Source organism: Parus major, chromosome 1 (assembly GCF_001522545.3).
Source record: "Parus major isolate Abel chromosome 1, Parus_major1.1, whole genome shotgun sequence".
Classification (NCBI taxonomy): Eukaryota; Metazoa; Chordata; class Aves; order Passeriformes; family Paridae; genus Parus; species Parus major.
Window position 1 is genome coordinate 87232528 of NC_031768.1, and position 66535 is coordinate 87299062.

Below are 66535 nucleotides of genomic sequence, written 5' to 3' on the forward strand. Positions count from 1 at the left end.
AGCGGCGCCACATCGCCCTCCCCCAGCCGCCTCCCGCGGCCGCACGGTGCGGGGGAGCGGCGGGGCTCAGCCGTGGAAACGTGAAACATCCCCCCGCGGCTGTCGAGAAACGCGGCTGCCTCCCCTCGCTGGCCAAGTTCATGGCGTCGATGGCCATTTTGGAAAAGCTGCTGTCGGAGGAAAGGCTTTGGGAAGGAAAGGGGGAGCGCGCCGGCTCTGTCAGCCGGCCGGCCCGCCAAGGGGTTAATCCAACCCCAGCCGCTGGCTGCTGCGGGAACACGGCCGGCGGGAGCGCGGGGCTGGGGGCCGAGGAGATGCTACAAGTGCTGCCCTTCGTGCCCCGTTTAGCTGCAGAAGGCACGGCAATCGTGGGGCAAACCTGGAGCTGTGTCTCACAGACATGAGCACGGCCGTGTGTTTAAATAACGGAGCGGAGCCTTCGTGTGCAGATGGGCAAGTTTCACTCTGATGGCCTTCAAGCAAAATCCCAAAATATTTCCTCGGCAGGACCTCTCAGTGAGCAGGCTGGATGGCGTGCTCTCCACGGGCTTTTATTCAGCAATTCTCATTGTCCGTTACATGGCTCCGAGCACTATTTACTGTACGGCATCCAAACTCGGCACTGAATACAGATGTATTCCTCTCCTCGGGGGGGTTCAGCAGTGCTACTCACCCCGATGCTTTAAAAATCCTTTGTAACAGTGTCCCTGCAACACCCTTCTAAGCCGATGGCTCCCAGTGCAAGTGCTCCACACCCACTTCCCAGGGGTAACGTGCCATTTTGGGGCCTCACTAATTATCCTGGATGCAGAATTGCTTTTGGTGCCTCTCATTCCCAAGCCAGCCCCACTGGCATACAGCACCCTGTTGCACAACATCAGCATGCTTCATGTCTGTAGCCTTCATTCATTCTCCCCAGCCCACCCTTCTCCCCAGCCTGCCTCTTTGTCCTGCCCCTCTCCAGGAGCCTCTCCCTGCCAGCAGTAATCCTGAGGTGCTGTGGTTCCCTAGGACTCTCTGGTTCCCACACCTGGCATGGGGGATTGAAAAAGCCGTGGCTAACATTTGCAAAAATGCCCACTGGGTTTTGTGTGGTGGGTCCAAAACATTTCAACATATTGTTTTGGAGAACACCTGTGGATCCCAAGCACAGGGGTAAGCATTACCTGCTTCGCCAAGTGCCTCACCAAGCTGAGCCCCAGACAAGAAGACAGAATATTATTATTTCTGTTGAGGTGGTGGCGTTTGCAGTTGTCACGGCTGCTTCAAGCTGTCGCCTTTAGGAGTTGACAGCCTTGCGTCCCGAGCTCACAGTGCGTGTGACCCTTAGAGGCCAAAGTGATGATTCATGAAGGAGGAAGATCTTGTCAAGATCCTTGTTCTCTGGATGCTAAACAAAATACCCAGATCCCCAAGGTTTGTGGTTTGAGGAAAAGCCTCTGTGGCAGATACAGTGGTTGGTATTGCTGAGACCTTCTGGATGAGTAATATATGGCACCAAGTTTATATAACCACAATGTCAAGCCCCAAATGGTTTTCATGTCATCATCTTCCATAGCCAGCTCAGTTGCTTCAGTTCAAAAACTTGACTTAAATATTGAATTTATTATCAAGATTTTGGTGTCATTTGTTATTTCAATAAGTGAAGAGGCAGAGACTCCAATACCTTAGGAAAATCTTACTAGATTTTGGTTTATTCCAAGAAGACAGCCAGAGATGGCCTGCACTCTTAGTTTATGAAAAGACATCAGAAGTGATTCAAAAGAGAAGCAGGACCATGGTAAACATTCCTTTTCCCCCCTCATAAATGCTCATAGCCAAATTGCTGCTGGGTTAGGCCACACTCTGCTCTGTTTCAGGGTGGTAAGCACAGATGGAAAATAGAGAAGAGAATCACGAGTGGTTGTGTGTGCTTGTGCAGCAAGACCAAGGTGGGCTGGCTGGCAGAACATGGGAAATAAATGTATCTCACTTTTGAAATCAACAGACTGGAGACCTTGGGCAAACCAAGAGCATTACAGCTGTGTCTTTTCAGGATGGATATATGACCTGGGGAGTCTGTGATCCAGCCAGGAGGCTCAGCAAGCAGATACCAAACTTCCTGGGGTGTAGCTGGTCCTCCCTCAGATTAGCGAGGTAGGACATACCACCTCAAGATTTCTCCAGCCACATCATCCCACTGCTTTCCATTTCTACCAGGGGACGAACAGCTGCCTGCAAAAGGAGAGGCCTTGGCTGGGATGTAGCCTTCTTAGGGAAATACAGCACAAGAGATAGTCCTGTGGGGGAGGGAATGAGGTAAGCGTGGTGCTGGAGCTCATGGCATACAAGGGGAGGCTGAAAGAGCTTTTTCTTTCAGCCTGGAGACAAGTTAGAAGGTAACCAATTACACTCTTTGGTTTGTTTTGCTTTTTTCCTTTTGTGTGGAGGGCTACAGAGAAGTGAGAGCCAAGTTCTGACAAATACACAGTGAAATGTCTATGAAATTTGCAAGAAGGGAAATTGTGACTAGATAAAGGAAAAACCTCCTTCCTAAAGGTAGTTCAGCACTCACCCAGGTTTCAGTAGGAGCTGGGGAATCTCCTCACGTTGAGATGGTCAGAAATTTCCTGGCCAAAGCCCCAGGCAGCCTCATCTCAGTCTGGAGCTAACCCTGCAGTTAGACACCCAGCAGGGGTCTGAAGTCTAGACCTCTAAACATCTCATCACAATCTTCCTGTGAAACTCTAAGGATACATGGAACCCCACTTCTCTATTGACACACAGCCTATAGCAGTCTCCTGGATGGAAGGAATAAGGAAGCAAGTTATAGCTGCTTCCACACCAAGATACGCAATGCTCCAGCATGCTGATCTTTGCCTAGAGAAGGAACTTCACAATGTCCTCCTGCCAACCTGTCCAAGCTGTCTGTATTTAGTTTTCCAGCAGCAGAGCCAAATACTCTTCTGTTGATAAAGCAGAATCACAGTACCTCATAGGAATTACCCAGTGCCCAAATTTTTGGACTTCTTGTAAGATGTTCATCAAGACAGTGTCCCTGACAGCCTCCTATATGAAAGATACTGGTTTCCCAAGGTTGGATGACATCCCACTGTTCTTGAGACAGACAAGAACATACTGAAGAAATTCAGTAGCTCTTCATCATTGAGGCTTTCTGCACTCTACAACAAGCCTAATTCAGTGACATCTCCCCTTGCAGCTCATTTATGGGTGCACACACATATTTAGGAAAGAAAAACAAAACAGAAAAAGAAATCCTCTGCAGGCTTTGGGGAGTGGAGTGGGGGGAAGAGGCAGCAGCTTATGTTAAATTATCCCTTTAACAGCTGTACATTGCTCTGCAAATGTAATTTAAACAGAGTATGATTTGAGGGGCAAAAGAAAGCAAATCCAACAAATGTTTCCATTCACAGATAGCATCACATTGCTAGCCCATCCCCGTGCTGTTACTCACACTCTGACTGCATTCACATTACAGCACAGCAATCTGATGGAGACATCAGCTTATACAACGGGAGTCCTCAGGTGCGGGAGCAGCCGAGTGCTTGGACATTTCTACCAGAAGGAAACTGTAACCAAATCTCTGCCACTGAGCCAAAGGGGAAAGCAACATATGCATCTTAGAGTGCACTGGAGGAGGATTTTGCAGTATTTGCAGTGACCCAAGCAAACATGCCAGCATCACGTATTCCTTCTGTACATTGAGCCAGCAGTGACAAACTCTGATGTGTTCCCATCCCCTCAGGGCTTTCACGCACCTTCCCTGACACAGGGACTTGGTGATGCCTCCCTGGCAGAAACTCTTGCCTAACAAATTCTTCCCACACTGTAGGGACATGTGCACCACTTTCTCTGCTGTCGCAGCCTGGTTGCATTTAAATGGGCAACGCCGACTACCTTGGGCACTTAATTGCCCTCCTTGCACAGAAAAGACAAACGGGAGGGGTGGAGATGCTCTTGGAAATATGAAAGATAACAAAGTTGTATTTTTAAAAAAAAACAAACAAACTGGCCTGATTGCTAAGCAGTAGCCATACTGTTCACGAAATCCCAGGATCTAAAACAAAGGAGCAGTGAGGTGTACAGCGGGAAAAGACAGCCCACTGCCTGTACCCAAAATGCTCATTCCTCCAGGAAAACAGCGCTGTCACGCACACTACGGCTTTTTGGGGAGGCACGGCTGCGGGGGAGGGCCGGGGGGCCCCAGGACCCCGCGGGGTACCGGGGGCTGCCGGGGGGGACGCGGGGGAGGGGGAGATGGAGCAGAGCCTTCCCTCCGCGGCACCCGGACTACAGCTCCCAGAGAGCATGGGCGAGAGCCGGGCTGCAGCCGGGGCACAGGCTATTCCCTGCCACTGAGATGTGCGCTGTGTGCGCTGGTGATGCCCTGGAAACCAATCCTGTCTCTACCCTCGCATTCTCCCTCCCACCCTCTTCTCAGTTCTGGGCGTGTGTGCCAAAGTCTTTGTCTTCCCTTCTTGGACTTAATCCTTAATCTACGCTATTTAGTAAAGGATCAGCGGTGAAATGCCAGTGTTTTAAAGTTTTGTCTTTGGATTTTAAAGTCCCCATTAGGACACAGTCAAGGGGGATTGAGACTTGCTGAGCAACCTCAGAAACAAATGACAAGAGTTAGGCAAAGGTCTGAAAACTTTCTGTAGCGAAGAAGTGGAAGTGGAGCAGGAACTGAGTGTGCCCAAGAACGTAGTAGGGCTTCTGACGTGAATATAATGGTGGGCAAGGTGGTTTTATCATTTATTCTCCAGTTGGATTTCTCACAGGAGCACCCCCAACCCCCACCTTTCTTTGAGTCAGTCCAGAACAAAGCTGTTTGTTGAGCAAGCGCTGGGGTTTGCTGGCACCCAGCCTGCTGGGGCACTGGCTGCAGCACGGACAGCTTTCCCTGAGTACTGCTGAGTCGTCCCTGTGAAACCAGATGGAGCTGAGACTACCCATCCCACCTACGCCTCCAGTCACTGCTCTACAAGCCCCTTTTGGGGGGGACAATCAGCATTTTCTCTCTCAAAAGACTCACCATTTCTGTCTACCATCACCTGAGTGCAGCAGTCAGACAGCTGGGGGCCCACCCTGAGGTCTTTACACCAGTGGAAGGCACAATTAGAATCCCCGCACAGCAGATCTTCATGCAACACAGTTTGGTGGTGAAGATGACAGGAGCCAAGCCATCACACATGCTTTCTCTTTGGTGTTTCCCGGCTGGTGTCCAACAGAGCAGTCTGACTGTGGGACAAAGCTGTGAAAGCTTTTTTTTATTTATTTTTTTTTTACCTTTCTGTGTGGGCATCTCCTGCTCTGGTGGCAAAATGTCCCCACTTCCCAAACACTGGCAACTAGAGATAAACATCAGGCCAAGTCAGGCAACTCAGGTGTGAAATACATTTTAATAGAGTTTCGGGATCTGTAGTTTGTCTGTTGCTCAGCTGAGCATGGGCTGTCCAGAAGGTGAAGCAGACATCATGGGCGGAGGGGAGGGTGAAGGAGTGCAAGAGGGAAGGGAACAGAGAGAAAAAGGTCACAAGAAGCAAATGAGAGCATGGGTTTGTTTACGGATGTGCTTTAATATCTTGCCCCGCAGTACCACGTGCTGAGCCAGAGACTGACAGCACACACACGCACACCCAGTGTGGGACAGCAGTGCACTTCCACGCTAAGCTGCCGGCAAGCACAGCCCAACACAGCACAGCCCAACACGACACTGCCGGGGCAGAGGCGAGGGGCGCGCGCATCCCACCGGGGCTCGGTGCAGACACACGCCTGGGGCACAGGGACGCCAGGACACGTACACACACCTACACACATGCACAACGAGAGCGAGCCACTGGCAACACCTGGCCCGACACAGCCACAGGTGCAGCAGTGTCCGAGCACACCGGCCGACGCACAGATGGTCACCGCACATGCTTCGGCGGACGAGGGAACACACCGGGCAGACGCTCCCATGCTCTGGCACGTGAGCAGAGCCACCAGGCGTGGCCCTGCACAAACAACAGAGACACACAATGCCTAGATCCAGGAATGCTTATGACCCCACAGCAAGGGACAGGGTGTAGGCCGTTCTCTCATCCTTCACCTGGGTACATCTAGCCAGGGACACCTGAACTCGAGGGGTTTCGAGGTGAGAGGAAACCAGGTGACAGAGTGGGGAGAAAGAGCAAAAAAGGGAGCAGTGGAGGGAAAGGGGGGTTCAGAGTCTGTGAGTGGGAAAGAGCAGCAGGGTGGCTGTGCCCTGGGGACAATGTTCAAAGAACACTTGGGTTGCGGAAGTTGTGTCCGGCGAAGCGTGCTTCATCGCCGAGCTCTTCCTCAATCCTGCAGAGAGACAGCGCACATCAGGCCCTTGTAGTGAGGGGGCACTGGAGGCACCGGGGCGCCGGAGAGGCAGCTCATCAGCAGGAAGCTGACATGTGCCTGAGGAGCTCAGCTCCCACCAGCTGCTGTGACTGCAGGGCTGCACCCTCAAGCCAAGGAGGAGGAAAGGAGACTGCCCCAGAGGCCTCTCTGGGATCCTACTGTCATCTCTGTGCCTTGCTTTTGTTACATTTTACCCATGAGCCCCATCTGCCCTTGGGCTTTCAGCCTCTCCCACCCAGTTGGTCACTCCCCCACTCTCTCTTCTGCATTCCCATCCTTGGAGACCCTTACCTCATGAGCTGGTTGTATTTAGCCAGGCGTTCAGACCTGCAGGGAGCACCCGTCTTTATCTGTAAAGCATTCCCCAAAGCAAACACTGTAAGACACTGTTATGACTTGTACCAGTTTCCCATGGCAGGGTATTCTTTTGTGACACCCCTTTGCTTTCCTCCAGGCCTGTGCATGGCCTGGGTTTCACCTACCTGCCCAGTGCACAGTCCTACAACCAGATCAGCAATGAAGGTGTCTTCAGTCTCCCCAGATCGGTGGCTCACCATCACACCCCACCCATTCTCCTGGGCCAACTTACAGCTGCAAGGAGTGAGAAATGCAGTCAGTAGCTCCTACTCCTACAATTACCACCTGCGCAGGGTAAGATTCAGGCGCACTCTGCTACCACTCTCAGCATCCTACCCTTTGGTAGAGACACAAATCTGTTCACCCAGTGCATAGCTTGATACCTGGCTGTGGTTCATCACCAGCCCATTCACAAGACAGCAAGGGCAGTGGGCTGAACTTACGCTTGGATGGCCTCTGTGACAGATCCAATCTGGTTGACTTTGAGCAGGAGGCAGTTGCAGGCTTTCTCCTCAACAGCTCGTTCGATGCGCTTGGGGTTTGTCACTGTCAGGTCATCTCCCACTATCTGAATCCCCACATTGGCAGTGAACTTGGACCAGGCCTCCCAGTCATCTTGGTCAAAGGGATCCTCAATGGAGACCACTGAAAGGACAACCAAAGAGGCACGAGTCAAAGGTGCTTCCCTTCCCACCCCTAAAACACAGAGGGCTTGTGCCTGGTCGGTGCGCAGCACCAGTGCTGATTTCCTACTGCCCTGCACAGCAGCTCACCTGGGTAATCACGTACAAAGCTTTGGTAGAGGTCTCCTAGCTCATCTCCAGAAATGTAGCGGCTTGGGTCATCTGGGGACTTGAAGTCCAGGTCATATTTGCCATCACGGTAGAACTCGGAGGCTGCCACATCCATACCGATGACGATCTTGTCCGTGTAGCCGGCCTTGTCGATAGCCTCCTTGAGCAGCTCCAGAGCTGAGAGGGGAATTGTGGTCAGGAAAGTCAGCCCATGCAGAGAGCTCTGCCTTTTGGTGGGAGCCTCCCTTGGGAAGCTCCCTAGAGCCACTAAGAGACTAGTGGTGTGATGGAGAAGTAGAAGGGAGCCCAGAATGCAACAGAAACATGTCAAGGAGCTGTAGGGGCTGTGTCCAAAGGGACAAGGAGGAATTAAAATGCAATTCCACAGCTCAAAGACAAGTTTGTGGAAGGCCTTATAAAAGTGTGCACACACATACAAGGTTTGTATGGAGAGGCTGTGAAAGATCAAGGCCACCCTAAGGAGAAGAAGCTTAGAAACATTCCCTAACACAGGAGGTCAATGACACTGAGGCGTCATCTTTGAATCAGTCTGGGGAATGCTGTGAGCTGGGCATAGGAACTCACAGCATTGCAGGCAGCGGTACCCCATCACTATAGGGCTCTCACCTTCACTATTTTCCAGGATGTTGGGGGCAAAGCCTCCCTCATCACCCACATTGGTAGCATCTTTGCCATACTTCTCCTTGATGACGCTCTTGAGGTTGTGATAGACTTCAGCCCCGATGCGCATGGCATCGCGGAAGCTTTCAGCTCCCACAGGCAGGATCATGAACTCCTGCATGGCCAGTTTGTTGCCTGCGTGGGAACCTCCATTGATCACGTTGAAAGCCTGGAAGAGCCCATAAGAGAGTCAGAGCTGAGGGAAATGGTCTTGGCACCCCTGAGAGGTGGCTCTCAGATGTGTCACCATGCCCGTTCATGCCACATCCCAGAGGGCAACATAAGCACATCAGCTACAACCATCAGACCAAAGGCACGTAAACCTGGAGTCTTCCTTCCAGTAGTGGCTAAAAGCATGTGGCTGGGGAGGGTTTTACCATCTGTTTCCCTCTCAGAGATCTCCTGAGCTATGTGTTTATCTATGCTCTGTTTGTCTGTACCTGTTTGTCAACAATGCTGTCAGTCTCTCTTCCAGGACCTTTTTTCTTGACCCTGAGAAAATTTTAGCATCCACAACTCCCTTTGTGAAAGAATTTCTCAAGGCAGCTTCCCCTGGTGTGAAGACCCATGTGCCCCTATTTTGAACTGTGCCCCAGAGGGTTCACGTGATGCCCTCTGGTTCTTCTGCTAAGAAGGAGATCTTCAGTCAGCTCCTCACCACAACCTCTACTGTATCCTCGTCAGGTTCCTTTTTTCCAATTGAAACTTGACAAATCTCAGGCCTTGGTTTGCTTCCCTGACAAGTGCAGTGCACTCAGCTGATGTTTCAATCCCATATCTCTTCCTTATCTACCTCCCAACACCTTGGAAGTTTCTTTTGGAAACACCACTTTTTGGGAGTTTCTGAAGGTGGATGTCAAGGAGAGAGTGTCTTACTGGCACAGGAAGGATGAGGTCAGAGTTGCCGGCCAGGTCAGCGATGTGCCGGTACAGGGGCACATCCTTCTCTGCAGCTCCCGCCTTGCACACGGCCAGCGAAACTCCCAGGATAGCGTTGGCCCCAAACTTGGCTGTGGGCAAAGGAGGAGATTGATTTTTCAGGTGGCAGTATCCTGCCCAGTGGGTGCCCTTGCCAGCCCAACCTCGGGCTCACCACAGCTTTGGCAGTGCCCCCCACTCCAGCCCTGCAGCCTCCCATGCTTGTAATTTCCCTGCCAAAAAGAGGGATGAATTACATTTGTTCTCTGTGCCGTCCATCTCAAGCATCATATTGTCTATCTTCTCTTGATCCACAACAGAGAGGCCCTGCAAGAAAGAAAGAGCTCCTGAGAAGGGGACGAGTGGAAGAGCTGCTGGCTCTGGTGTGTGGGAAAGGAGGCATTGATGGAGAAGCTGGGGGTACAAGGACCTTTTCAGCTTGTGGGGGAGCATGTACACACAAAGCTCTGGAAACTGGTGCCTTGGTATTTAGTCAGGTTAGGTAACCCTGGTGGTGCTGCTGCAGTGCAGTGTAGATGGTACCCATGGTGGAGAGGGGCTCAGCTGCAGCCCAGGCAAGGCCCCGCATTGCTGGGGACACAGGACTCCTCTGGGGATTTCCCCAGCTTTTTGGCAGCTTCCAGGGAGCTTTGTGGTGCTGTGGTCACACAGAAGCTAGGCAGAACAGAACATGCTCAACCTCAAGCAAGCGAATGTAGGCTGGATGGAGCCATCCCCAGGAGTGAGGTGGAGAGCAAGATTGGACCCAACGCAGGCAGCCCTCCGCCACGCTTTTCAGGGCTGGAGAGAACTGGGCTCTTGGCCAGAGCCAACCATGGGCCACATGGCCTGGAATATGTGGCCTCAGCTCAGCTCTCCTCAAAGCAGGCTCCGGGTCTCCAGGTGTAAACAGGCTGCAGATGTGACACCACTGCTCTGCAAGGCTGTGCCAGACCCTGCCCGATACAGCCATTGCTCATCACACCAGGATGAGGCCACAGATACATGGATGTGATTCAGTGCTTGAGGGAGAGCACAGCTGGAAGAGGGGGTGAGCTCTACAGGGAGCACCAAGGGGACTAGTTAGGCTGCACAGATACTGCGGTGGATCAGGAAGAGTTAAATCCTTTCCTCCCAGAGAAAAGATTGCTGTGGACACACACAGGCATGGAGGGCAGGAGGGGCGTGCCCAGGTTCACAGAGAGCATCGCTGTGTCTGTTAACCCAGTGAGATGAAGAGAGGCAGAGACAGAGATCGGGGGACAGAGACGAACCAGAGTAAGCGTTGGACAGGGGAGAACAAAGAGAAATCCTTACAGAGCCCACGAGAGCTGGGGCGACAGTGCTGTTGATATGATCCACGGCCTGCAGGACCCCTAAAGAAGGGAAGAGGCAGAGAAAGAAAGAGAGAGAGAGAGAGAGAGAGAGAGAGAGAGAGTGAGGCAGAGAGAAGAGTGGAAAGAGGGAGGGAGAGGACTGATAGAGAGACTGAGAGAGGGAGACAGCGAGGGAAGATCGAGGCCTGATCTTTCACTTTACGCTAGGTCTGTGCCTCTGTGGTCTCCCTGAGGGCACTGGGACACTTCCTGTCACACCAGTGGGTGGGCAGCACCCTCCAGCAGGGCCCCACACACAGGCAGCCCCGAGGACCAGCTGTGGAGCAGGCATCTCCCCACCTTTCCCAAGGAAACGTGACTTGTCATTGTCTCGCAGCTCCAGAGCCTCGTAGATACCAGTGGACGCTCCGCTGGGGACAGCTGCTCGAAACATGCCTGGGAAACAGCAAAACAGGGGTGTGAGACAAGCAGAGGGTGAAGAGGAAAAATCCTCATGCACCTGCTTCTGCCCTGCTTTCACAGGAAAGGATGCAGCAACTACTTGTGCAAATGGATGGCCGCACTGGCTGGCTGCTCATGGCTGGTCTTCTCAGAGGTGGAGCACCTCAGCAGCAGAAATATATGCACCCCGGGCTTCCAGGCTGAGGAACCTGGATGGCAGGCACTGATCCTAGAACTGTGTGTGATGGGTGGAAGCCTGGTTCCTCAGTCCTCCTCCTAGCTCCAGAGGCAGCCTGACTCACAACCATCCTCAGCTTCCTCCCCCTCAGACTGAGGTTTCTGCCTCACTGAAGAAGGAAGACAATGGTTGCATGTCTGCTCTGGCCTCTCACTGCTCCTCACCCCTCAGCCCAAGCAGTTTTGGGCCCAGTGCAAATGTAGCTCTTCCAGCTGAGAAGTCACATGCATGGACACAGCTGCACAGAGATCTCAGGAACAAAGCTTTACCCCTGCCATGAGCACGGCCATGGATGTGCCACCAAACTTATACTGTGCCCCAGGACTAAAAGCATAGCTGCAGCAGGGGTATGACGAGAAGGTGCAGACATTAATGACAGAAAGACCTTCCATCCCTGCTATGAGCATGGCTCAAGTCACACACAGGACAGCCAGCTGTCTTGTTGTGATTTGCCCGGCACGTGTGCAGAGTTGCTGAGCACACGCACAAGCAGAGCCGTGAGCAGAATTTTGTCCCTGCCTCTTCCCCAGTCTTGTTGTCAGCTGGGGGTTCACCAGTGGGGACCCTCCATGGTCTCGGCATGCCAGGCTGCTGTACAGCACCAGCTTTGTCGGGGTGGGCAGGGCTTGCCCTCCGTCTCTTGTCATCACCCGCATACCTTTGTGTGTGTAGAGGTCCACCTCGACGGTGGGGTTCCCACGGGAGTCCAGGATCTCACGGGCATGGATCCTTTCGACTGCCATGGTGAATCTATGGAGAGGAGAGAACAGGATATGTTCAGCTTTGAGAGGCTCCAAGATGCAGTGCTCACCCCTTCTGTGTCTAGACTGACAGAGAGAAGGGAATTCAAGGAAAAGCGACCTTAGAAATTTGGGCTAAAACTATTTGCCCCAGGAAATTTAGAAATTCACCCAGACTACAGGAATCTATGAACATTTTTCCAGGAACTGGCTATTTATTTGAATTTACTCTGCCCCTCTGCTGCAGCTGACAAACTGGGTGCACTCTGCCTCTCTCCCTGCGTCACAGCACAGTGCCTGATACAAGCCTGAATGGCAGGGATGGGGAGGGTGCCACGGGCAGCAGAGAGGGAGGGATCAGCTGGCACAGCAGGGTGGTGCCCCTGGCTCTGGTGTCAAGGACGGGGCAGCAGCTCCAGGCATCTCCTGTCCCCTTGCCGGGAGGCGAGGACAGCGCCTGCCAGGCCAGACAGCAAGCGGCTGCCGTGTCCCTGTGCAGCGAACAGGGAGCCAGCCGAGCGTGATGGGCAGGGCAGGGGGCAGCCAGCCAGGGGGGACCCCCCCAGCCCCTCTCCAGCCCACGGTGTGGGAGCCATCCCAGCCTGGCTGTCCCAGACCCCAGCCATGTCCCTCCTGCCGAGCGCCTGCTCAGCTTCCCTGTGTCCCCCGTGGGCTGCGGGGTCAGGCTGTGCCAAGGCGGCGGGAGCGCGGAGCCTGGCAGCCTGAGGAGCCATCTTGCTGAAGGCCTCGGTGCCTCAGACGTGGCAAAGAGGGCTCTGAAGGGAGGGGGGCCTGGCCCAGCTGCCAACCCTTCGATCCACTCCTGAGGCAGGGAAGCAGATGAGGCTGGGCTGGATCTCTGTTGGGTGAGGGGGGGCTGAGGAAGCCTAGCATTTTGGAGCATGGGGTTAAAGCTGAAGTAGAAAACATGCTGGTGGATTATGATGGCTGTTTGAAAGAGCTCCTCTTGCTGCAGTTTGCTCTCTGCAGGTTCCAAATCAGCTCATTCCCTTCATGGCACCTTCTCGTCCCCCTGGCTGTGGGGCTGTGCAGTGCCAGGGTCCTGCAATAAGGGTTGTGTCCCCCCATGCTCCCAGCACTGCCAGGTTTTCCTCCCCTGGCTCCCACAGATGATTCCCTCATTCCTGAGCAGGGCTGGCAGAGGACAGAGCAGCCACAGGGAGCCAGGACCTCCCCATGGTGTGTGTGAGCAGGGGCACAGCCAGCACAAGGCCTCAGCACCTGGGCAGGGGAAAATGAGCTTGAACAGCACATCACAGCACCGAGGAGAGCTGAGAAGCAGGATGGGGAAGCCGGAGTCAGCGCTCGACAGCACTGCTCCGGGTGGGTGGAAATCACAAGGGTGTGAGGAAATCGTGCTGCTGCTCTGAAGTTTCAGCCAGAGCTTCTTGTGTGGGGAGTTTCAGTCAGCAACTCCAGGGTTCTCTGGAGCTGCACAGAGCCCTCCACCATGTCCATCTGGGCTGGGATCCCCTATCAGCCGCTTTGGCAGAGCTCCTCACGCCATCTGGCACACACCACAGGAACTTCCTCCAGAGTCGTGCCGGCGCAGCCAGCCGCGAGCTTCCTTTGCAGCAGTGTCCTGGCCGTGCCTCAACAGCCTCCACGGGGTACAGACGGACAGGACCCCGCTTAAAGTCATCTTTGACAGCACACCCGTGCCAGATGCTCCGCCTCTCTGCTTATCTGGTCATGTTGCCCCTGGTCATATCCCTGTGGTCACATCCACCTGCCCCTCTTGGAGCCAGATCCAAGGAAGCCAAATGACAAGCCCAAATCCAGCCTTGCCTGCCCCACCCCATCACTTACATGATCTTCTCTCCCTTGTAGTCCTTTAAAACCTTTTCTCCACTTGTGTTGCTGCCCCATGTCCCCTGCGTTTCTTCTCTTTTATACAGAACCACCCTGAAATCCCTGGTATCATCTGCACTGTCCTGAAAGGAGGTCAGAGGCGGATAAGCTGGGATAAGGGATTGGGATGGAGCCATAGCTGGGAAGCCACAGACCACATCCAGAAAGGGACAGGAGGCTGTGCAGCCCCCGTGAACAGGGGCAGGGCAGCGTACGCTGGGAGGCTGGTGCTGCTGCAATGCTTTCCCGTGGAGCTGGCGCTGGCAGCAATTCCCTGTCCCTGCCAGGCCAGCACGGCGGAGACCTTTCCCCCAGGGCACCGCCACCAGTCCCGTGTGCTACTGCGATTCCCCCGGGCTGGGCACTGCTCCCAGGAAGCCCGCACTGCTGCAGTGTCGTGACTGATGCAGCTACTGCCTGCCTGCCTGCCTGCCTGTCACCTCCTCTCCGTGCTCTCCCCCTCCCCTGTGGTGTGGGGCTGTGCAAATAGGAAAACATCCCCTCTTCTCCCTCCCTCTCCCTGAGCGCCCGTGTTTATGTCAACACCTCGGGAGACTGGGGGGGCTGGTCCGCTCTGAGGCTGGATCCTTTCCCCAGACTGAGCCTTGCCTTCTCCCCACTACCACCCCCTCCCCCGGGGAAAGCTCCATCCCGCGGCACCTCCCGACAGTGCCCTTGGGAGCAACACCTATCCTCGTCGGTTGCCCCCCCTCCTGCAATTCCCTGGGTTCACGTCTGAAATGATGATTGCCGGGAGGGGAAAGGAGGGGGCTCGGGAAGGAGGGAGTACCTGAAATTAAAATATGAAAGAAAACTCACAAGGATGCGGGTGAGGGGAGAGAGGTGGGAGGAGCAGGGGGAGGAAGTGAGGGGAGTCGAGTTGTTAATGCCGCTCACCGTGGTCCTTCTCTGCAGGGACCCCAAAGTGCGTGTGGGGTTTGGAGGGCACAAGGTGGGCAGCAGAAACATGCACGTAGTGGGGGGTGCGCTGGCCGTGGGGAGACACTTACCTTCCTAGGGCAGGGGTGGACGAGAGATTGAGAGAGTGCTGGTAGAAAGGAGAGAGGACGGAGCTGAGAAGGGATGCAGGACCTCAAGGGGAGATGATGTGTCCTCTAAGCCAACGGTGGCGGCAGCAGCAGGATGGAGACGCCCCTGATAGGGCCGGGACAGCAGCATGTGACCCAGAGCTGCGATGAGTCAGGATTTAGCAAAGCTTTGCAAACAGCACGTAGGGGATGGAGAGACAGAGAGGCAGGCAGTAAGGGATAGACGTAGACAGATGAGGGTGAGAGAGCCAGAGAATAGGAGTGGGTGTGCAGGATAAACAATCCCAGTCACTCCAGGCTCATTAATTATTTTTATTCAAATCACAAAACCTTGCAGAGTTTTTGGGAATCAAATCGAACCACAGAACCTGTAACTCTCCCCTTTCCCCTCTCAGGCCTACTGAGAATAGAACACAGTGCAGTGACTGCAAAAACACTGCAGTGCCTCAGGGCAGCTTCTAGGACCAGGGTGAATAGCACTCCTCTTTTCTCCAGAGGTAAAATGAGGTGAAGCTGGTACCTAAAGCTCTCACTTTCCCAGCCTCACATATGGGGAAAGGCATCACTACATCTTGACAGCCTCTGGGAACAGGTGTTAAAAACAGGTCACTCAGTCACTGTATCCTCAAGAGGTGCTTCCATTTCCTGAAAAAGGGAGGAGGGAGAAATTAATGACCCCATGCCCAATGTCTCTTCCCCTTTCACTGCCCTCTTTTGCTAGTGGGGTCAGGAATGGCAGCAGGGTTGCATGACGGCCACCATAACCAGCTTGCAAAGCCTGGCCTCTTTTTCAGGCTTTCATGCTCTTGTGACTGACATCCCCTACCCTTCTCCTCATGTAATATAGTGGAGGAGAGGCTTTATCAGCGTGCTTGGTCCTTTTTCTTTCTCTTCACCTCCTTCTAATCCCTGCACTGTGTTGTTCTCACCATTTCTGTTTGCTTCCTTGTCTGACGGATTTTCTCCGCCTCTTCCCGCTCCTCTTCCTCAACTGATTCCTTGTCGAGGCGTTGCAGCTGTGGCAGCCGGGACAGGACCTCCAGCCGGTAATTGGGCTCCTCGGTGCACGGATTGTCCATCAGCACCAGTGCCTGCAGCATGGGGAGAACCTGCAGTTTTTCCACCTCCTGAAAGCTTTTGATCCCATTGCTCCTGAAGAAAAGGAAGCACAGAGAGCAGGGGAAGGAGACCCATGCACGTAGTGAAATCCCTTTGGAACAGTAAGTGGACAAGACAGAAAAAGCGAATCTTAATGGCATCAGGGACCATAGACCTTAGACCACAGATCTGTCACCTAAGATCCAGATCTGCAGCTCACCAGACTGAGAGACAAAAAGGACATCTCCTCTGGATTCCTCTGTGCTCAGTCCATTGAACCGTGTGACATCACCACGGCCCTGCATGGCAAACACTGAGAACTAAAGGGAATCTGCAGGCAGAGCACAGAGAACAGAGCTCAGAGCTTTGAGGGACCCAACTGACTTATGGCAAGGAATGAAAAGCCTGAGATGGGGTATGAGAATGACTGGACGGGCTGATATTTTGTAAGAAGCCCAGGAAAGGCCCTGGCTGTTACAATGCCTAGACAGCTGCTGAACACCAGTTAAGGATGGTAGATATCAACCCATCCCTACCAGATCTTCAACTTCCAAAAAAAAAAAAACAACCCAGAAAATCCTGAAGATCTAAATGGGAGTGCAGTCTGACGAAGGGATCTCTGGTCCCAACACAGAGCAGGGAGGACCCACCGTAGGTTGAGGTACTGCAGGCACTTCATGCTGTCAGAGAATCCATCCAGGGCCTCAAGCTTGTTGTCACGCAGGTGCAGAGTCTCCAGCTGCTTGAACTCCTCAAGGCCTTCAAGGCTGCAAATGGTGTTCTTGGCCTGAGCACCAGGGAGGCAGAAAGAGAGAAGGAAAATGGGGACACACAGGGGAGGGAATAGCAGTTATTTCTGGCTTTTAAGTCTCTATCCTTCAGACTCCCTACCACTCATAACACATCCTTGTCTGAAGCTCAGTCAGGTAATTCAGGGTCTTGGCCAAGTGGGTTCTCAGGATTCAGATTCAAGGACCAAAAGTTTGCTGAAAAAGTGTTTCCTGGAGCATCACTTGGTGTTTGAGACAAAACCACCCCAGGTGAATACTCCACTGCCAGCACAGCACTCCTTTCCATGGCAGTGCCAAATCTGAGCCTCAGAGAGCAACAGCATGGAGGGGAAAGCACACCTGAGCCTAAAATTAATGTGTTTAAGGGATGAGTAGCAGCCTCTCTTAGTCACACAGTACATTTAAGTCCAGGCACCTTCCAGTAGCTGCTTCTCTTGTGGGGAAAACCTACGACCAAGAACTTCTACTCCTCTGGGCTGTGTCTTACTTCAGGAAGTTTAAAATTCCCCATCACTGAATTTCATTCCCTTCCCTGGGATGTGGGTTAACAAAGCAGGGGAATATGGAAGCTCTGAATTTCAGGACTCGTTTCGCAGCAGGATTTCGGCTGGAAAAGACCACTAGAGGTCTCCTGTCCGAGCGGATACTCCCCGCAGTGCCAGCACCTACGCTCTGCTCTGTCAGGCTGCTCACCGCCCTGCACGGCCAAGTTTGGAGCATCCCAGGTAATTACCGTCTCCCCACCACGGTCTCCAGCCTGGAGCTGAGCAGGGTTTTCCTTGGCAATGTGTCTGCAGTCGCTAAGGGTGCTGAGACCTGAATGAAAAATGGTGTGAGAGGTGCTGTTGTGCTCTCTCTTCCTTGTAGGTACCCAAGCAATGACGTGGGCAATACCTGAGACTGAAAAAGGGGCACAGGCTGAACTGGTGGGATAGAAGAACATTTTAGGGCTGAGTCATTCAGGATAAAGACCTTTTGTAGAAAAGGAGGATTTTAATAGAAACTGGACAAAGGAAAATCTGGAGCAGCTGGGCCAAGTAAAAGGAGTAACACCATGGCAAAAAGACGAAAGCTGGATATTTAGTGAAGGCCATGTGAGCATATTTAACAGTCAGGAAGGATTAGGACATTGTACCTCAGAGAAAATTGTGAGCTGGCATGGGTGGGGAGCTCATTGATCACTGGCTTATAAAAGGAATAATAACCTCCCATCACTCTCACTTTCTTCATTACTTCAGTGTGAATTGTTTTACCAGCTCTGGCCTTGCAAGCACTAGCAGGACAAAGCAGAATGGATATTTCTCAGAGTTGTTTCATTTTTTTCCCCTAAATCAAACAACATTCTGTCTGACACGCAGTACCTTCCCTTAGATATCAGTTCTTCACCCAGATGTGTTTTTTATTGCAAGTTACCATACGTTGCCCATGATCTCCTCTCCCCTTCCTGCACACTCCACCTTTCTCAGGTTAGCCTTTTCCACCACTGCTGTACCATGACCAGGAGCTAACACAGCCCTACTGTGACCCTCAAAAATTATGCAAATGCCACATGGTACACAGCCAGTTTGTAGTCTTCCTAGTACATACCACTTTTTACATGCTAAATTTCATCTGCAGCTATGTCATACCTTAACCAAAAGTGGTTCAATTCCTTAAATTGAGCCCTGTCCTTGAGGCATCAGCTGCACTTACCCAAGGCTGAAGTAACACCAAAGTCTTTCCACAGAGACCAAAGCACTACTGGGGGAGATTTCCCTGCAAAATGATTTAATGAGCAGGTAGACATGGGAGACAAATTCAAGCCCCAAAGATTCTTGAGAGTCAGTTGTTCTAGTTTCAATACTCATCCCTTGCAATTTTCCTGTTTCACATGGGCAGCTCAGAAACCCCTCAGTCATGCCAGGAGCCTTTCCTTAGTAGACATGCTCTGTTTGCTTCCCTGCAATAACTCACTAAGGTGACTGGGTATGCTTTGAAGTGCTGTATTGTATCTAGTGACTTATCCACTTCATCCACTCTTGAAGCACTTCCAGTCATAAAATCCCAGTTTTCCATCAGAAAATTGCAGGCAATCTCAGCAAGCCATCTCCTCAGTGTTTTCTGCCAGGGAATCTTGATGAATAGAAGCCACATAGTTTTTCAAAGTCTTTATCATATTTAATTGCTTTTCAAGAGGTAGTGACTCAGGACATCTGTTTAATCTTTGCAAGCTGTAGCACAGTGTGATGCATGGGGCTAAGCCATACATCCTCTCTTCACTCACATCTCTAGGAGTAAATGCTTCCTTGAAGTAATTGTTTATGACATTAAGAAACAGCTTCTCCTATCTTAGTTTCACTGCAATATTGAATCAATTTCTTTTTTGGCAGCTGTAGGTGTGAATCATATAATTGTGCTGGCTTTAAACCAGTATTTGATTAGGCCCATCAGAGAGCAGAAAGGCATCGCCTCCCTTTGTCACCCGAAGAGTAAAGCTGTTGCTTTGCCCAGTGATCTCCAGTGGTCCCAGGGCACATGGAATACAAGCTTGCCCAACACTGCCTGAAGGGAAAACTGCCCTCCTGCAGGAGGCTGTGAGGGAAGAACCCTTCCTGTGAGGGAAGATGCACTGAACACTGACTCCTCTATGATTTGTGGTTTGTGGCCACTCTCTTTGTGCTATCTGGGCTGCAGGTGCCAGGCTCTGCAGCAGCTCTGTCCCACTCCCCAGGTTGGCTGATCCCTTACCAGATAGAGCTTCTTGAGCTTGGAAACACCCAGCCCTGCTGTGGTCTCTAGCTTGTTTCCTCGCAGCTCCAGGACTTGCAGGCTGAACAACTGGTCGTGACTCAGGCCCAGCGCTTTCTGGATTTTATTTTCTGGGTGCCAGAGGAAGAAGAAACAAGAAAGTTAATCCCACCATTCCAAGAAAGTGTCCCCACAAGAATGAAGAGAGGTGGTCTGTATCACCTTTCAGGCTGAGGTTGGCTAGGAGGGGGTGAGTAATGCCCTCGAAATCCATGATGTGGTTGCAATCAAAGCTGATGACTTGGAGGTAGGGCAGCTCCTGCATGCTGGCACTGGTGAGCAGATTCCCATCCACCTTCAGCCAAAGCAGCTGGGTTAGGCTGCTCAGCGGGGCCAAATCTTTCAGCTTGTTCTTTGACAAATCCACATACCGCAGGTGAATGAAGCGTTCGAGGAGGCTGATGTCTGTCAGGCCCCTGAGGGAGGGTCAATGTGAATAAAACAGCTCTCATATTTCCCCACTACCATCTTTTGGATTGCTTCTTGCCACTGCTGGAGGGAGGGCAACCTTCTCTCCTACTTCCCTGCTGTCCTAGAAAGCCTTGCTGAGAGAAGATAAAGGCAGGTGATAGGGACAGGCCTGTAAGCAAAGATGAATGGTAAGATTGGACCTGCTTTCCTGGCAGAGGGACTACTTATTCCCATTGAATTGTATCTGTCAGGATCGGGAACAGCCAGAGCAGAGAAAAGGGTAAGTTCTGGGGTCTGTCAGACAATAGTGTCAACCCAAAGGACTGTGTCAAAGGACTTTCCTAGTGGAAAAAACAGTGGCTGAGATACCCTATCAAAGAAACAATCTTAATGGGCCCCCTAGCTACATGGGTGTGCTCAGGGAGGCTGAGGCTCCAAACTGTCCCAAGGCCATTGTGGCACAGTACTTACAGCTGCCTGCCTTAAAGGTTAGCAATTAGGAGGACAGATGTCAATGGATATTTCTCAAAGTGCCTGTAGGGAGGTCACTGTCCAGGTCCCCCTAGGAGAGCACAGTCCAGAGTGATGGGCAGGCTGCTGTCAGCCTTGGGGGACACTGATGTGTGTCTTGGGGGACCCAGTGATGTGTGTGGCTGTGGTGGAGGCAGTGCCCAGGCCAGGACTGAGGATGGGCAGGCTATGCTGAGGCACAGACTGGAATGCAGATGGCTGGAGAGAGAGCAGGGCCTGGACACGCTCCTACCCCACATGGCCGCTCACCAGCTTGCAGCACAGCGGCTCCCTGGCCATGGAGAAAGGGGCTTCTGCCGGGTCAGGCATTGCACACTCACTTGTCTTTGGCTTCAAACTTCACATAGGCGAGAGCCAGCCCGTTGCCGGTCTTACTGAGGAGAGAGAGGCCCTCCTTGAGGATTTCCTCCGTCAGGGGACAGGGAGCCGGCTCCTGGGAGAGAAGGAGAGAGCACAACGCCAGCGCTGGCCCAACCACAGCCGGGCCGTGCTGAGAGCCTCCCCCTCACCTCTTCTTCTTTCTCCTCATCCTCCTCCTTCTCCTCCCCCTCTTCCTTCTCCGCCTCCCCCTCCGGCTCCTCGTCCTCCATGCTCCCGGGGCAGGCCGCGCTCGAGGCCCGGCCGCTGCCATGGGAACGGGGGCGGGCCCGGCTGCGCGGAGCCGCCGGCGGGGCGGGCCCGCCGCTGTCCCCAGCGCCGTGTCCCCGGAGCTCGGAAAGCTCCGAGCCTGTCCCACCCCACGCTCCCAGCTGGGTGACATCTGCAGCTGTTAGCGCATCTAGAGAACCAAAGGATGTTTTCGGCTGGAAGAGACCTCTGTGCGCACCCCAGCTCAGAACGGGGCCGTTCAAAGTCAGGCAGGGCTGCACAGGGTGCTGGGCACTCGGGCGGTGAATGCCTGATTAACTCTTAATCAACCCTCTGGTGAATGTTTAATTAACGTCTTGAGCAGAAGTAGCCTTGGGCTCTGCATGAAGCGGCCCCGAATATGAGCACCTGGATGCCAGTAAGGGGTTTTTGGGGTGCACCTATCCTCCAGAGCTGGGAAGGGTTGAGGCTGCCCTTGCCCAGCCGATGCCAACAACACCGGGTATTTACCAGCCGGGAACGCTACTCAGAGCTGACTGTCACCAGTGCTTTGCGGTTAATACAAAGTCCAAGGCTCTGCCCCCTTTCCCTTCAGTGCACTTTGCTCCTTTGCAGTGCCTGGGCAGAGTTAGTGCTAGAAAAGTGGTCCGAGCAGAGCTGCTCTCACAGCCATCAGCCATCGCCCCTCCCGCAAGGCACCCCTGCGCTCAGGGCTGCACAGAGAGCTCCCATCTGTGTCCCCTGCTTTGTCCTGCTACACTCCCCGGTGCCGACCTCTTCTCCTGTGCTACACATCTCTATTCACTCCCTGCTCATTATCACACAACAGAATGGTTTGGATTGGAAGGAACCTCAAAAATCAGCTCGTCTCAACCCCCCTCAGCCATAGGCAAGGATTACACACACCAGACCGGGCTGCCGAGGGCTCCATCCAACTCAGCCTTGAACACCTCCAAGGATGGGGCAGCCACAACTCCTCTGGGCAACCTATTCCAGTGCCTCACCACCCTCAGAGTAAAGAATTAATCTGCACATGAACTCTCCTGCCTTTGCTTCCTGCCCTAAACATCCCCTAATAACAGAAGGGAGCCCAAATCTTTAAACTAGAGAAATTTTATTTAGATTATGTACACATATCCCAAACCTAATTATACTGATAATTAAGGAGGGTATGTGCTAAAAGCTGGCCTGCACACCCACAGAGGAGCACAGGGTGATGCCAGCAGGAGAGGGAGCCCAAGCAGCACCCGGCAGGCCACTTCCAGGCCCATCCCAGGATCCACCAGCCCACTAAACGCCCATTTCCAGGGACACAGGGGCACAATGGTAGGTGGGATCCCACATTAAGGACTCAGAGAAAGGAACACCCTGTCCAGCCCCATCCCAGGGGAGCCTCAGCTCCAGAGCACCTTTGGGATTGGGGGTGTAACTGTGCTCAGGGGTGTGGGACGCAAGATGGGATGCAGGGGAAGAACATTTGGGAATTACACAGGACTCATTAGGGAGTGTTTAGGACTGGAACCAGGGCTGATCTACGTCTGATTAAACAATGAAATCAAATAAACTGATACAGCCTACAGGAATAAAAAGGGCCAGACACCTGTCAATAATTTGTGATGGTTTGTCCATGTCCTGCACCTGATCAGTGCAGCCTGTCAGATCTTCTCACTGAACTTTTGCACTTTGCCCTGGGTGAGGAACTCGTGGCCAAAGCAGCACAGGGACTTGGCTACTTGGGGGCTGGAGAGGTTGGGATTGAGGGGCAGCTACTGGGCACTGCCCAAGCCCAGCTGCTGGAAGGAGACACACTGTACATGTGTGTAAATACTTCTATAAATACAGATATACACAGATGCTCACTAGTGCACCTCCATCCTGCTCAGCTGGAGCAGGGCGTGGGATGAGGCTGTGTGGGAGTGCTCTGTGTGGATGCATGTGTAATCTGTGTGGCCAGCCATGGCTGTGCTTAAGTGGAATATATTCAGAGTCACAAAATATTCTGAGTTTAAAGGGACACCCACAAGGATCATTGAGTCCAGTGGTGCCTACTGGGAATACAAACTCAGCCTGACTATTGTTTGGGGCTGAGGATGCGGAGCCATCGCAGCCTCTCTCAGGCTGTTACATCTGGCACAATGCATTTTTCTTCAACAGCAACCTGTTTAAAATCCAACCATTACAGTTTGCTGTGAGGATCTGGCAGTATTTCCACTCCAGAGAGCGGCAGTCCTGCCAGAAAGCAGACAAAAAGAAGAGGAAACAAGATCTGGAACTCCTGCTGATATAGAAATGATTTTCCATGAGTTTATTCCTCATTAAATGAATGTTTTCATGCTCCTGCATTCTCTCAAAGCAGCAAGATCAATGCTCAACTCCCATCTGTTTTCTTCTATGTAGGTCACTCTCCTGGGCTCTTGTGCTGTGGGCAGGGCTGGGCAAGAGCAGAAGCTGACAGCAGAGCTGCAGCCAGTGACCCATCCCTGAGTGATTGTACCCAGTCCCTGCAGCCTTAGGACCAACCACTGTGTGCCCCTGCTGCATCACTGCTGCTCTGGTCAGTATGACCCAATGGCCTCAAACTACAGCCATGGCCCAAGCAGCCTCTCAAGCACGTGCTCTGGTTGTAAAAAACAGTTTTCAGACATTTTATTTTTTTTTTCCTCCTTTGAGTTATCCTCCTCCTCTCCCCATTGTTCCACACATATACAGAGCTGGGAGCTGCCTCCTCCTTACTGCTGTCAGGTTCTTCCTTCTCAGACCACCTGATATCCTAGGAAGATCTCTCCCATCCAGCTGGGCAGCAGGAAGCTCCCCCAGCAGTAGCAGGGCAGGAGTCCCCACAGCATCAGGCTTTTTCCTCCTTGCTCCTCAGCTCCTGCCCCTCATCCCTCAGGTGATGCTGGCACTCTGCCCATAGGCTCCCAAGGATGTACTGCCTCACAAATAAGCTCCTCCTTGTGAAGCACTTCTTTTTCATCACCCTCAGTACTACCAAATAAACATCAGCAGCTGGGAAGTAACATCAAGTCTTGCTTCCTCACCCACCAGCACATGGTTGAAAGCAGGCAGCAAGCACTGCCCCAGCACAGGGCCTAAATAAAATCCTTCTCTGCAGAGACAGAGCTGCTCCACTCAACACTTAATGAGCAAAGTCAGTTACTACAAGTCCTTACAGGCAAAGAGCAGTGATGAGCACATTACTGAACCTGGCAGGGAAGACTGGCTCACTGGTGGAACAGCCAGGTGCTCCAGCAGCCACTGGAATAGAGATACAGATATAACAGAATCACCACAGGCCAAAGAGCTGTTAAAAGAAAGAAGCAAGATGCAGGTTGAACCTGTGCAGTGCCTACTGGGGTAATGGTGGGCTCTCAGGGAAAAGTCCACAAAACCCTCTCTGCAACCAGCCACCTCCAAAAGCAGGAAATTCTCTACACTGCTTGTCCCCAAGATGCTTCCCAATAAGATCCAGGACACACCTTTGCTTTTTCTGTTTTTCATTTATTGTTCAGTACGGGACACAGGTGAGGTAAGACATCCCACAAGGGTCTAAGCTGACAGGTTCCTTGCTGATGGAGCTGAAGGATGCAAGAGACTGTGGTTCCTTTTTCCTTCTTGCAGCACCAGTGGCCCCCTCTCCCTGCAGGACTGCAGGGAAAGGGAGAGATACTGGCCAGGTGGGCTGTGGGCTCTTAACAGGTCAATGGGAAACTGAGGATTCAGCTCAGAGAGGAGACTGTCAAGACTCTGCCGAGACAGTCTCCTACTAACAGGGCTCCAACGTGGTGGGGGTGGTTAGCAGAACATCTAGAACAATGACTGTGGAGGGGAAAAGCCTCGAGGGAGGCCTCCGTACTGAGACGTGTGCAACGAAAGGTCCCTTCTTGCTTCCATTTCTTAACCACAAGGGACAGCTCCTCATGGGGTGCTTCAGTGTTTGGCATTGATAATATCCACAAACTCTGGCTTGAGAGAAGCTCCACCAACAAGGAAGCCATCCACATCATGCTGAGAGGCCAGCTCCTTACAGTTGCTGCCAGTGACAGAACCTAAGGAGGGAGCAGTGTTTTAAGGTCAGATGTGCCAGCTGTAGGGAAATGGGGCCAGGGCAAAGGCAGGACTGGCAAGGTACCAGCCACCTCTTGCACACAGCAAGGCTATTTCCCATTTATCCAGGAAAACTACCCAAACAAGCTAGAAGGTGATTTTTTTATGCTCTGGAAGTCCAGAGCTTCCTTGCCAAGGAGAAAATTACGTACAACTGCAACAACAGGTAGAAAAACTGAGCACTTCCTGCCCTGGAAAGTTGCTTCAGACTCACCTCCATAGATAATCCTAGTTGACTGAGCAACAGCATCAGACACGTGGCTTTTCAGCCACCCCCGCAGCTTCTCATGAACTTCCTGAGCCTGCAACACAACACAAGAGTTACACTCTGCACACAGATCCCTTCTGAAGACAAGGGAACAGTTAGATGCTAAGTCATTAAGAATCTCCAGGAGATTCTCAGTAAGACTCTTCAGTAAGGTTTCCTGGGAGGGAAGGGTCAGTTTACTCAGCCACCTCCCCCGCTCATACCTGTTGGGGAGTTGCAGTTTTACCAGTTCCAATAGCCCAAACTGGCTCATAGGCAAGAACTACTTTACTCCAGTCCTTCACGTTATCTAGGGAGGAGGGAAAAGGTACAGGTGAGCACAATACCCCCAGACTGGGAAGACCAGAGCTGGAAAACTGCTAAAAAACCCAACCACTTCTTTTTCCTCTTACCAGCAATAGCCTTGGTCTGTTCAAAAACCACCTTCTCTGTTATGCCAGCTTCTCTCTCATCCAGCTTCTCTCCAATGCAGGCAATGACTCCAAGGCCCTCAGACAGAGCATGAGCCACCTTCTGCCCAATCAACTGGGAATGGAAAAGAAACAAGGCAGCCAATAAAACAGGTAGGAGGTCTTGTTTAATTGCTCACTTTTCCAGACTTTGCAGACCTATTTGAGCTGGACCATGTCTCTATTCTACGAAGCTACTCACCTCATCAGACTCTCCAAATACATGCCTTCGCTCTGAGTGGCCTAGGATGACCCATGCAGCTCCAATATCCTTGATCATTGCTGGGCTGGAGAGAAAGGAGATGATTCACTGGAGGAAATTCATATCCCAGAGGCACCATGACTTTACTCTCTGTGGCTCACCTGATTTCTCCTGTGAAAGCACCCTTTGGTACCTTGTAACAGTTCTGTGCTGCCACTCCAATCTTTGCATCGAGCTTCTGACGGGCAAAGTCAAGGTAGATGGCAGGGGCTCCACAAACCACCTCTGCAAGGCAAAGCACACGCTTACCCTTGTGACAGGGGAAGGGCAGAAACTGTACCCGGCCACTGATCCCAAATCCCAGCCATAAGAGATCATCCCTCTCTCCTGAGAAGGCACAGCCTGCCCCTCCTCATTGACATTTGGGGGGCCCTCTGCCACTGGACAATCGCTGCTATCGGATGACTCAACAGCAGGGAGGAAGCCCTTTCCAGAGGGCTGCACAGGCAATACCAGGCCGACGGCCAGCTCACAGGGGTCCCTTGGAAGCGCCCAGATAAAAGACGGGGCGAGAATCCCACCCTACAGCCCGGGCCTGGCCGAACCGGGTAGAGCCGCACCGGGTTGAGCCTGGGGTTGTAACCGGGCACGGCGGCGGGGCAGGGGCAGCGCAACGCTCCGAGACCCCCGCTCCCGGGGATGGGGGCCAGGCCCGGGGGAGGCGCGGGGCCCCGGGGGTCTCCGGGGATCGGCCGGGGGCGCCCCGGGGGTCGGCCGCACGTACCCGCCGGGCCCGCGGGAACCCGGATCCGGTTTCGCGGGTATATTTAGCGCCGCCGCCGCGGGGTTATATTTAGGCCCCCGCCGCCCTCTGACATTTGCCGCTTCCCCGCCCGGGCCCGGGCCCGGTCCCCGGCTCCGCAGGGCCGTGTGGGACGTGCGCTACGTGCGGGCCGCGCCCTCACCGGTGTCGGCGGAGAGCTTGGCGCCATTCAGCGTGTGGATGAGCTCGCCCAGGCTCTTCTTGTCGCCGTTCATCTTCCAGTTGCCCCCGACGAAGAACTTCCTGGGCGCCATGGCGGGAACGAGCGGGAGCGGGGCCGGCACCGGAGGAGACGCGAAGGTCAGCGGCGGCAGCGCGCGATGCGACCGGCGCTCCTTTTATAGCCGGGCGGCGGCGGAGACCACGCCCCCTGCGTGCCCCGCCCACTGCCCCGCCCCTCGCCCCACCCGCGCTTTCCCCCAGCCAGGCGGGGGCCACACAGGAGCCAGGGGGATATTCCGACTTTTATTTTGTCCCTCGTGTATTTTGGCATGTCAAGGGCACACAAGGGGAAGCGCTGCTCGTGGCCCGCCTTGCTGCCCGCCCCACGCCCCCGCCCGACGGGGCGGGCAGGAGGAACCCCCCATTCACAAGCCACACGTACACACAAGCCCCCTCCTCTCCTTCCGGACAGCAAGGAGGTGGCATCATCCCACCAAGCAGCGAAGCACTAGGGCTGTGTGTCACGGGGGTGAGGACAGTGAGGACATTTCCTAAAGAAACAGATATTCCCAACCCCCTGAACCCCCTTCACTCATGTCCACGGGGACTCCAGCCCCCAGTCAATTAGTCAGTGAACTCTTGTTTCCTCCTGTGTCTCCACAGAGGCTGTGAAGGGACTGGGGAAAGGAGCAGGGAAGAGAAGGACCCTGCTCCCACCCTCACTGCCCCCACCCCTTTCCCCCCCACGCCTTCAGCCCACTCTCCCCCCACCACACACAGCAAGAGGATGTTCTAGCTGGGAATCCGCTGATAGAAGTAGATGTAGCCCAGGTCCTTGGGGGGCTTCTCAGAAGCACAGACTTTCTGGTCGTTGTAGATCACCCACCTGCAACAGGCACAAGAGGAGCTCGGGAATGCCAGTCCGTGGTTAAGACACAACTTGATTCCACTCACCTGCTCTCAGCCCCAACCCCCCCACGACCTCTGAAGAAACGGGAGGATGGGAATTTAAAGCAGTACCTCAGTTCCCTTTCACTGTGGAAATCCTTACCTGCCATCTTTCTTGATGTGACAAACATAATGTCCACACATAGTTGAAGTGCCCATGTGGCTGATGAAGGCAAACAGCTGATATTCTTGAAAGAAGGAGGGAAGAGAGAATCGTCAGGGAAAGAAGAAATGTGTCTTTCTCCCTAACACCCTGTACAAGGCCTTCTCTAGAGAAGGATCCCTGGAGGAAGCTCTGCTGGGTAATAATAACTGGATTCCCATCAAGTGTGACTGAGTGATCTTAAGGTCAAACACAAGGGGAAATGGAAGATGCTAACTTCCATTCAGTCTTCTCTCTTCCAACTTTTTATTTGGGCCATGGGTGGTGGATGGGTAAAGCAGGGATTCCACCTCCCTATGGCACCCAGCAGCCAAGCACCACTGGCACAAATTCTGTGCACAGACTGGAACTGCTTTTTTCAGTGGAAACCAAAAAGGCAAAATAAGCTTCCCAAAACCCCTGGATAAAAGCAGCACAGTCCATTCTGTCTTTCACTCGATGGCACTTCCCCAGCCTCTCTCTTACTGGCTTCCAGGTAATCCTCATGCATCCTGAAGAGTCTAGACTACTTTGCCATTCCTTCCCTCTTCCTCCCTGCTTCTACCTCTACAACCAGACCAGCTGTTTGATAGCTGCTGCTAAAACCTGCAGTACCCAGAAGAGTAAGAATCAGGAATGATCATAGATCAGGAATGATGAAGTCATGTTGACTTTGCACCCCAAAATCCACATTCCTATGGCTTGGCACTCACTTCCAGGCCCATCGCGCACTTTGGGACCCACAGGGACGGATTCAGAGATGGACTCGGCTGCCGAGCGCCCCTCTGAGATATCCATAGCAGCTTCTGCATCGAGGTCATCAATGTGACTAAAGATCCAATCCACTGCACGCTCCAGACTGTTGTTCTGGAAGGAAGAAGAAGAAGAAGAAGACGGTGAATTTGAGAATTCCTGTTCCTGAGAAAATCTTTGCACTCTGACATTACCCGTGCCTCTCACCGTGGCTCTAAGCGCTTTCATTGCCTGGTCCCGGGAGAAGCCCATGGAGACAATGGTGGCCACACTGTCTTCTGAAGGAGGGTCTGGGCAGGCAATAGTTGACCCTGGCCCACTGGATCCAGGGAGAACTAGTGGGTTAGCAAAGTCTGCAGCAGGAAACACAACACAGCTCAGAGTAATTAGATCTCTCCAAAAGGGTACAGCCCAAGTCCAAACTACTTCAGTTTTGCACTGTGGTAGTAGGACACAAGCACAACAGCCCAGTAGCAGGAGATTCACCGTGGCCATGGCATCATACCTGGATCATCCATATGTGACATGACCCAGTTCATGGCCGCCTCAACCCCACTATTCCCCGTGTAATAGACGGCTTTGCGGCAGGCATCCATGGGAAAGCCCATTTCCACTAGCTGGATAATCACCGACTCATCCAGCATGGGGGCTGTGGGAAGACAGAAGTTAGAGCCACCCACTCCCACCCATCCCTGCTGGCTCCATTTCGTCTCGTGTCACACAGCCTCCAAAGCCACCACTTCCTGGCTTTATTTTACACCAAGTTCTATCTCTCGGCTTTTCTTGCCTTTCTTCCTCAGAAGAGCAGTTTCACACACAGGCAAAGAACAAAACGATTCAACCCATGAACTCAGGAGCACTGGCTCTTCCCTAGGCACTGAACCTGACCTCCCACTGTGGTTTGTGAAAATTAAATACCCCTACCAATTAAATGCTGTATAAATCCCTGCTCTGCCTCCTCTAAATACACCAGACATGCCACCCCCCCCAATCTTGCACAGAACAGGAATCAACAAACCCCCTTGCATAACACCCTTGCATAACAGGCATGCAAGGGAGGCAGCTGGCAATCGCTGACAAAAGGACAGGGAAAGTCTGAGCAAGTGGGAAACTGCTAGCATGGGACACAAGGCAAGGAGAGCAAGGGAATGAGTCAGGCATCAGGAAGAGAGGAGGAGAATCACTAACATGTCGGAGAGGAGAAGTGAGGGGAGCAGAAGGAGTCGTCGTCCTCGTTGCCATAGAACCCCAGGCTACCTTTGGGCTCATCTGGTGTCACCAGTGGGGGAGCGATGTCTGGCATTTCTTCTTCTCCTTCCTGCAGCCCTGTTCCCTGCAGTGCAGAGATATCCAGCTCCTCTGGCATTTCAATGGAAACATCTGCAAGATATGGTCTTGCTCAGCCTCCACGTAGGGGCAGAAACAAAGGACTCGGCTGGGAGATCTAGAAGGGTAAGTTCCTGGGGATGCTTGCAGCAACTTTTGGGATAGTTACTTTCCTTCTGGCAGTAATGACAATATCCATATGTGACTCCCAGCACCTATATGCTCTGTACTTCTCATCCTCCTTACCGAGCTTTTTGGGCACCCAGTCCAGACCGAAAGTGAACTTCTTGATCTGGATGACCAGATAATCTGGGAAAGAAGCGAACCGTGTCGTTCTGAAAGAGACACAGAATATTTTTATAAATGCTTTGTCAGCAGAGATTGAGGGTTTCTAGCTGACCCAAGAAATCAGCGAGTAGGGCAGAGCCATGTCCTGAGCAGGTTAGGGATACACCTGTCTGTGCAGCTCTCCTGTGCTGAGCTTAAAGCTCCTCAAACACAGAACCATTTCTAGGGCAGAAGCCCTGACAAGATGACATGAAATGCAAGTCTTTGAGATGAAAAAAAATAGTACATATTCTCTACCTTCCAATCCTGTATTTTACAAGCCTGGTCAGATTTTGTTTAATTAAAAGCCTAACCCTTTAGGAATGTAGTGGAAATAACTTCTTTTATTAGACCAACAGATACACCTGCAGGAACTGACAAGCTTTCAAGCACAAGAGCACTTTTTTGGAAATGAAACTGAAGCAGTGAATTTTAAGTTAACTGAATTTGATTAAACATTATTTAGTTAAACAATTTGAGAAAGAAAGTGTCTGGAACCTACGAAACAGAGGGGAATGTCTGTGAAGGGAGAAGAACCCGTAAATTAGACATATTCTCATAACCAGGTGATAATTGCAACATGCTATAGAACTACATTAAGCAACAGTAAATAATTTGAATACAACTCAGTAAAAATGAAACTAAAATTTTACTTTTCAGTGTGATGTTTGTTTATAGTACCTATTGCTTAATAATGGAGAATTTGTTAGAAAAGCACTTTCAACTCTTTGAGGACTTTCATTGCTAAAGAACACTTGTGTTTTGTGTAGCATCACAGCAGAAAGCTGCCTACATTTGTAATCTTGTCACTGTAACTTTGCACTGTTGCATGTGCTACAGGCAGTGAGAAAAATTAAAGCTGTTTTTAAACATTGCTACGAGCAAGTTAGCATTCTTTCAAAGAACTTATGTATCTGTTACACTCAGTGTTCTGCTCAAATCCTAACAGATAAAAACTTGAAGAAATTTGAAAGATGGTGCAAGATCAGTGTCATCATACAGTCAGTACTGATTCCAAAGTTAAATTTTAAATTTACAGTAAAAGCTACTAGTTTTCTGAAGTATCACTGTGTTTTTGTAGCCCCTCAGCAACTGGAATCTGATGGCTAGGACTTCACTAGCACTGCTGTTCCGCTCACTGAGGGCAACCGCTCCAGCACTGATGGACTGATCCCCTCTCTGCTTCAATGTTCTGTGGACCCAGGGTGTCGAGGGCTACAAAGCTTCAGTAATGGTTCTTCCCCAAGCCACTACAAGAAGTCCCCAGAGATGCAGCTATGGCCAGCTCATCATAGCTTAGCTGACACACACTTACTTGAGAGCCACAGACTTGGCCTGCAAGGCTGTGCTCCAGAAATCATCCACCTGCTCTGGAGCTCCGTAGGCCTCTAGGCAGGAGCTGAAAGGCACCTTGGCTCGCACGAGCTCAGGAAGTGGCTGCTTCTCCTCCTCTGCCTGCCTCTTCTTCTCCTCATATTCCAGCAGTTCATCTAGAGAATAAAGCAGAGAAGTCAAGGACCATCTCCAGGTACCTACAGAGCGACTGGTGTAAGCTACACGCAGAGGCAGAGCAGGCCTATAGATACACGCCATCGAACGGAGCACAGCTTCCAGAGCACAGTCCTGCTACTGCAGTCACTCCTATTTTGCTGCTGAATCACAGCCCAGCTTGTGGTGTCCGAGGGAAAGGCTCTACAGGGACATCACCGTGTCACACCACCTCTGAAGAAATCAGCCCGATCCCACAAAAGCAGGAGAAGGATCTGGCCTCAGAAGTGGCAAAGAAGTCCCTTTCTCATTTAAGGAGTTCTGTAAGAATAGTACAATATATGAACATAGGGTCTGGTCTTGGCACATTACTGACCTTTGTTGAGTGCAGCATCCATGGGCACAGGCAGCTGCATAATATAGTCCACACGCTGGGTATATTTCACCTTTTCTGTGGCCAGGCACTTCAGCTTCTCCTCCACCAGAAAACGGAAGACCTCGTTAGGGTTCTCCGAACTGCGGCAGTTCCTCTGAAGAGGGAGAGATTGGAAGGACAGAAGTTACATCAGAATGGCAGAAAAAATGATCTGCAGCAACAACGATGTCACACAACACATGGCTGAAGAGTATTCACTTCTGTACCCAGTCCCCTGGAAAAGACAGCAAAGAGGAAACTAAAGCCAGCTTGTGTACTGCAGGAAGCCATGGCATTCCTGCTCCTAAAGAAAGTTTACATCTCCAGCTATGCCACTCCCAAGAAAGATTTCTCTATGGAATTAGCCCTGAAAACATGGCCAAGCACCTCTCTTTCTCCACCCTGGCAGGTGCTAGATGGCCCATGTCCCTGTGTTCTCTCCCTCTCTCTGCTCCAATTGCCAGCTTCTCACCTCTACTCACCCCTTGCCATGGGGAAGAAAATCAAGCTGGACTATTCCATGAGTTGCCAGATAGACTCAACCATTACCTCCACCATGTTGATGAAGTGCAGAAAGAATTCCTGTGCATCCTGCTGTCGGTTAGTGGAAAATTCTGGGTGCCCCTTTCCGATGAGGGACTTAAACATGCGTGGAGCAATGCCATTTTGCATACCCTGCAAACAACAGTGTGGAAGAGGAAGGTGGTCATAATTTGCCAAGCACGTGTCCTGGCACGTAGCACTCTTAGCCACGCGTTTCTTCAGGTGACAGGCCTTGGAACAAGCCCCAGAAAGGACTCTCCCTCCTTTGCCACATAGCACACACATAACCTCATCCAACAAATGCATCTAGAGGATGCTGATCCAAGCCTCACCTTCTGATCAGGCTGCTGCTCCCCATCTGCAGAAGCTGGCCTTGAATACTCCCCAGAAAGCAATCCATGGCCCAGTTTGGCTCTGGAATGACAAAGTCACTATTAGTATCAATACTTCTTCAATCTCACATGTTCCAGGAGCCATCAACCCATCCAGCTTTAGCACTGCCGTGGGCTGTCAGTCTCACAGGTAACAGCTTTCTCTGCTGCACCAGGCAAGATTATCTTATTGTGGTCTGCTCTCTGGCCCCTGGAGGCATCACTGACTTCAAAGTTACCAGGGCTTTAGGGTGCCAATCTCAACCACTGCTTGCACACTGAGTAGAACATGAAGGAACAGCTGGTGCTGAGCCACACAGCAGCTGCGCAGCAGCCAAGCTGAGCTGCAGCCTGACGGGGGGAATGGAGCAGTGTCTGACTGTGCAGGAGACAACAGGGCACAGAGAAATTGTCTGAGCCAGAAATAGCACTGCTGTGAGCAGACTGATCACGTTTTCCCAGAGGAAAGATTGACTGCATGAGGCACTTAATGGACAACAGTATGTGTTCAGCGATTTCCTCCCATGCCCAGACCCTCCTGCTATTCCATTTCATTCCCGTCCTTCCCCATCATTATTGCCATTTGTCTGGAACCAAACCTTACCAATTCTTCCCTTTACTCAGGCTATAATCTTTCTGGGTGTCTCACCTTAATCCCCTCTCAGTGTACACCTCACTCCAGGCTGCCCAAATTTAGAATCCTCCTGTACCACTGAACTCCCTGTCCACAAATGCCACCTTCCTTTCCTCCACCCCAAACTTCCACATGCTTGTTTGAGAGCAGCTGTAGCACAGACTTGATGTACATAAAATGCAAGCCCCTCCCAAACCTTGTGTTCCTCCTTCAGCATATTCTCCTGCACAGTACCTCTTGAGGGAAGCCTGTTTAACCATACATAAGTTATCTACTGAGAATAAAGCTGCCTAAACCTATGTATCCCCCTTGCTCTTTGCCATCTCCCTCCACTGCAAACAGCCCCTTTTAACTATTATGCAGACAGAAGCTGCCTCCCAGAAATCCCCCCAGTTTAACAGGCATAAGACACATAATACATTTCAGAGCCTCTTATGTACACAGGATGCCCTCTGTCCTCTCCACCCAGGGCATTCAGCTGAACTTCCTTGGCTTAGTTCCTTATTGATCACTGAGGATCAGTGTCTCTGGTTACAGGCAAGGAGAGAGAGGTGAGGCTTGAGGCAGAACCCTGGAGCAAAGCAGCACAGAGGGGATGCATCCAGGCAGCCTTAAGCCTTCCTTCTCTCACCAAAATTCTACGTACACTTGTGTGCTGAAATCCTGTGTGGGGTCCGAAGGTGCACTTTGGAATATCTTCTCCAGTTTGTCCACATACCTGCAGAGCAAAATGGAGCAATCTAAGGGACATACAGCTTCATCTGGTAAAAATGCAGTTCTGAGCATGGTTACTGCAACAGAAGCTCCTGGCTCTAGGAGACCTTTGTACTGATCCCAGACAAATGGAAAGGAGTGATTAAGCTCACTTACTTTCTCTGGAAGTCTGGGATACTGAACAGCACCTGCATCACAGAATTGAGGTAGCAACTGTTGCCCAGGTTACGGATACCAGTGTACCCAGGCCCATAGAGGGGCTTGAGTTGAACACCAGACTCCTGGATGAGCTCCCACTCCCCAATGCGCTGGTTCATGTCTATTTCCAGTTCTGTCATCGTCTTGTCTGTCTGTGGAGGGAAAGAACAGGAAAATCCTCAAAGAAGATTCAAGGAAACATCAGAGGTGTGAAAAGTGCAATGCTGTAGAGAAACAGAGTCAAATCCATCCTGTTTTATTCCGTAAGTACAGGAGGAAGAAGTAAGAGTTGTTTCCATATATATGAATACCTGGGACAGAAAGAGGACGGAAAAGAAATATGGAAGAAATCCGAACTATTCCCAATAAAGAGGCATGGCAACCACACACTAACAAAAAAAAACAACTCAGCACCTGGGAGTCTCCCTGCCCGCAGTACTGACACATAACCCCAAGGAAATAAACCTGAGGGACATGAAAGAAAGGCAAAAAAGGCAATCAAAGAAGAAAGGCAGATGAAACAACTATCTGTGTGACAAAAACCCCCAGGGCTTCTTGACCAGCAGTGGTTCTGCATAGCCACAGAAAGCTGGGATCAAGCTAGGACACCTCAGAGCTGCTTCTCTCCCTCTAGGCCTATGGAGGACACCACTTCCTCCTCACCTTTTGCATCTTGAGCATGTCAATCCCAAAGTGTGCCAGGTGTTCTGCCAGGTTGGGATCCAACACCATGTCATCCTCATCGTAGGAGTAGACATCTACAAGGGAAAACAGAAAAAAGAAAATCTTATAATGGCCTGTGATCTCAAATTCACAGCTGGATGAAGAAAGCAGTCAGAATTAGGAGTTTTGACAAACTGAGCTGCCCTTTCTCAGCAGAAAAATGTAACAGACAGAAAATTGAGATTCCTCCTAAACATGTGACACAAGACAACTTTGTCACTGATCAGAGTACAGAGGTACACTTATGCCAGGAGTAAGGAAAGTGGGTTACTGTGCCAAATACTCTCAGCTCAGGATTTGAGCACACAACTCCTTGATGAACACCCCAGCACAGAAAATCAGATGGCAACCTGGATAATTATTCTGAAAGCTCCCAATTACAAGGGAGGGGTGGAGGAAGGCAAGGCTTTTTAATGAGCTCGTTCTTTGCCTCACACAAGAAGCAGGTCAGAGAGGGAAAGTTCACAATGGGATGACACTGCGGGTCACAAGGTGGCCAGAACCACCCTGATAACCTGCAAGTGATCTGTGTCAGCCTGAGTAGTGCCTGGCATCCCTAACCCTGGGAGGATCCCCCCTCTCACCAGCCCCATCAGGAGTAATTGTTCCCAGTTTCACAGCCAGCGGGTAGCCGGTTTCCCGGTAGTGCTCGACTGCGTGGTTGTTGCCACCGCTGCCATCGAAGTAGCGCCGACCACAGAGGATGGCTCCATCTGTCATGTTCAGCCACAGGTTCTCCTTCATGTCACACTTGCTGCACTTCCAGCCACTGTTGATGAGTAACAGAGAAAAAGAGATCAGAAGGAAAACCTACGGGTTCTACCTCCCAAGCCCTCAACATTGCTGCCCACTGCAATATCCACAGTATGAGCGATCTCATTCCTCTTTTACTACAGAGCACTGAGAATCCTGACATACCTTAGTGTGCCACCTCCCCTGAATCTACTGTGACAAGGCACACTCAGACACTCACAAAAGAAGTCTCATCTGCTGCTGTAGCCCAGCACAGAAGGATGGGACATGGGACACAGGGGACAGAGAAAGGATGGGACAGAGTGACACAGCAAGTCCCAGTACTGTGCTCACCACGGTGGGATGCGGACATCGTTCTGAAGCTGGTGCAGGGAAAACGCGTGTTTGGAAACGCGTCGAACCTCCCCATCCCAAGCCTGCACTTCCTGCTTCCGTGAGGCTGAATCTGCTGTCAGGATGGCCTCAATCGCACTGGCAATCTGGAATTAGGACAGCAGGAGAAAACATGAGGGGCTGGCCAACCATGATAATGGCATAAGAAGCTTCCAGTGCCACAACACTCCACATTTAGGCAAGTCAGTTGAGACTTTCGGGAGCCTCAGCCACACACAAGCCAGGACTCTGTAATACACAGCATAAATGCAGAATGATCCTGATGACTGCCAGCTGAGACTTCACAGCAGCTCTGCAGGATCCCTTTTACAGGGCAGTTTCCTTCTCTGTAATGGTACATTTCCTTATCAAAGGTAAGCACAGCCCTTCACCCAAACATACCCTGTCTTTGACCATGTCTGGTAGTCCCTCCAGCCCATCACGTGGAATATCCAAATGGTCTGGCAAAATTACGATTTTTACATCTTCATCATACTCAAACTTTTCTTCTGTGATGTCAAATCCACCTTCTACGCCTACAAGAAGAAAAAACATTGTGGTAACAGGTGAAAGCAAAGAGCTTGAAAAGCTTCTTCCCCCACAGCTAACACGAAATAAGGCACCATGACTAAGACAAAGATCTAAATCAGTAATCCACAATCTTTCTTCCACTTCTGGTTCCCAGAGCCCCTGCTGGTGGTATGGACTTCACAGGAACAATTATAAGCCTAATGAGAGTAGTTTTCTTTTTCCCAGCTCTTTTTACAGATGCTTAAAAACAATCTCCAGACTCTGGCTACAACCAAGAAGAAAACCAAACCTCCTCTAGAGAGGAATTGGCCAGAACAGAGCCAAGATGTTGGTGCTGGTGCTCATCCTTAACCAGAGTACACGAGATAATGAATGGAGATGTGCATGAAGAGAACATCTTGTAAGCCAAGGCAAAGGTCAGGTCTACCAGCATCTTTAAGAAGCCCGCCTCTCTTTCTTGCCTTTTCCAGAAAGGATAATCTAGAGTCCTGCACTCAAGCAAGAAGAACGAGGAGCTCCTCTGGAACCAGAACATCCAAAATTGCAGAAAAAATGATCAAAGGTATAGTGAATAGTAGTTTCTATGCCCACCTAGCTGTGCTTTCCAGAGGTTGCACCAGAAACTGGAGATCCATACATAAAAGGTTACTTGCCAGTTGTAAAGAGTCATCATAGATGCTCACCAAAACATCTGCAGGTTCTGCAGATTCCCTCACCTATAGTTTTTGAATTATGTAGGTACTCAGAGGAAATGCTTGGCTTTCTCTGTTCTGCAGGTATTCACATACTATGTCGCAAAAGGAAACAGGCAGAAGACACATGGCTTATAAGCAGCCTAAACCCCATGTTTTTAACCTGAATTTCCTTTATTTCCAGAAAAATTGCATGCTGTGACTGCAATAATCTCTGCAACAAATATCTGAACATCTGCAGTTGCAACAAATCCCTGAAGGGAATGAAAGCTTTTGCTGCTCAGTCCCTCTGCCTCAAAAATCCTGCGTGCAACATAGTTCTGATAACCACTCTGTATTTCCTTAAAACATTCTTGTCAAGAATATCCAGTCCCATGGTATCTCCTGCAACTCCCTCCTTAGATACCTACAATTTTTACACTACACACAAACTGCTGTGTATGAACACAATGATTTTAGAAAACGGTCACCAGCATCATGCAACAAGATACCTAGATAAGATACACCCTCTTCTGTGCCTCTTCAGCAGAGCACAGAGATTTCCTGTCACCACTTCACAGAGTAAAGCAATACACACTCCCCCAGGGCATTACAAAATTCCTGAACCCTAAATAAAATAAACCAGACTGGTGAAGTCTCCCAGGTGGTTACATGAACCTTGAGGCTCCAGATGAGGAAGAGGGTCAATAGCCACCAGCCTGCCCTGAGGTACACTGCCTCCCTTTCCATGGTGGTACATAAGCAATTCACACCAGAAAAATCCATCAGCCAACATGCAGGCATAGGAGGCAAGCACTGTAGATTTCTTCTTGTCATTAAGGGGGGAAAGTAAGGTAGAGAGAGATCAACGGCTACATTTTATTCACAAATCTTTCTAGTACTTAAAAAAATTTCCCATGTCAGGATTAACTAAACCACCACAGTTCAGCTAAAACAAAGATAAAAAAGAACACTCCTGAACTTGAGACCATTGTCTCACAGGGCTAGTACTTTATTTTATTCTCTCCTGTTCACACCACTAATCTCCTATCACAAGCAGATATTTGCTGATCCACTGACAACACCTATTGCATGACCTTTGTAGAATTCAGGATGCATAACTCATAAGAGTTCATGAACAATAACTCATAATGCAGACTGGGCCTCATCTTTCCCAAAGCAACATAATCATATATATACATAAAAGCACTGGCTATCTGAAGAAACAGAGATTCCAGCCTCAATTTTGCTTGAAGTGATCTTTGGGGCTCTACTCAGCTCACCAGCAAAACAGGGAGCAGCTGACAGTGTTAACAGTGGTGTTTGTGCTCTGGCAGCAGACGAGTCACTGGGCGTCTACACCAGGGAAAAAGTGAGCCAAAATCAAGACATTCACCATCCAGATTCTGGATTTCCCTCTAGTGGTCAGCTTGCAGCAAGCCAAGAACCTGTTACTGCTACAAATGTTTCTGTCCCTTCCTTTATGTGTCTCCATAATGGCTCAGAAATTACCAGCTGAGACTGCTCCAAATAAGCAGCATCTCCATTGATTGCCATGACAGCCCTCTCAGTCAGTGAAAGACAGTAATGGAACACTGGCCTCCTTCTTTCAAAAAAGGAAGATTAAAAAATTTTTTATGTTTTAGTGCTCATATGTATGTCCTCCAGTATGAGCCTTATAATACCTAGTGAGACAAAAATGTTAATGCAGCATTTCCCATGAATTTCTTCCCCATCTGTATCAATAATGCTAGTTCAGTACCAGAGGAGTTTAAACAATAGTTTATCTGCCAGGAGCTTGAAGCTTACTTTTCTCAAACATACATTTTCTCAAACTTAATTCAGCCCCATGCTGGGTACATTGTGTTTAAGCAACAGTCCCAGTCTGGTGATCTCCACACCAAGCTGAGCCAGGCATGCAGGGGCCATGACAGAGGATAAAAAACATATTTATCCAGGGAAAACAAGATGCAACTTTGGACACAGAACACAACTTGCACTTTAATGAGTGCTCCACAGAAACTGCTCACCCAAGACACATTGGAAAACATGAAGTCTGAATTTGGCTAGGGATACTAGCCATGAAGAGTAAAGCAAAAGAGACAAATCAGGCAGCTCCAGAGGACTGGATGAACACAAGGACCACACAGTACTTAGCTGCTTCCTTACCAATAGCCAAGCGAGTTGGTTTCTTCCTTGGGGGGTCCCCAGCACTGGAGTTGGCATCTTCTTCCTTCTGTGGCATTGAGAAGAAATAGGGAAATAAGAGTTTAGGGGACAGGCACGCTGTGGCAAGCTTTAGGGATTGAAATCAAGCTACTCTGAAAACAGAAGGCAGAAACAACGTGGGCAATCTATACAAAAACTTTAGCATCAACAGAACTGAAGCAGGTGTGTCCCTCAATTCACCAGGAAAAACAACAGTTGTATCTCAGAAAACTCTGTATCTGATGGAATACACAGACACAGCCCAGCTCTCGATTTCAGAACAAGTTTGAGAGTACATATTTTTATTTTTTACCGGTTTACGTGTCCTTTTGAGGTGCAGGTAGACCCGCTGGCCTGTTTTCTGATAGTGCTTTTCCACATACTGCTTCCCAAAGCCCAGGAATGTGTTCATGCAGATATACAAGCCGCCATCTGACTCCTGGAAGGAAGGAGGGACAAAACTGAAGTGAGGCGGTAAGGAATGCCATTCCAGCTGCTAGGATAGGCATGGCAGACTAGTCATTATTCGTTAAGTCATGGCAACAGCTCATTCCAACACAGCAGCCACAAACAGTTAGTAAGAAATAGGATGGCAAGCCCCAGCCTGGCTGTCCCAGAAGAACAGGTACTCCTGTCATGATGATGTATTTAAAAAACTATTTGCGTGTTCATTTAAAGCAGGATGCTACCAAATCAGGAAAGCCTGATAGTGATTTTCCACAAGAGTTTATCTCGTAAAAGGCCCTTAGCATGCACCAGTTTACAAGTTCAGAGCACGGTACAATTATTACCAGCAAAACTGTGGCATCCTGTCCAAATGTGAAACTCCCAGCGCCATAGGGAATGCTGCCAAGCTACCGTGTGAGGAAGGGTAACACACCAGTTTACCTTCGCTGGTGTGTACAAAAGCCTGCTAGCAGCTTGGAAACGGATAGAGAACATGCCCCCCGCCATCCCACCGGCAGCTGGAAAACACCACGCTCATTCAGCAGACAGATATCCTTTTCAAACTGAAAGGGCAGGGGACCCAAATGCAGTGACTAGAAAGATGGGAAACCACTAAAAAGCTTTCAGAAGCTGCTAGGACTGAGACAGAGTGGGCAGGCATCGCTGTGGAGCTCGGGGAGGGAAAGAGGGCCAGGATGCCATATGCCGCTTCCTAGAAGGACCCGTATCTTCCAGCTACAGCCTTTTTCTGCTGGGCTGGGGCTCAGCCCGGACGAAGCTCAAGGGGGACCTCGCCCTCTCGCTGCCTTCGCCTCCCCAGGTCCACTTAGGCCGAGCGGGGATAGCGCAGGAAGCGCAGGGATGCCAGCGGGGTGGAGATGGCTGGAGAAGGGACCACTGCCATCTTAATGACACAGCACCGCCTCGCCCCCCGCCTGCCGAGCCACGCCGCGCGGCGAGGCCGGGGGGGTGGCTCAGACCCGGGCAGGGCGGGACCCCCGGCCCGCCCCTCTGCCGCCGAGGGCGGGTCAGGGGACGCGCCCGACCCCCCGCCCCCCGCCGGACTACAAGTCCTGGCGAGGCCCCGCACGGAGGGTTCGGGCCGAGGGTACTCCTTCTCCAGGGGCTGCCGGCGGGCCGGGCCGCTGCTGATCGGGGCGAGCGCCCTGCCCACGCCCGCCCCGGCCCCAGAACTACAGCCCCCAGCGCACCGCGAGCGGGCGGGGCGCGCCGCGGGGCACGCCGGGCGCAGTAGTCCGCGAGGGCCCTGCGCGCCGCCCGGGAGCGGCCGCCGCAGCCATCGGGGAACCACAAATCCCGTGAGGCCCCGCGCGGGAGGCGCCCCGGCTGGCGGCGGAGTGGAAGCCGGCCGCGGCGGGAGCAGCCCGGGCGGGCGGGCGGGCCGGCGGCGGGGCGCGCTTACCGGCGTGTCGAAGGAGAAGGCGCACTCGTCCTTGTGGACGCGGTCGCCGGCCTTGGGCACCCGGATGGACGGCAACACCGACAGCAGCGCCTCGCTCAGCTCCGCCATGACAGCGGCTCACCGCGGCACCGCCCACAGCCCCGCCCCACCCAATCGCAGCTTAGCGCGGTCAGGCGGGTCCCAGCCAATCGGCAGAGAGGCCGGAGGCCGGACTCGCCGTGCCGACCCGGCGGCGCGCCCAATCGCAACCGCTCTCCGGCCATCGCGGGAGGCGATACTGGGCTCCTCAGCCAATAAGAGTGTAGTGAGGGGGGAGGGGGCGGGTCTGTCCCCGAAGATTGACAGCGGGAAGAGGCGGGACGTGACGGGCGGGGACTGCGCAGCAGACGGGCTGGCGGGGCGGGGGGAGGGGCGTGGCGCGGTGAGCCCCGCCCCCGCGGAGCGGCCAATGGGCGGCTGCACCGCCTGGCGCGCGGGAGATTCGAACGGCGCGTCCGGCGGGGCAGGGGCGCAGTGCGGCCGCCGCCGCCATGGGCGCCTCCGGTAGCGCCCCCGCCACCCCGGCCGCGCCCCGCAACAAGCACCTGGCGCACGTCAGCGACCCCCGCTCCCCCACCGCCGGCATCCTGCGCACCCCCATAGAGGTAGGCGCCCTCCCGCCGCCGCTTCCCCCTGCGTGGCTCCGGCCCGCCGTCCCCACGGCTGCCCTCTCCGCAGGTGGTGAGCTCCCCGGCGGGCAGCCCGCAGCCCAGCCCCGCCGAGCCGCCGGCGGGCACCGGCCAGGAGCGGGACCCACGGTCACCCACGCCCGGTATTTCCCGCACGCCCATGAGAGCCGTGTCGAGTGGTGAGTGAAGCCACCGTGACTGGGCGGGTTGAGGGGTTGCCTGGCTTAGAGGCTCACCCCGTCCCTCTCCGTCCCCGGCAGACAGCGTGGACCGCCTGGTGAAGCAGCTCAGCGAGGCCTTCGGGGCCGAGAGCGCGACCCCGGAGCCGGCGCCTCAGGGAGCGGCCGGCCCCGCGGAGGAACCGGCCCGGCGGGGCTCCCCGCCCGCGGGAGAAGCGGCGGAGAGGCCGCCCTCTCCCAGCACGGCCCGGCCCGGCCGCCCTGCCGGGCACGGCCTCCCCTCGGGTAAGTGCTCGGTGTGGGGGCCACAGGGAGAGCTGCGCTGGAGGGGCTGTGAGCAAGTCGGGGCTCTCGGCACCATCTGGTTCTTCGGGTGCCTTCTCCAGGCTTGCTCCCCCATAGAGCCTGTCCCTACGCCCCAGTTCGGCTGTGTCCCACCGCCTGGAGCTTCTGCAGCCAGGGGACCCCTTCGGTTATCAAACCGATTTCTGTTCAGAGTTGAGAAATTATTTTCAACCTGTGCTCAAAATCAAAAGGTATACAACAACTCTTCTCTTTGAGATGGGTTTGTGACTGTGGAGACCTCTTCCAGAGGGACCTTACAGTTTCTCCTCGGGAAGAGCTATGGAGCAAGGGTGGGCAGCGCATCTCTGTGCTATGGTTGAGCATCACCAAGAGACTTTGATACAGACTGCTTCAGAAAGCTCTGTGCTGAGCACCACTCCTAGGAGGAGTAGCTGAGAATTGGGACTGTTCAACCTGGAGAGGAAAACGCCCAGGGGTATCTTACTAATAGATACACATACCTGAAGGAAGTGTATAAGGAAGAGAGGGAGAGCCAGGCTCTTTCCAGTAAAGCCCAATGATGTCACCAGAGGTAAAGGGGACAGAATAGTACACAGGAAGCCCTGAACATCAGGAAACACTTTTTTCACTGTGAGGGTGACCAAGCACAGGAGCAGTTCGCTCTGAAAGGTTGCAGAATCTCTATCTTTTAAGATAGTTGAGGGACACCTGGACATGGTCCTGGACTATGGGCTCTAGGTGGTCCTGCTGGAGTAGGTCCTCTAGAGTTCACTTCCAGTATCAACCTTTCTGTGATCCCTTTGCCTCAAAGCCCCTGGGTAAGTCTTTGATAAAGGCCAGGAGGCATTTTATATCTGGGACCTTTGAGCCTTGTTGTGATGCCCTGATGTGTTTCCTCAACTAGTGATCAAGCCCATAAGACACAAGCCCAACAACAAATTCATGGCAACATCTGGAGGAACTGGCCGCTCTCCCCTCAGTGTTCTACAAGATGATAATTCTCCCAGTGCTCCTGCCCCTCGCCAGGTAAAGCTTAATGGGTCATACTAAGGGAGGGAGATTGAGCTGGGAAAAAAAGCCTTCAATTTCTGTATCTTGTAGGGTCCCAGTTTAGAATTGTGGCCTCCTAGGCCTGCAGAGACTAGCAACTTCACAAGTGTTTTTCTGTGGGTCAGTCTTGCCACTAAATGCCTTTGAGTTTTGTTCAATGTCTGTCTTTGGCCTTACAATGAAATTTCCCATTTCAGTGCATTCTTTCTCTTTAGGCTGTAGAAAAATGTTACTCTTGTATATTGTCACAAGTGAGTCCAAGCTGAATGGCCTGAAAATAGGCCACATATTCTGCTGAGAATTAAATAGCCTGCAATTAACTTGTGTTTTACACTCTATGTTTGGGTTTTTTATTTTTCTAGGGCAAGAGGCACATTTTGGGAGAGAACCTTGGGGAGAAGAAGGAAGTGGATCCGAGCAGGAGCCTTAAATCTGGGAACTGTGCTTGGAGTGACTTGAACAAAGAGAACCAACAGTGTCCTTTTGTGGAGAACTAGACACTTCTTATTTCAGGATCTTGCTATAATTTGCTCCTACATTTTGAGAATTTTCTAGTGGGGAGAAATCCTACAACAGACTGAAACTCCAAAGAAGTGGTCACATTTCTCAGCCTCCCTGTTGGGGAAAGATCTCTCCCTCCTCTTCCTAGTTTGTTGTGTCTTATGTACAGCACAGACTTTCTCTCTTTTATTGTATATCAGCTGTATTGATTTTTTCCATAGAGTTTTTACCTCTAGTAAATAAATTTGTGTTCAACCTTTGCTGACTGTATGTCCTGATATTGTGCTTGCCCAGCACAGTATTTTCTTTGGGACAGGGGTTCAGGAACAAATAGTTCAGCCTTCCATTAGTCTTAAAACTGCCTTGTCCCCTGCCTGGAGCATGCTGAAGGGTACAGCCTTGAATCCGTGTACAGCAGCGCTAGCTGGGAAATCCATGTACATCAGCTCCCTGCAGGAAACTGATGTATGTCCAGTGTCACCTCTGGAGTTGTACTGCTCCTGCTCTGAGCTGAAACGGAGTTATGCAAGAGTCTGTCGTGAGGCTGAGATCCAAACTAGCATCAGATAGTATTGTCTGTTAATATTGACTTTGTTGATCTCCAGCTCTCCCTCTCAGCCTTGGGACCCCCAGGATGTTTCTCTGAGCCAACAAGTGAAATAGGGGCTGAATAAAATGGCTGTGTCCTGTAACTGAGCTAAAATGTCCAAGCTTTGAAAGGATGTACTTTCAGCTTGCTTTCTCAACTTCAGCCTCTTCTCAACTAAAACTTGAGGAACACCCTCCCCTGGAGACTGTGAGCTGAAGCATGATCTGTGGATGAGGTGGTGACTGGTTGAGACCAGCAGGCAATATTCACAGGAAAGGAGTTGTGCTTGCAGTAGCTCATTGCAATGCTGGAAAGAACACAGCCTGCAGTGCTTCTGTGAGCTTTCTTTATTTGCCTGGGCTATGAAGATCTAAACAGACTTGAAAACATGGGCCGATGGCTACTGGTTAGATAGGGTCACCACACAATGCAGGAGTGAGGCAAAGAGGGAAGGAACAGCAAGAAGCAGACAATAAATAATAAATATAATATTCCCTGATATTCTGGCAGGTCTTGAGGGCAAACTTTCTGCCATTTATGCATAGATAAGACTTGAACTAAGAAGAATAAATGTATTACCTGCTATTCTGGCAGGTCTGAAGTCTGCCTTTCCCCTCTTTCTGCATAGATAGGACTCGACCTAAGTGGTCCCCCATGGAAATGAGCCAAATTTACACCAGCTTTATGTTTGAGGTGGTGCCATAGAAATCTCAAATCCAGTGTGTCTCTGGGGCTGTCTCCATGGATGCAGGACAGCTGCACAGAGAAGTTAGGCAGAGTTAAAGCAGGGAGAGAGCTTAGTCTGGGATGGGTGTTGCATGAGGGGTCTTTTGAAGGAAGAGGATGGGTTTCAGTGTGGGTAGAGGTGTTTGAAGAAAGGTGCAGGGTGTCTGAATTTTACTGCAAAGTCCTGAGACATAAAGAACAGGTCTTCAAGCCTGCACAAGGCTGGAAACTGCTGTTTAGAGGTGGAGAGAAGGGCCAGTGCATGTGCTCTTGCTCCCCAGCTCCCCCTGCTCCTCCCTGATCTCCTTTCCCTTTTGCTCTGGGAGACTCCTACAAGTGACCTGTGTCTAGAGACAAGTGGGAGTGGTAGGTAGGCGTTTCTGTTGTGCTCATCTGATGATGCTGTTTTGCTCAGGCTGTGGGCCGTGCTTTCGCTGCTCTTCCCCTCTCTGCTGGTGTCCTCAGTTCCAAATCTTGAGGAAACTGTCCCAGGAGCCAGTGGCAACAGCCATGCCATCCGCCGTCACCCCCAGGCAGCTCACTCTGTTGTCGTGGCCAGAAAGGATTCCTGTGGTGGCAAAGAAGAGAGGTCAGGGAGCGAAGGGGAGCCCATGAGAGGTGACGGGGCTGGCCCTGCCGAGGACACTCGTCACAGGCTATGCCTACACGCTGTGCATGGCCCTGTCTGCCCCTGCACCACCCTTCACAGTCCGTACGCGGCCAATAGGAACAGACGCGCACAAGAACTTTTGTGCGTGCCACACAGCCACCACCCGCAGGCCCGGCCAGAGGGTTCTTGGGAAGGTATGGCCAGCTGAGTCCTCATATAACTGCTTTCACCCCGGAGCGATGGTAAGACTAAGGGTGGATGGGGGCCTTGATAGGGCTGAGAAACATCAAGGCTCTTGGTGGGCTGTGTTTCATGACTTTTCAGAGGGTAGGGGCCACATCTGAGAAGAAAAATGCTGTGTGTTCTGTGTATGAGCATCACAGAGTGCCCGAAGATGTTGGATGGAAGCCCAGGTGCACACTTGGCTTGGTGCCTGGCCACCGAGTGGCACTGTGAGTACCTGGAACAGGCAAACTGCAGGCTAGGAGAAAGTAGGATATTCTATTGGTGGCTGTGAGCAGTTTTAGCTAATAAGAACCTTCTTCTTCCCCTTGAAACAATGTTGTTTAAAGGCTTGACTTCCTTAACATTAAAAACCATAGCTCTTCCATGGCAGTGAGAGTTGTCCTTGTTCTGGTGTGCTCCCTAAGTGCAAGGGAGCTTTGCTGGGTTTCAGTCAGTACAGGATGTCTTCCATTTAGAAAAAATAAGTGCCTCATTATGCCTAGGGCAGGGACAGGAGGCCTTGCAGGGAGTGGAAGAGGAACCTCAAGGAACCACTCACCCACACGCTCTGCTTTCAGGGAGTCCCAGATGTTGCAGTTGAAGTCGTCGTAGCCAGCAAACAAGAGCCGCCCGCTGCGGGAGAGGGCAATGGAAGTGATTCCGCAGATGATGGTCTCATGGGAGTACATGATGAGCTCCTGGTCTGCCCGCAGGTCGAAGAGGCGGCAGGTGGCATCGTCGGAGCCGGTGCAGATGGCTTCGCCGTTAGGGAAGAACTGGAGAGGGCACACACTGTGTCTTAACGAGGCTTTCTTCAGATCCCTAAGGAATTCTTCAACTCGTCACCCACCCCCCCCACTAACCACCAGGAAGCCATGGAGGCAGGAAAGCCTGGTGGGACCAGACACTGGATCATAAAATTTGAGTCTGCTGAAGGGGGAGATTGATACTTCTCATAAGGCCTAATAAACCCCTTCCACTCCAAGAAAACAAATGGCTTAAGGGGTTAGAGCTGTTGCACGATATCTCGGTGCTTGGGGAAGGATTATTTTAACTCCAGTGGTTAGGTTGGGCCTTGACAAGTGTCCACCCATTATCCCCCAGCTGAGGTCTGACATAATTCTGGCTACCAGAGCCTTCCTCTGTCTGATCCTCATATCCCAGCCTTCTCATACATGCTTGTTTTCTGTGCTCTTGCTCTGAGGGGTAAATAAAGGGCTCCTCAGGAGCAGGTATGGCAGAAAACCATGTGGCTGGCAAGGTAGCCATGGGGCAACTGAGAAAGCTTTTACTAATTGGCGTCAGTGGAGGGTGGTTTGAGCAGCAGACGGCAGGAGGCTGGCAGGCTCGTTTGGTTAGCTACAAGGATTAGTCTGGAATGTTTCTTGTCCTACCATCTCTGCAGCTCTGAGGGAGCTGCATCCCATGAAAATTTAATCTTCAGAAGATCTCCCTGTGATCCCAAGTCCCCATCTCTTCTGTCTGGAGCTGACCTCAGCTGAGTTAGGTGCTCCTGCTGCCTCACTTGTGTGTTGCACCAGGGCTGCTGGAGCGTGCCTGAACCACAGTTCCCAACAGCTGCTGTGAGCAGAGCTGGACCAACACCTGTGTCAGGGTGCTCAGCTCCACAGACCATGGTGTGCTGCCTGTCCAAGACCTGAATGCTTTGGTGCCTGGGGAGAACCCTCCTCCAAACCTCAGTGAACTTGGACACTCCCTGCTTCAGGCAAGGTCTAAGACCCTTGTTACCCTCATGACTCTGACAGCTTCTTTCACCCTTGTCCCAAGGCTGTTTTGGAGCTGTTCCACGCCCCATTTTCCTCCCCAGCACTGTGCAGGCAGCATACGTACGGAGATGGCGTTGATGTCGGACTCGTGCCCTGAGAAGGTCTGACGGCAGGAGCCCTCCCGCACGTCCCACAGTTTGGCAGTAGCATCACAAGCCCCAGACACGAAGAGTTTGAAGTCAGGGGAGACGGCCAAGCTCATGCAGTCTCCAGTGTGACCAATGAACACAGTCTTCTGCTGCCCCGTCTCGATGTCCCAGAGCGCGCTGCAGGAGGGGAGAGAAGAGGAGAGAAGAGATCTCAGAGCCAGCCCAGGCAGAGCAGACCTACAGCCAGGCTGAAGAGATGTCCCACTCACAAACAAAAGGAGGGAAGCCGTCGCTACAGCAGGGGAAAATGGGTGAGCGCATCCCTGGAGTCAGCTGTATACAACAAGAGATATCTTCACAGCTGTTGTTGGCAATACCTTTGCCAGAACAGAGTTAGACTAAGGCTGGGGGTGTGTGAGGTTTGGCATATTCCCATAAGTGTAACAGCTGAAGGGAATACTGAGAGACAGTAAGAGGGACAAAACCAGCAAAAAATAACAAACAGCTGGAAAAGGTCTTCCATGTCCACGCTTGTAAGATGCAAAGCTCTTGTTCAGTGGGATCCCACTACACATTCAGGCAAGCAAACCCTGTGTAACCCTGGTCTCTGATGGAAATGCCACTTGTCCTTGGGCAAGAGGTTCTTCCAAAGCAGTTATTGGGATGGGGTGGGGTGAATAAAGACTCAGGATGGTTCAGAGTCACAGCACAGTTCCTGAGAACCAGGAACCAAAGGATCCAGGCACTGCCTCTGCAGTGTCCCTTGCACAGAGGGCAACTATATAACGTACGGAGAACGTATTTGTGCTCCACATAAAACACCTTCTGTCCCAGTATAAATGACACTGTTCTTTGTGAGAACTGTTGACATGAGCCCTACTGCTTGACCTGGCTTCAGCTGGGAAAAGAAACATCTGTTCTGCCAAGGGAGGAAGAACGGATCAGGCTTCCTAAGTTGCTCCATGTGGCCTCCCCATGGAGGAGCAATTCCTCCTTAGGAAGTGGAGTGCTGAAGAGGAGAGGGACTGCACTTGTTGCTGTGTTAAGAGCAGAGATCACGTCACTAGGATGTAGGAGAGAGCACTCACCATGTGGTATCTCCAGAGCTAGTCACAATATTGTTGTCATCAAGAAATCGGCAGCAGGAGAGGTATCCTGGGAAGCGGGAACAAGCAAATATGAGAAAAGGGGCAGGGATAGAAGGGTGAAGTTTGGAAGCAGGAGGCACCCAGCTGCAGGCAGGCAGAGCACACACCTGTATGGGCTGAGAGCTCCCTGCTCACTTTGACGTTGCCTTCACGAGACTTGAGGCTGTAGATGGAGCACATGTTGTCAAGGCCTCCACAGGCCACAAAATTGCCAGAGGGGGCATAGGCACAGGTCATGACCCAGGAGGAACGCAAGGGGATGGCATGAACCTGGAGGACCAGAAACCGTGTCAGGACTCTCGGCAGCAGAGAGAACAGGTCAAGGACACCAGCTACAAGGAGACCTGCTCCAGCATCCTGGTTTGCAGCCACCTGACTCCTACCTTGTTAGTTGTGTATGTGTCCCACACAATCAGTTTCCCATCTTGTGAGGCACTGACCATAAGTCTGTAAGAAAGGAACAAGATCATGTTAGTAGCTTTCTTCCCATCAGAGCCTTCCTGCCCATCACACCCAAGTGCTGCCCTGCACCCAGCAGAGCAGCAGCAGCGCTCTCACTTGGAGTCTGTGGACCAGTGCAAGGCGTAGATCTTGGCCAGGTGTCCCCGCAGGGTCCTTCGGGTCCGCATCTGGATGCGTCCAACAACCTCCATTCCAGATACAATCTAAAGGAAGAGTGGTGGAAGGAAGAGAATTTATCTTGGACTACCAGGAGCTTTACTGCTTTTTGCATCTCTGCCTCCTAACTCCTCGCTGACTGGACAAAAGCCCCTTCAAAGCGGTGCTAGCTTGCCCAGCCAGCCCTGCCCCTTACCTGAGCAAGTGTTGTGTCTGCACAGGCTTTCCGGGCATCCTGGAGAAGAGACAAGAGTAGATGAGACCAGTTAAAGACGTGTGGGGAAGGCAATGACAAGTGAAATTTGGGGTCATAGCCTGGGGGTTACTAGAAGTAGGAACTATGGCTTTGTTGTGTTTGGATTGTGGCCAGCCCAGGGAGATCCTGGTCTGCGATAAGGGCACCTTGACACCAGCCAAATGTAAGGAAGGGGAGACAAAATTTGCTCAGCATCCAGTTCACTGTGCTTTACCCTTTCCATAGACCCTCCCACCTGACAGAACACCAGCTGTATCACAGACAGAGGAGATCCTGGAGTTTCACTACACTCTTGGGACCCCTGTCCCCTCTTCTCTACCTTCCTCTACCACTCTTCCCCCCACCATAGTGTGAAGTCTCCATCAGCATTTGAAGGGCTGTGGAGAGCTGCAGAGGGCTACTAGTATGTAGATGGAGAAAGCCCAACTCCAGCTTGTGGCTGAGGAGGAAAGTTTGGGCATGCAGTGTGGGGGGGTAGACATGCTCTCAGCAGTTTCATGACTGTTGCCAGCATTACCGCAATCTGCTTCTTCAGCTGCTCAGCCTCCTGCTTCATCTGTTCCATTTCCCCCATCTTTCTGACCTAGGGGTGGCTCCTCCACGTGGGGCAGCCTGGATTCTGGGGAGACAAATCAAAGGAGAGGGGTGTGAGTTAGATAGGACAGCTAATGCTCAGTTATGGAAATGTAGGTGTCTTTACCATTTCTTGGCTGAATAGTGCCATGCTGTATCTGGCCACAGCCCTTAGCATTTGGGAAGATTGTGCTGAGCCTGGTCAAAGGTCCATTTTGTCTTGGATTCTGCTTACACATACAGGTGCAGAAGCTAAAGAACTCCAGAGCCTCTTGCTGAGGTTCTGGCCACACTTGTCCTCTCATTTTTAACCTCTCCATTCCAAGCCCTGGGTCCTCTTCATCGACTTCTCCCTGTTCATGGCCAAGCTGTCCAGCTCGGCTCCAGGAGGAAGAAACTTGTTGGGGGGCGCCCATTGGCTACTTCCTACTGTTTGTCCTAAGCAAAGCCTCACCAGGCAGGACCCACCAACTCTGACCACCAAGGAAATCTATGGGGCTGTTAAGGTGTTCTCTCAGGGTTGCCTCCCGCTTTCACATCAAAAACCAAACCAAAACCAACCAAACCAAACCAAAATAAAAAGAAAGGTGGATGCCTAGGGAAGGATCTAAGAATAACATAAGCCAATAGGGGTGTATCTCCTAGTTGCCCAGCCCAAGCTTTTCACTGACGTCCAAAGCTAGGGCAGCATTACTGTATGCAGGTCCTTGATAGAATTCTGTTCATTTGTCCACACCATCTTTGTGCCCGTGCCAAGTTCAGCCTCCTCGGTACCCCATAGTGATGATTTCCACAGCTGGGTGGCAGACTCTGCAAAGAAGTTCCTGCTTCTATCACTTCCCGGTGGCACTAGTTCCACTTGACAGTGGCTATATTTTGAGTTGGGAGAATCAGCAAATAACTGGTTTCTATTCACCTCTGCATCACTTGGTACTTCATACATCTTTGTCATACTCCATCTCTTTTCCAGACTGCAGAGCAAACTTAGTCATTCTTCCCGTGTAAGCTGTTACATCCTATTATCTCTGTTGTTCTATGAGATTTTTTTTTCAGTTGCTTACAGAGCAGAGATGATAACATTTTTGCAGGGAGAGCAGGGAACCAGAACTGTAATCCATATGCAAGATGCAGGTGCACTGTATCATTATACAGCATCTCTGTTTTGTTCTCTCTTTCTTGTTATGTGCACTTAAACCTTCACCAGGGATTCTAGCATCTCCCACTTTTGTAGACAAATGTGATCTTTAATTGCTCCAACATTTCACCTGGACAGATGTGAGTGTCCAGATGTGCTCCAGGTGTTAGCCAATAAATGTTCCAGCAGCATCTGCAGAATTTCTCCTAGTCCCTGTGGGTCACATCACTTCCATCCCTGTTGCCTGAAGGCCTCATTTCCTATGGTCACTGAGGCTTTGGGTTCTTCCATGCCAGACTTGCCCTCTTGCTGTGGGCAAACGCATCCAGACAGCTCCCAAGTCCCACCTCTGCCTGCTGCTTGACAGAGCACTTTGAGTTTCCTTTAAGGATTCCTTCCCTTGAACATCTCCACGGCTTTCCTTTGATCCCCCAGGCACAGTGAGTTTTTGCTTGTTCAATGATGCCTGAGGCATGGCTTTGAGTGTAGGAAAGAGAAGGAGATACAGGTTTCCCCTAGCTCCTGGGAGGCTACCCCAGCAGGAAGTTATTTCAGGATCTATTCTGCAGACAGAGACTCGTCTCTGCTGCCCGCGAGGCTGGATAGAGCCACAGCACTGCTTGCTCTTCCCTGCTTGCTGCCCATGCACTGGATGGGGCTCCATCCCCAGCAAATGCTCAGGGAGCAGGAGGGCAGTCCAGGGCAGCACTGCCAGGGCCCAGAGGAACATGCCACAGCCATGGCCTGGGGCTGCCAGCCTCAGCTGCACTGAAGGATAGGAACAGGCCAGCACCTGAGCTGGGCCCATTCCACTGGTTTTTCTTCTCTCATTCCAACAGAGCAGCGATGAGGGGGCTCCTCCCAGCAAGGATGCACGGTTGCACCTTATTCAGTGACCATGAATACCCACCTTCATGCACTTCCCCTCCTTTAGAAAAGGGCTGGCATTCCACTCCACCTCTCAGCTGACTGACAGGGTGGGGAGATGCTGGGGAAGGTCTTGCAGCTGCACATCCTTATCCTGTGGTGTTTGCCCCTCAGTTTCAGCGTACAGCGAGGCTGCAAGGCTGCATCCAGCTCTGCTCACAGCACACCAAGTGGCACACCCGAACTTCCAGCCACCCTGTGCAGCCAGCCCTACCATTGTGGCCCACACTTTGCCCTTTTCCAGTGTTCCCTGGGACTGATACATCAATCCTAAGCCTTTTCCTGCTAGGTAACCTCCTCCCTCTGACTCTCTCCTTCCAGCCTCCTTTGCTTGGTTCCCAAATCCTTCAGGCTGTTATTTCATTCACCTTTGGCTATATGAGATCACTGTCCATTCACCTGCCCTAATTTTTCTTTGTAGACTTCTGGTTTTGCCCGCCCAGACCTTCACAGAGATGAAGGTCTTGTTCTCCCTTCCTTCCAATTTCTGCTCCAGGTGAAGTTGGCTGTACATGTCCTCATTACCTGTCGCATCCCAGTCTTCCTTTCACTGCTCCTGCTTTTTTTACCACTCTCCTCCCTTCTGTGGTTGTTTCTGAGGTCTGGCACTAGCAAGGGAATGCCAGTTCACTGCTCTGTAAAGCTGCACAACCAGATGAGGGGCTTTCGGAGCCATAGGCAGATCAAACAGCAGGGGCAGGATGTCGAGGACGGATAAAAAGGGCTAAATATAGAGAAGGTGCAGCTCAGGACTGTGTCCGAACCTTTAAATCCCTTTGAGGGAACACTCTAAATGAAGTTGGGAATTGTTCTCAGCCTCAGAAGGACAAGGAGCCACAGATGAGCGATAATAATAGCTCCATCTTTGCCTGTCGCCTCCATCCATCACATCCCAGTGCAATTTGTGGAGAGTGAGTTACCTGATCCCCAGCGTAGTGCAGCTGCCTCCCAGGAGGATCAGGGCAGGTGTGCAAAAGAGCAGCTCATTATGATCATGTAAATTTAGGGCAGGAAATGGAAGGAACAAAATGGGGGAAGAACGGAGGAAAGGGAAACGGAGTTTGGCCAAGGCATGTTCCTGCCTTCACCAGCAGGACCTTAGGGATACACATTTCTTGTGGATCTAAGGATCAGCTCACAGTTCCTCATGGCGGTTGCCCAGGCTAGTTTTAATGGGAAAGGCTTCTAAATGCTGCACACTTGGTGCTTTCTGGAAGTAAGGGCTCTTCCATGTGAATGCTAAGCAATAAAGGAAACCAAGTCCTAAGGTACCCTTGAAACAATTAATCACTCTCAGCAGAGCTACTGACAGGAGGACCTTGGCACCAGTTGGCACCAGTTCCGGAGTTTTGCCTCCTGAAAGCACTCTGGAGGAGCAAGCATGGCACAGCCAAACAGAGCCTGGGCTTGGTCTGTTCATGCCAGCCCTGTTCTGAGCTCTGCCTTAGCTATGCCCATCCAGTTCACAGCTCTTGGCTTTTGAAATCACATTTCACTTCTGTTCTCCAGCATGACAGTTCTTTCCCCTCCTGCCTTTTCTAACGAATTTCTTGCTGCAGGACTCCTGTCTGTGGGAAACCAAACCCACCCCGAGTCCTTCGGTGTCTGCTCATAGCAGATCAAATGCCTGTGCTGTGGTGCAAGACGGAGGGGGACCTGGAATCATCCATCTTCTGCCTTTTGCTGCCACACCCTGACTTTTCAGAGCAGTGGCCATAACCCTTGTACGATGTCATGGAGGTGGCCCAGCTTGCTCCCTGGGGCTGTCCCTGCAAGTCACCTGCATCACTCCCTGGTGGGGATAAGGGTGCAAGTATTGGGTGGGAAAAACAGGCAAAATGAGGCCTCTTATTATCTGTTCCTGGGTAGCTTCCCGCACGCTGCAGGAGTGATTGCTCTGTGAAATGTTGGGAGGGCTGTGAATGGGAAAGGTGCAAGAAGGACTCAGTTTGAATAGGCAGTGTCCCTGGGTCTCTGTGTAATCCCTGACTAGCTTCGCAGGCTCGCCCTGGTGACCCTGGGCTCCTTGCAGAGCCGGATACAGAGATGATCCCTCTCTCCTGTGATGGAGATCAAAGGTCAGGGTAAAATTACCCTGCTCTGCTCCTTGCTTTCTGAGGGCTCCTTGTCCACCCAGAACAGCAGCCAGCTGCAAAGAGGTGTGCACAGGGCGCACTGGGGGTGCAGGGCTGTGTACAGGCAGTGAGTGCCAGATCAGTCAGGAAAGGCGTTATCCTCCCATTCCACTGGGAACTGGTGAGATTCACCTGCCAAATGGAGAACAAGCAACCCCATCCCAGTGCAAAGCCCCCTCATCGCTGTAAAGACACCTCAATGCTAACCCCAACCCCTTTCCATGATCTTACTCTCCCTCATCCTGATGGGATGAGCCCTCGCTCAAAGGCTCCCCACAGAATCACTCCAAGAAACTCAGGGTCCCAAACGCCAGATTCACCAAGGTGACCTCAGGCACCGCAATGCGGCAAGCTTACCGGGATCTGTAGAGTAAGGTGGGTTGCAGTCCCCTCTGGATGGGACCCTCACAGCCTGCCTCCCTTGCTGAGAACGGCTCCTCGCTGCCCAGAAGCCCCTCGTACCTCTGCAGCCTCCAGTCAGTCCCGTTGGTCCACCCAGCGAGTCCCTTGCTCCCTCTCTGCTCCTCAGCCTCTCCCAGGACTGATCTCCCCATGGGGAGCAGGAAGGCTGTGGACGGGAGGGGTTGGGGGAGGGCTGATTCCAGGAGCAGCGTCAGGCAAATTAAATCAGACACCAGAGACTTGGGGAAATCGGATTGGGACGTAATGCAAAGCAGGTGGATGGGGAGGGGTGAAAAGAGAGAGTAGCACACTGCTCCTGAAGGGAAAGAAACAATCCCAGGCGGATTTGACTCCCTCTGTTTATATCAGCAACAAACTAATAAAGTGAAGATTAGCCAGAACAGCCTAGGATTATCAGCCACCAGGGCAGGGCTTGCTGTACCTCACAGTCACAGGAATTCCTGTTTTCCCAGGGACAGCATGCCACTTGTGTCCTGGGCAGGGTGGAAAGAGGGATGATGCCACCAAGAGAGGGCCTACAAAGGGAGAACCAATGGCAGGGCCACCGCACCCTCTCTCGGCCGCAAACGGGGCTCTGGATGGCGAAAACAGAACTGGGCACAGGGGCCAGGGGTGGCAAAAGATTCGGTGGCATGCCTTTTGGCAGCCACTTTAGTGGGATGCTGCGAGGGGATTATCTTGGCCTCAATCTCTTTTAATCTCTCCCGCGGCTTTGGCCCAAGCCCGAGATAAATACCTTTTAACGGATCTCATCTGACGTCAGGAGGCCATCAGTCTAATCACCCAGGCCACCTTTGGGCAGAGCAAGCCAGAGATGTGGACACGGGCCCCTCACCCCCCAACATGTCCTCATCAAAGAGGAACCACCCAGCACCCCTCACAGATCATCGGGATGGACGTGTGGGCACTGGGATGCGACAGGCCCCTCGCCGGAGACTGGGAATTTGAAAAACACACCATCAAACTCTTCCCCGTGAGCCTGGGGTGGATGGGAAGCAAAAAGGGTTGCCAACACAGGTTTCCCAAGCCTACATGTTAAGAAGTGCCAGGATTCAGACTGAGGAAGGACTTCCCTTTCCATGGAGCAGGGGCCCTGTGCCAACAGTGACAAGGGGATCACCCACCCACCTCTTACACCACTGGCCCTGGCTCTACAGATTCCTTCCACTTGGACTGCACTTGGGGTCTCCATGCACAGCTCACCAAGGCTTGAGTATGTCATGACCACAGATTGATCTCTTGCTCTAATGCTTCCCAGGAAAAGGGTCACTGCTCTTTTAGATACTCCATATCCACCCCATTCAATTCCTATTTGGCTACAATATAATCCCATCTCGGGACACTAATCCCCTGGGCAGTGACAGCAGATTGTCTTTCTATCAGGGTGGAAAATGATAAACAAAATCTCTCTTCTGCTTTCAGGGACAATTTAGTGCATGGAGAGGGGGGAAAAAAAATGAAAACAAAACAAAAGAGAGGTCTTGCTACAGGGAAACGTGAGCGTACGGTGCATTCTCTCAAAGGAACTCCTCACCCTTTCCATGTTAGCCACGTCACAGCTGACTTTCTCTCCTGCTCTCCCTTACTGAAAGTAGCTGACATCTGGGCGAATACTCTGTTATCTTTCACTGAGGGCTCAATCCCCTCCCATCATTTGTTAATTAAATTTCTATCAGAAACAAGTGTGCACCTCTCACTGGTATACAGACTCAAGCTCTCATCAACATCTGTGTCCAGCATTTGGCTTTTATTTCATATATTCACAGTCTCTCACCTTTCCTGTCTCAGGTCACTTTGCAAGGTTCTGGAGCTTGCAGGTGCTTAGGAAATTCAAAGGCTTTAGTTATGAGTTCTTGAATGTGAGACAGACCTTGCTAAAAGATTCCAGGCTCCTCCTTCCCCTCTCAGATTTAGCCCTGGATGGCCAAGAAGTTGGCACTGAGAGGAGCGGGGTGAGAAAACCTTGTCTTCTTACTTCTGAGTGAGACAAACACGGTGAGGCAGTGAAGAAGGCTCCTGGTGTCACTGACTTCCACACTGTGCTCTTCTCCCGTTTTTCAGCTGCTGGGACACCACAGAGAAGAAAGCTGCACCCCTCCCCATCACTACAGCTCTACCACACTAATACACAGGCCTCCCAGTCCTCCCAGGACCTGCCAGGCCATGATGTGTGACAGTCCACAGGGCCCTGTGCACTCAGAACTCATCTCTGGCCCGTAGCACCTTGGGGTGCTGCTTCCTGTCCAAGCCAGGCTTCTGTCTCTGATCTGCAGGCTTGGCTGCATGGCTGGGAGCATGAGATTCTGAGGAGGATCTGCTGCTGCCATCAGTTCCCTGATATTTATCTCCATCGGGCTGGTCCTTCTCCACAGCCCTCTGCTCCATCAGCTCCTCTGCCTTCACCCGTTCCTGCAGCCATGGGGAAAGAAATGATGTGAATCCTCCCTGCTGGAGTCTCGGCAAAACACATCCACCCAACCACTCCAGAGCCCAATCCCCCTTTGCAGGACCCATCACAGGCTGGCCCCTCCACCAGACACCTTGTCAGAGGGTAACCCCCAGCTGCTGCACTAGGCCCTGCCCCAAGGCAAAGCCCAAAAGCTGCTCCTCAGTGGGATTCTATCTCACTGGGAGGTACTTGTATTTATTTGCCCTTCACCTGCTCAGCGTGCTCCTGGGAGTGCGTGTACCAGAGGGCAATGGCGCAGCGCCGTCCGCGGCTCACGGCCCACACGCCATGGGGGTTCTCCTTGCCTGAGCTGAAGGCTACCAGCCTCCCACACTTGGGATGCACCTCGGCCTGCCAGGAGAGAGACAAGAGACTGTGAAACCAGCAGACCCCTGCTCTGGAGTACACAGTCCTTCTACAGAGGTGACACTGCCTCTGGGAATGTGGAAGAGCAGAGTTGCTAGGCATCTACAGCCAGTCTGTGAGGAAGGCAGGCCTTGGAGAGGGACAGAGAGAATCAGTGGGACAACAAAGGTCACAGACACCCACAGACTGGAAGAGCCTGGAAAATTTCAGGTAGGAAAGAGACAAACTCTCCCCTGTCTGAGATTTGCCTCAATTTGCCTTTAGCTGCCCCTATTTGAATCTGCCACTGCACCAGCACTGGATTTGTTTTGGAGTGGTGGGATCCAATAACCAACCTATTTCCTCCTGCCCAGACTAAGTCTTGCCCTCAGTCCTCTCTCCCTCTTTTGGCTAGTCCCAGACTTACTGTGACAGTCACAGTGTCCATTTCAGTGAAGAAAAGGCCCCCACCTTGGAAGTCATCATTGAGGTAGAGAATGCCACTGTGGACAAAAAAAAAAAAAAGAATACATATGGATGGTGAAGCGTATTCCTCCCAGGGGCTTCCCCACATTCCTTGTCACAAGCTCAAAGGCAAGTAGACCAGTTAGCAGGAGAATCCATCTGAGGGTGTTAAGTACAGCAGTGCCTAGCCCAGGGGAGTCCCTGAGCTGCAAGCCACAGGAGGCTGGGAGAGTATGCCAGGGAATTAGCTCTACACACTTGTCCCGTTTTATTTTGGTTTGTTGTTAATCCCCTGCAGCATGCATCCATGGCACTGCTGTGACAATGCCCTGGGCTTGAAAGACCTTGTTTCTAGCCCGTTGTTTATGTTTCAAGGCTGGGAATAATCCAGCTCCTGGAAGAGGAAACTGATCAGCAAAGAAAACCATGTCTTAACAGCCAAGGAATTTCAGGGTAACATTAGAATTAGAATGATGAAAAAGAGGCCTGGTGAGTATAGAAAAGAAAATTAGACCAAGAAACTTCTTTACTAAAGTTACACAAAAAGAGAAGCAGTGAGGCCACTGTACAGCCCAGGTGAGACCACAGTCAAGTAGGTGAAAGAATGGACCCAAAACTACCCGGGTTCCTCCTGGTATTCAATTAAACTGATAGAAAACATCAGAGGAACAACAGAGGCTCTTAATTAACGGGACTGAGAGGAAGAAATACAAATCAACAGCGTGGTTGCTGAAGCAATGTTGAGGACATAAGGGCAGTGAGAGGATTAGCAGCCCTGAAACACAGGAGGTTATAGCTCTTCTGCCACAGGGTTTTAATAAGGCTGTGAAGCCAGGGTGGTGACACGAGTGGAGAAAAGCAAGGACAGCTCTCACACATCCAAAGGGACAGGAAGGTAAGGATAATGGTTGAAGCATAAAGTGTTATCCTGACCTCAATAGTCTGCTTTAGAGTCCATTTCTAAGAAGGGTAATTGGAGGACAAGAAGTAAACGGAAAATGGTCTTAAAATGTGACAAGAGGGTACTAAAAGTAGATTGCGCTACCCACACAGTATTTAAAAAAATGGTGGATTTTCCAGGGAAACACTACGTGCTCAATCTCAGCAGTTTGGACTCTGGTAAAAGGACTCAGAATGGTGCCACGAGGGGAATTTCTAACAAAAAGAGAAGGTGAAGGTGAGCATGAACAGCACACAGGGATCAGGGTACCGCTTGCACCCAAAGGAGCACTGTGCACCCAGAGCAGCATCACTGGAACTTGTGGGCCCCTGGGTCCAATCCTGTTCAATATTATCATTAATGCCCATAGCACAGATCCACAGAAAATACCCAGCAAGTTTGGAACACAGAGACTTCATTCAAAAGGACACTGTAAGAGCTCAGCCCTTGAGCTGGTTGGGCAGTCACAGCTTGAGCTCCAAGAGGACAAGGATACTCTGAAAAATAGCTCAGTGGCATAGATTCTGGGAAGCTATTTTACCATCCATTCAAGTGGAACTCAGGGAACCCAGTGAGCAGTGAAGGGACAGGATGGCTTTCTCACAGGAGGGACAGACATCTAACTAGCTACACAACAAAGTCTGGTAACTGTACAATCTGGTTATCCCAAGTAAATACCAGTATCCAAAGGGAAACAACGATAATGTAATTCCCTCATATCCTCATCACAGCTGCTTAGGGATTTCTGCTCTGGATACAGTTACCATTCAAAGAAAAGACAAGTAAAATTTCTGGATGCTCAGGGATGAGATGGCAAGTAGGAGGAATGAGCTGTAGTGATCTGACCTCATCTGGCTGCAGTGCGCAACAACTGGCATCATCATTAAACTATATTTCAGATTCTTTCACAGAGGAGTAACAAAACCTGCCACAGGCTGGAAAAAACATTAACTCTCATGTGGATGGAACCAACACAAAGTATTTGCAGTGAATCTTGATAGAATAGTCACTGAAGTACACTGACTGCTCAAACAAAAGGAATCCAAGGAGCTTGACTATCCTTTTCCTGTAATTCATGGAGTTCTGTAAAAGATGGAACTCAACTACAAGAAACAGCCTGTCAAAAGGGCTGTAGCACTGTGACACACCCACAAGATAGCAATTTGATATCATGGTTCTAATCTGTGCAGCCTCACAGCCTCATTAACAACAGTTAAAGCTGGCTGTGCAAAGCAAGGAGGGAAAAAGGTCTTCCCACCCTAGGGAAGGTGTTTCATACCTCCTTCTGAAACTGCTGATGCAGCCTTCTGCCTGATGCTACAGTCCTGGATGGCTTTGAGCCAACCATCACCTGGTTTCTATAAGCTAAGCTCATCCTCTGATGGGGCCAGGGATATCTCCACATGATCTAATGCAGTTGCTCTTACCTGTAGTCCCTGTACACATAGGCAGGAGGTTCTTTCCAGCACTCTTGCCCCTCAGGATCCAAGAGACAATTATCAGCATGGACAGGATGGCTGAGATCCATGCGACTTTCCTGTTCCCCTGAAAATATACAAAGAGGAATACATGCATTTTCAGTTTCAAGAAAGAATAAAGCAGAGAGAAAGGGATACAGTGAGAATAAAGGGAGAATAGTCTCCTGAGAGCACATGGCTGGGAGTAAGCAGACTCTCTGGGAGACAGGGACTAACAGGATGAAAGGTTCTTTACCGTCTATAGCTGTGCGACACACAAGGTGTGTGAAAGAAAAATGGAGTTTCTTTCCAGAAGTAAAATAGGACTCTATGATTTTCCGAGATTTCTCACTAGCCTGCAGAAGCAATTTGGCATCTCTCCATTCCACGTCCCCATTTTGGGCCAGCTACAAGTGAAAAACAAGTCTGTTACAATAGTTACAAAGACACTCCAAGAAATGATACACGTACACAGCACAGAAGAAGAGACCTTTGTAAAGTCCTGTGGTCACTCAGGCAAGAAAAGAACATATTTTCTCATTTAAATACATCTCAGGAGTAAAACTGCACAGCACAGCAATTATTTCCTTCTCCTTGGCCCATGAAGCCACATCTGGAAAGCTGCATCATTTTGGGTCTCCCACTACACAAGAGATATTAGGAGACTGAAGCGAATCTTGAACGAAGAGTCTGAAGATGACAGGAATGTTGGAACACATGACTTAGAAAAACTGAGGCCAAAAGATTTGGCTTTCTTCAGTCTAGAGAAGAGAAGGACAAAGGAACATCTAAGTACAGACTCCTGTCACCTAAAAGGGGGTGACAGAGGAGGTGGAGGCACTGTCTCCTCAGAGACACACTGATAAGAGGCAGCACACAAAAGCTGCAGCTAGGGAAATTTTGGCTAGATATGAAAAAATATTTCACCCTCACAAGACTGGTACAGCACCAAAAAAGGTGCCCAGAGAGGCTGGAGAATCTCCACCCTTGGAAATGTTCAGAACTTGCCTATGCAAAGAATTGAGAGATTTCATCTATCTTTGGAATTAGACGTGCTGCAAGCTGGAGGTCAGCTTAGAGATCTCAAGAGGCTCCTTTTATCTTAATTTATTCTCCAACTCTAAACTAAGCATGTCTGTAAGGCTGCCTCACAGGGACAAGCAGTCCCAAAACCCTGCCTCACTGAAGAGAAAGCACTTGTCAAGCCCTCCATGTACAACATCCCTGAATGCGATTGAGGAGGAAGCAGGACAGAGGAGACCACAAGTGTTGTGGGGGAGACAGTGCACCCATGACACCACCCAGAGTGCAACTCACAGAAGAAAACACTCAGGTGGCAAACTCTCTTTCTGGACAATTAAGAAGGCAGCAGGCTCACAGATGCATTTTACCTGCATGGCCTTCAAAACAGTTAACCCTTCGAATCTCTCATGTGGGGTGTGAGGCGACCGTCTTGCCCGGTATCCATCTCCTGCTTCCCCTGCTGCCTGGAATACAAGGATACAGATGAAGGTGACATGCAATAGGGTGCCACCTCTCCTTCATGGAAACCTTACTGCTCTGCCTGCTGAGGAGGAAAGCACACACACAGGAGTTCTTACAGGATCCTGGTCTCACCTTTGTCAGTCGGAGAAGGTCCTTACACTCGGACTCTGTCAGCACTTTGTCGAACACAACCCTCTGGGTTCCATTCATCTGCTGGGAATCCATCGTGACAACAATACCCTCAAAAGGCAGAGGACCTGTTGAGCAGCAAGCACAGATAGGCATAAGCAAGCTTTGGACAAGAATCCCTCGGATACCCAACCCCCAGCCTGCATAAGGAAGTGGAGAGACACTATACATTGTCTGAGAAGACAGGACAGTTCCCCAGAAGTGCCCGCTCCTCACAGACCCCTCGCATGCTTCAGGGGAACCAGAGCACCAGCTGGGGAAGCTGGCCTACAGTGTGTGCTTCAGGAGCCAGCAGAGACTTGAGACTTGCTGGGAGAGCAGCAGGGAGCTGGGGGAAGTTGAGTGCACTGTAGATTGCAGCAGCAGAACAGGTCCAGCCTACTGGAGTGAGGCTCTGGAGAAAAGAAGGAGGTAAACATCTCCATCAACCCTCCTTTCAATCATCTTTCATCAACATCTTATCCCAGAATTATCTCTGGTGAACCCTTCTGCTTTTTCATCCCCAAAGAGAAGCACTGGATATTAGCTGATAATTTAGCTTTTTGATCTTCAGCCTTTTTTCCCCACCCCCTGTGACCTCTGGATGATGAGGAATGCCAAGGCACTCAGCCCCTTAGAAGGCTCTGTTCTCACATGTGCCACAACAGAGAACCACTTGGGGTCATTTTAAGCAAAGACTCCACAACAGAACCTTTTAAGAGGCTCTGTATCCACACATAAGAATAGAGGACCAGCAAAAACATGAGACTCTGCACTCTGTAGTCTGTATCATTCGGCCACAAACCCTTTGGACTTCTGTTTTTCAGGGAAAAACTTCCCCAAGCTACATTGTCTGCTTCCAGTTCCCATTTCCCGGCCCCTCCCTTCATGTCCCTTTCAGAAAAATGTTGATTGAAGTTGGGCTGGTGGAGCTGAACCAGGTTGGGTGTAGAGGCTCCTGGCACACTGAACAGGGATCTGCACGTCCACAGGCTTGTCACACATTCAGGCTGTTCTCAGCTTCTCCAGCCACAGAGCCCTTTGAGTTTGCGTGCCAGAGATGTACGCACTGAGATTTTGCAAGGTTACACATGCATCAAAGAGGAAGAAAAGAACAGTGAGAAGACTTGCTGAGCCATTCAAGTCAGTCTACATCTATGCTAGCATTCAAATATCTGAGGATGGAAGACAGCACTTAGCCTGAGTAAGCCTGGCTGCATGCATCCATGACCTCCTTCAAGCTCTTTTACTCACCCCTCTTCTCCCTCTCTTCCCCATCCAGAGTTTCGTGCTTTTGCTTCTCCTGATCCTCTCTCAGGAGCAAGGGAAAAAACAGAGATCAGGGCTGTTAGTACACAGAGCTATGCCCAACCCTCCTCTGTAGCAGCATTTCACATCCTTCCAGTTCCTTTTGTGCCCATTTCTCTACATATTACTGTTCTTTGTACCACCCCTACTTATACTGCAGTCCTAGCTGACGTGCCCAATCTTACCTGTATTTCTCCTTTAAGTTTTCAGGAATCAGCTCATCTGGAGTCCAAAGATCCTGTAGGAAACAAACACAGGTGGTTCAGTACACAACAAACCTTGCACTGCTTCTCCAGTGAGTATCAGACCAACCACTGTGGCCCACTTCTCAGGACAGACAAACTGAGCCAATGCATATGGTTACAGCAGTAACTTCAAATCAACTTCAGTCCTGGAGCAGCAGAAAGGCCTTAAAGATCCACCTCATAGGGACCTGGGGGTCCTTCTCATCAGCATCTGATCCTTTCTGGATCATGGCCTACTAAGGTGAATTCTGACAACTGCGACTGTGAACAAGTGGTGAAACCATGGCAGGAAGATTAAGATGATACTGTTACTTACAGGGTCATGAAAAGTTTCTCCCAGATGCTCCACTGCATAATAAATTAACTTCTTCTCCATCAAAGATCTCTGCACATAACGCTGAATACTCTATGGAAGCAAAGAGACTGTAAAACAACCACCTCACAAAAGACAACCCCACCCCTTGTCCAGGGCAGAAGCCTGCCCCACCACACTGCTGTGCACAATTAAAGCCTGTTTTTGTCCTGAAAGGACACTGACTGTGACAGACTAGAAGTAAACTCCAGTTTCTTCAGTCCTGGCCTTGGCACATGTCTGCAGTGAAGCACCTTTCCCTTTTTGTCTCTTGGACTGTGATCCTGTCTTGTGGGACGGGGGAGGACCAAAAAGGACAGAGCTGGAGTTGTAACTACCTGTCTGGCTGTGACAGCTGCATCCTCTCCCAGTTCTGTGCGATACTGTTTCATTTTCTCCAACATAGGCTCATCCGAGGGGTAGAAGAGCAAGTAGGAAGCAGCACATTCAGCAGCTAGTGTGTGGTTCCCAACTTGGGCAGGGACAGAAGAGAACAAACACACACGTTTCTGAAAGACTTGAACAGCGAATGTGGACAGAGCAGCAGCACCCAGTGTCCCTTACACCAAGCACACATCAGCCCCTGCCTAGCAGGGCCTCCACCCAATGATGGGAATGAACCTGGTGCAGAACAGGCATGCCTTTAATACTTATTGGGAGCTGGGTTAGAAGAAACAGATTAAAAGTAAGTGTATTTTGAAACAGAGATGGTCCCACTTCCCTCATGCAACAGACATGATGAGGGGTCTAGCAGCTTCCTTGAGATAAAAGTTTTACCAGTGGTCTGACAGGGGACATAAGAAACAGCTGGGCCACTGAGGGGAGGAGCAGGGGTATGCAAAAGAAGGGCTGAGGGATGTGTGAAAGCGACAGAGTGACAGGATGACCAGTGTCATGACAGGCCATCAGTTGAGTGAGGGAAGGTATGGCTGCCTCAGAAAGAACACCACTGCTAAGGTGAGATGCATGGGCAGCCTCTAGGCAGGAAGTAGAAGCCTGCTCTGGAGCTATGTACTGAAAAGGAGGGGATAAAACACTCAGCAAACAGTTGGAAAAAAATAGTCCTGAAAAAGCATGCTGGAGGAAAGACGTGGGAACAGCCTCCCATGACAGAACCTGGGCAATGAGACTGAAGAAGACCACAAGGGACATCTCCCAAGGTGGCCACAGACTTGAATAGAGGTTCTGGGAAGAGTTAGGGGGCAAATAGAAGTAGAGCTCAGGTCAGTGTGCTACTTTTCCCACGACAAGCTGCCCTCCAGCATCAGAGGCGAAGGACAAGTGTAGGGGTGCCACAGCATAACCTGCTGGTTTGCGCTTCTGCTCACCTTGGCTGTAGGCAAACTGCAGCAAATCAAGATGAGAGGGTATGA

At 51.3% G+C, this 66535-nt stretch overlaps 7 protein-coding genes across 8 annotated transcripts in view; 1 reads left to right on the top strand and 6 right to left on the bottom strand.

The window, feature by feature from the left end:
• Positions 1 to 5383: 5383 nt before the first annotated feature.
• On the bottom strand, positions 5384 to 14935 carry ENO2 (enolase 2). The gene is made up of 12 exons (XM_015634990.1): positions 14761 to 14935; positions 11797 to 11888; positions 10799 to 10894; positions 10440 to 10498; positions 9380 to 9449; positions 9081 to 9214; positions 8151 to 8373; positions 7503 to 7700; positions 7173 to 7374; positions 6855 to 6963; positions 6664 to 6722; positions 5384 to 6330 (listed from the first exon to the last, which is right to left on the bottom strand). Exons 2-12 carry the CDS (start codon positions 11879 to 11881, stop codon positions 6261 to 6263), a joined length of 1305 nt encoding a protein of 434 aa, XP_015490476.1. The 5' UTR covers positions 11882 to 11888; positions 14761 to 14935; the 3' UTR covers positions 5384 to 6260.
• A 156-nt stretch (positions 14936 to 15091) lies between these two features.
• On the bottom strand, positions 15092 to 21022 carry LRRC23 (leucine rich repeat containing 23). Its single transcript, XM_015635002.3, has 7 exons — positions 20927 to 21022; positions 20738 to 20850; positions 19638 to 19891; positions 19416 to 19546; positions 16548 to 16684; positions 15729 to 15951; positions 15092 to 15444 (listed from the first exon to the last, which is right to left on the bottom strand). Exons 1-7 carry the CDS (start codon positions 21005 to 21007, stop codon positions 15406 to 15408), a joined length of 978 nt encoding a protein of 325 aa, XP_015490488.1. The 5' UTR covers positions 21008 to 21022; the 3' UTR covers positions 15092 to 15405.
• A 3463-nt stretch (positions 21023 to 24485) lies between these two features.
• Positions 24486 to 27192, bottom strand: TPI1 (triosephosphate isomerase 1). The gene is made up of 7 exons (XM_015635038.2): positions 26997 to 27192; positions 26193 to 26316; positions 26032 to 26116; positions 25773 to 25905; positions 25584 to 25669; positions 25327 to 25414; positions 24486 to 25054 (listed from the first exon to the last, which is right to left on the bottom strand). Exons 1-7 carry the CDS (start codon positions 27106 to 27108, stop codon positions 24936 to 24938), a joined length of 747 nt encoding a protein of 248 aa, XP_015490524.1. The 5' UTR covers positions 27109 to 27192; the 3' UTR covers positions 24486 to 24935.
• A 107-nt stretch (positions 27193 to 27299) lies between these two features.
• Positions 27300 to 42141, bottom strand: USP5 (ubiquitin specific peptidase 5). 2 transcript variants are annotated; one of them, XM_015635014.3, is made up of 20 exons: positions 42004 to 42141; positions 40447 to 40572; positions 40095 to 40161; positions 37126 to 37259; positions 36685 to 36830; positions 36183 to 36367; positions 35539 to 35633; positions 34834 to 35027; positions 34610 to 34681; positions 33291 to 33372; positions 32965 to 33090; positions 32377 to 32530; positions 31828 to 32002; positions 30432 to 30520; positions 30048 to 30239; positions 29365 to 29508; positions 29067 to 29212; positions 28820 to 28973; positions 28068 to 28152; positions 27300 to 27902 (listed from the first exon to the last, which is right to left on the bottom strand). In XM_015635014.3, exons 1-20 carry the CDS (start codon positions 42109 to 42111, stop codon positions 27809 to 27811), a joined length of 2568 nt encoding a protein of 855 aa, XP_015490500.1. In that variant the 5' UTR covers positions 42112 to 42141; the 3' UTR covers positions 27300 to 27808. The 2 variants fall into 2 exon arrangements, with proteins under 2 accessions (XP_015490500.1, XP_015490509.1); XM_015635023.3 differs by having other exon boundaries at positions 27543 to 27902; positions 30117 to 30239.
• Positions 42142 to 42478: 337 nt separating this feature from the next.
• CDCA3 (cell division cycle associated 3) lies at positions 42479 to 44967 on the top strand. Its single transcript, XM_015627064.3, has 5 exons — positions 42479 to 42647; positions 42721 to 42850; positions 42932 to 43135; positions 44061 to 44182; positions 44569 to 44967. The coding sequence occupies exons 1-5, from the start codon at positions 42534 to 42536 to the stop codon at positions 44701 to 44703; spliced, it is 705 nt and encodes a 234-aa protein (XP_015482550.1). The 5' UTR covers positions 42479 to 42533; the 3' UTR covers positions 44704 to 44967.
• A 663-nt stretch (positions 44968 to 45630) lies between these two features.
• GNB3 (G protein subunit beta 3) lies at positions 45631 to 51368 on the bottom strand. Its single transcript, XM_015626957.3, has 9 exons — positions 51273 to 51368; positions 50696 to 50734; positions 50440 to 50546; positions 50265 to 50328; positions 49989 to 50151; positions 49822 to 49888; positions 48709 to 48910; positions 47417 to 47633; positions 45631 to 46590 (listed from the first exon to the last, which is right to left on the bottom strand). Exons 1-9 carry the CDS (start codon positions 51327 to 51329, stop codon positions 46484 to 46486), a joined length of 1023 nt encoding a protein of 340 aa, XP_015482443.1. The 5' UTR covers positions 51330 to 51368; the 3' UTR covers positions 45631 to 46483.
• A 6305-nt stretch (positions 51369 to 57673) lies between these two features.
• Positions 57674 to 66535, bottom strand: part of P3H3 (prolyl 3-hydroxylase 3) — an 11133-nt gene continuing 2271 nt past the window's right edge. Inside the window, exons 4-15 of the mRNA XM_015647808.3 lie at positions 66491 to 66535; positions 65501 to 65634; positions 65127 to 65216; positions 64751 to 64803; positions 64512 to 64570; positions 63222 to 63346; positions 62996 to 63091; positions 61861 to 62011; positions 61575 to 61692; positions 59170 to 59245; positions 58608 to 58748; positions 57674 to 58357 (exon numbers count right to left, since the gene is read on the bottom strand). The exon at positions 66491 to 66535 is cut by the window's right edge and continues 87 nt beyond it. Of these exons, the coding sequence (XP_015503294.1) occupies positions 58145 to 58357; positions 58608 to 58748; positions 59170 to 59245; positions 61575 to 61692; positions 61861 to 62011; positions 62996 to 63091; positions 63222 to 63346; positions 64512 to 64570; positions 64751 to 64803; positions 65127 to 65216; positions 65501 to 65634; positions 66491 to 66535 (1301 nt within the window). The 3' untranslated portion in view covers positions 57674 to 58144. The remainder of the gene's footprint in view (positions 58358 to 58607; positions 58749 to 59169; positions 59246 to 61574; positions 61693 to 61860; positions 62012 to 62995; positions 63092 to 63221; positions 63347 to 64511; positions 64571 to 64750; positions 64804 to 65126; positions 65217 to 65500; positions 65635 to 66490) is intronic.

Bases quoted from the DNA above. Each gene is read 5' to 3' on its own strand.
- ENO2 (XM_015634990.1), bottom strand. From the start codon at position 11,881: ATGGCAGTCGAAAGGATCCATGCCCGTGAGATCCTGGACTCCCGTGGG. The intron at 7,701-8,150 runs GTGAGAGCCCTA...TTCCCCTCTCAG, and splicing joins CATCCTGGAAAATAGTGAAG to CTCTGGAGCTGCTCAAGGAG. The intron at 6,331-6,663 runs GTAAGGGTCTCC...GTCTCTCTGCAG, and splicing joins AAATACAACCAGCTCATGAG to GATTGAGGAAGAGCTCGGCG.
- LRRC23 (XM_015635002.3), bottom strand. From the start codon at position 21,007: ATGGAGGACGAGGAGCCGGAGGGGGAGGCGGAGAAGGAAGAGGGGGAG. The intron at 20,851-20,926 runs GTGAGGGGGAGG...CTTCTCTCCCAG, and splicing joins ATGAGGAGAAAGAAGAAGAG to GAGCCGGCTCCCTGTCCCCT. The intron at 15,952-16,547 runs GTGGGTCCTCCC...CCTTTTCTTCAG, and splicing joins CTGCAGTACCTCAACCTACG to GAGCAATGGGATCAAAAGCT.
- TPI1 (XM_015635038.2), bottom strand. From the start codon at position 27,108: ATGGCGCCCAGGAAGTTCTTCGTCGGGGGCAACTGGAAGATGAACGGC. The intron at 26,317-26,996 runs GTGAGGGCGCGG...TTTGCCTTGCAG, and splicing joins CAAGCTCTCCGCCGACACCG to AGGTGGTTTGTGGAGCCCCT. The intron at 25,670-25,772 runs GTAAGAGGAAAA...CCTCCTCCCTAG, and splicing joins ACAGACCAAGGCTATTGCTG to ATAACGTGAAGGACTGGAGT.
- USP5 (XM_015635014.3), bottom strand. From the start codon at position 42,111: ATGGCGGAGCTGAGCGAGGCGCTGCTGTCGGTGTTGCCGTCCATCCGG. The intron at 37,260-40,094 runs GTAAGGAAGCAG...TTCTTCTTGTAG, and splicing joins ACCAACTCGCTTGGCTATTG to GCGTAGAAGGTGGATTTGAC. The intron at 28,974-29,066 runs GTGAGAGGCACG...TCTTCCTTCCAG, and splicing joins TGAAAGCGCTTAGAGCCACG to AACAACAGTCTGGAGCGTGC.
- CDCA3 (XM_015627064.3), top strand. From the start codon at position 42,534: ATGGGCGCCTCCGGTAGCGCCCCCGCCACCCCGGCCGCGCCCCGCAAC. The intron at 42,851-42,931 runs GTGAGTGAAGCC...CGTCCCCGGCAG, and splicing joins CATGAGAGCCGTGTCGAGTG to ACAGCGTGGACCGCCTGGTG. The intron at 43,136-44,060 runs GTAAGTGCTCGG...TTCCTCAACTAG, and splicing joins CGGGCACGGCCTCCCCTCGG to TGATCAAGCCCATAAGACAC.
- GNB3 (XM_015626957.3), bottom strand. From the start codon at position 51,329: ATGGGGGAAATGGAACAGATGAAGCAGGAGGCTGAGCAGCTGAAGAAG. The intron at 48,911-49,821 runs GTGAGTGCTCTC...CCCCTCCTGCAG, and splicing joins AGCTCTGGAGATACCACATG to CGCGCTCTGGGACATCGAGA. The intron at 47,634-48,708 runs GTACGTATGCTG...TGCCCTCTCCAG, and splicing joins CCGACATCAACGCCATCTCC to TTCTTCCCTAACGGCGAAGC.